The sequence below is a fragment of the Mycena indigotica genome (genome assembly GCF_014461135.1).
Source record: "Mycena indigotica strain 171206Taipei chromosome Unknown Mind.scaff0008, whole genome shotgun sequence".
Classification (NCBI taxonomy): Eukaryota; Fungi; Basidiomycota; class Agaricomycetes; order Agaricales; family Mycenaceae; genus Mycena; species Mycena indigotica.
This window is the reverse complement of record NW_023503007.1, coordinates 2,755,193-2,825,815: the sequence shown is the minus strand read 5'-3', so window position 1 is coordinate 2,825,815 and position 70,623 is coordinate 2,755,193. Positions and strand designations below refer to the sequence as shown.

The following is a 70,623-nucleotide window of genomic DNA, read 5'->3' as shown; positions in this document are numbered from 1 at the left end:
CAATACTAAGACTTACTTTCATATACTTCCTCTTTCAAAGGTGTGTCTTAATTGTCACAACTGGTTCATACTAACTGGAAGGCAGATTTATGATAATGCTTGGTTAGAGACTGACATTATTACCCATGAATAATTTGATTACTATTGATTATATAATTTATCTTTCTTATCGACAAACCATGACTATGAATGTCCATCAATCAATTGAAGAGCTCAAAACATTTCTCAAACTACTTGATATTGAGATCAAGGATTTGAGAAAGCAAATCATACTAGGAACAGTTTATGAGAAAGTTTTCCGTGTCTTGTATGTTTTTTACTTTGTTGAAACAATCAATGACAATATTATTAGTAAAATCCCTATTAGTCTAAAGACACCACCTGCACATACTGCAGTCACACTTCGAGCGTACAATATACTAGCCTTATTGCATGACATGCTATGCACACTGGCCAAACGGGCATCTTTATCTAGCATTGGCCAATTAAAGCTCCCAAATGTTTCAGCATTGCTGTCTCATGCTGAGAAACCACTTGAAGATATGCAGAATGAAGGTGCTGTAAGAGCAATAGTTAGGATGAATGCTTTCGTTCTAGGACTTTGTTTCTATAGGTGGAATGAAGGAAAGTCTGTTCCAAGGCAGCTTCAACAAAAGGGCCCAGAAGATTTTCCTCAACTGGAGGCAGATATTCGGGAAATTGGCTTTGACTCTCTAGATAACTCTCCAGAGGAAAATCAACAGCTGCTCAAAAAGATGATCAATTGGTAAGTTGTGTTTGGTTAGTTTCAGGTATCCACTCATGACTATATAATAAAGGTCACCAGAGGCTCATTATGAGATGCTAACAGGATACAAGCCTAAGCAAACTGCCAATGAGCTTGGTCTTGAGAATCATATTCAAACACTTCAGACACAAATTACTGCAATGCAAGAGCAATATCAAGGCTTGCAACATCAATATCAACAGAGGCAAAATGAAGCTGATGCTACTATTAAAGCTCTTGAGACCAGCAAAGAGGACTGGCGAAGTCAATATTTTCAAGCAGAATTAAAAATGTGAGTTCAATTATTTAGATAGTCTCTTCTTTACTAACAGCTGTGGTAGCCAGCAAATGGAGATCAATCAGCAAGCCTCTGAGGAATCACAGAATAATATACAAAACACAGTCAAATCACTGGAACATGAGCTTGGTTTACTGAGAAATCAGAATAAAGTGCAGGATATGCATATTACTGAGCTGGAAGAGAGACTAAAGGATCAGCAGGCCAAGTCAGAGGTTATCCTGAAAGTAAGTAAGAGAGATATATAGAGAAAGTCATTTATACTTTTTTTTTAGAAAAGCCGTGCTTTACAGGAAGAAAACTCTGACTATAAAAGCATTATAGAAACACATCAGGCAGACTATGAAAAACTTGCAGACCAAAAGGATGCACTGGCTAGCAAAATCAGTACTATTGCTGAGGAGAACAGTGTAGTGGAAAGCAAGTGTAGCAGTCTAGAGCAGGCTGTTGCTCAGCTACAAGTCGACTATCAAGAGGTGCTGGTTGAAAATGAACAGCTGAAGCAGAATGCTATACTTCTGTCTAAAACACCGACAAATACTCCTATTATCCTGCCGGAGTCACTCAGTACAATTCAAGATCTAGAGGATGGAAGTCTAGAAACTCATTCTTCAGAATATCAAGTAGTGTCCAATCTAGCCGATGAGCTGGCAAGAGTACCTCTATCAGAATCTTGGGACACAGATCGTTTCAATATGGAAAGCACACGGATTTCAGTATTTCAACAAGAGTCTTCAAGTGAAACTACTGATGATGAAATACTTCTGAAGACATCTACATCTATCCCTGGACTGCATCCTCCTATATCTAGAGGTCACAGCCCAGTACAAAGTGATGATGATGAAATTCTTCTACAATCTACTATACAAACCGAAGAGGATACCAGTTCTGATGAGCTTTTATTGCGATCAGATCAAACTGAAACCTCGAGTTCCAAAGACCTAGAGCAGGATATACCAGCTCAGGATAGTAGCTCTTATGAACTGCTTCATCATTCTCAGACTTCAACTTCTACAGAGGAGGAGAAAGAGGAAGTTATCTTTCCTACATTTCATAATCCACTTATGCAGGTATGCAAACTTGAAAGAAATCTTTGCATTAAATAGTCTGCTGACATTACATATAGGAAGCTTGGAGAAAGACTGCTGAAATGTCTGAAGATATTATCAGTATGCTGTCCCAAGCTGTGTCTATGGAAGATCAGGATATTGAGCTACAAGAATACATTCAGACACTTGAGAGCCAACTCCAAGAAGGTAAGATTATATATGTCTAATATTATCAATTCTGATCATTTATAAGCTAATGTGTGTTCTATGCTTCTGAAAAGAGCAAGCCTAAACTGTTGTAGAATGAAATCAGTGCTCTTGAAGCAAGACTAGCTGAGGAACAAGATCGAGTCCAAGTATGTCAATGCTCAGAAAATTATATCAGTCAAACTTATCTATATTCAAGACTCAGCAGCAAGAAATATCCCAGCTTTCCATCCAATTAGAGCAGGCATTAATGGGCTATAATGCACTTCAGGTTTATTTATTCCAGTTTATTCTTCTAATTATCATTGACTTTGCTCAGGGGCAATATAATCAAATTGAGGAAAATTTTGCAGAGTACAAAGAATCCTCAGAGGTAAGAATATTTTATAAAAGAAAGAAAATCTAGAGTAGTTGATAATTATAGATATCTACTGCTAGCCTTCAAGAACAGTTACAGCGATCTCAAACTAGCTATGATACAACAGTTAAGGCATTGGAGAAAAGCTATAAAAAGATTCATATCTTGAAGGTATGTTGTATACATTGGGCTGTTATAACAAGCTCACTTAGTATATGCTTCAGAGTAAAAGTGCAAAGACAGAAAAAGAAATTGAACTTGCACTTTAGTAGTGCTCATGCATTAGGAATGTATGAGCAGCGTGAACAAATGAAGTAATACATCAATGTAGTAATCATAGCTTACTTTCTATCTCTCATTATGACTTTCCTCCTGGACAAAGTTTTCCAAGCTCTGCTTGCATTGGATATAGGCCAAGCTGATAACCAGAGTATGTCTATGCATTGCTTAATTATATGAAGATAATTCAGATCTCTTATGCAGCTGTAATCCGTAAAAATATTGAATCTATCAATACAGCAGGAGATACACTTGTCCAACTGCGCAGTGTACTATCTCAGCAGCTTTGGAAGCTCATTCAAGATCAGATTCCAAATGAAATCTGGCTTGAAATCTTTGAACATTATGCAAAGGACGCAGATCCATTTACTCTTGCTCTTGTCTGTCTTAAATGGAAGAATCTGGTTCTCTCAACTCCTGCCTTTTGGAATCACTTTGATAGTGATGGTTATGGTTATAATCCTGATAAACAGCATCACCTATTCCGATGTTTGCAGTACTCAAACATTCTAACACTGGATCTGCGCTCTAGTCTTAGTGAAACAGCATTGGTCATTTTAGCAAAGGCAGCACCATTCTCTATCAAGTGGAAGAGGTTGTTCAACCCAATATATCACACACAAGATATGGTTTCTACTTTCCAGAGGATTCTTCAAGATTGTAAACTTGATAAGCTGGATACTCTGACATTTGGAATATCAGAGAATCCTGAGCAAGTACCTATTATTCCTTCATTGGCCTTGCATACACCTGTACTCAAAATCCTGGAGCTCGAGGGGAGCACAATCAGTCTATCTCTCCTGGCATTCCCATGGTCACAACTGACATGCTTCAAGCTAGTCTATAATCCAGCACATCTGACTTTGGACATTCTAGAGGCAGCCCCTTGTCTTGAAATATTGACTTTGTCATATATCTATGCACAGACCCAACGGGATATAGCTGCTATCAAAGCCAAGCCAACTATTCATCTGCCTCGTCTGTATAAATTGGAAATACATGGGATAACCTTTCATCTGCTAAATAAACTATATCTTCCAGCTCTCAAGGCGATCACTGCTGCAGATATGACAATTGAGACTCTTGATGCTCTGCCTGGAATGATCCAGATATCTGGCTCTCAAATTCAGTCACTTACTCTTGAAGGATATTACAAATGGCCAGAAGTCAACTTGTTACTAGATGCAATCTCTGCCACCATCTCAAGTCTATCTTTTCAGATTCATTATCTGGATATTGAGTTGATTCAGCAGTTGGGTAATAAAGAGCTTCTCCCTTGCCTTACTTCTGTCGCTATAGAACAAGACAGCCAAACTCAGATATCCCTACTAGAGGCTATTGAAGATCTGATTATGCAACCTAATTTGCAAACTCTTTGCTATATTAGCCATTTGCCTATAAACGAGAGAACAGAGAAACAAGCAAGGCAAAAGGCAAGCAAGATGAACAAACTTCAGGGAGTATATATTGCATTTACTTATCTGGACCACGGTCAAGAGAAAGTATGGTATCAAGATAATGTTAGTAGCAGCAGTTCAGAGACTAAGTTTTTCAGTGCTAGTAGCAATATATGAATGTATTTTATTTGAGCATATTTACCATATATGGCTATTTGTGTCTACCTAATAAGGCTAATCCCAATAAGGAGAATCCTAAAAGAATCCTAAGAATCCTAACTATACCTAATTTGGTAATGCTTCTTCAACTTTTTCTCAACTTTTTCCGCACTGAAAAAAACTTTTTTTCCAGGCTGGAAAAAGTTGGGAAAATAATAAGAAAATAATGAGAAAATAAGTTATTTTCCAGCATGGAAAAAGATGATAAAATAGCCAGTAAATAAGTTTTTTTCTTAACTTTTTCCAGGCTGGAAAAAGATGGGAAAATAGCCAGAAAATATCGATTTTTCTCAACTTTTTTCTCAACTTTTTCCAGGGTGGAAAAAGACAATTTGCCCCCAGTGATAGTAGGTAAATGAGCAAGCAGTTGTAATCTCTCTTGAGATCGCAATCCCTAGACTCAGTGGGGTTACCACAATGTTGTCTAGTGACCCAAAGGATGCCTTATACAAGGATTACCCTAACAGTTCAAGCTCCTATATACTAGAGACCACCACACACACAAAGGACAGAGATGTTGAGCAGAGGGGAGTCTCACACACAAGGAAAAACACTCAGAAATAGCTCAGAGAGCGGGGCCCATAACCTGTTGAACAGGCAAGCACAGAGGTCTGAGGTCAACAGTGAGAAACTCTAGATTGGATGTACAAGGAAGACTTGCCTGAGGTCAACAGTGAGAAACTGGAGACCTCAGAGCGAAACTAGACTACTTATATATGTATGAGTATGCATCTAGTATGCATCTAGTATGTATCTAGTATCAATCTAGGAAGGATGTGTAACAGTAAAGGAACAATGTGTATCAGATATGTATCAGATAGCTAACAGAGTCCATGTGACACAGAGATAAGACGAGATTGAGAGACATAAGACGAGATAGAATGAGACTGAATGAAGCCAATAGCACAGATTTCAACATGTAGATGGTGGATAGTTATTATTTGGGTACTAAATAATACATAGCCTTGAAGACATCGCTTTAGCAAGCAACACAACGACTTCATGTCTGGTGAATCCATTTCTAGTCATACCACAAGGTGAGCTAGATATTTGGTTTTTTCATCCTATTCATAGTTCTAGTCATACTCCAGCAAGGTATTTTTGGTACTTGAAAAAGGTATATATAACTGAGATAAAATTAAGGGAGGATCAAGACACACTTAGGGGTTTATTGACTCAGCCTCTCGATACTGTAAAAACAATTGAGCAGGCAGTGGATATGTTTGTTGCAGCAGCTAAGCAGCCAATCACAATGGAGCATATGGTTTTCTCTGTCTTGGATATATTTTTCAACAACATGGCGGCTGAAATCAAAACGGGTCTTCACAAAGATATTACACAACGAATCATGGTTTATCAGCTTGCATTGTAGGTTATTTTCTACTAATTTTAAAACATGAAATTCAAAATATAATTATAGGGAGACTATACAAACTGCAAGAATCCCTAACACTAGAGCTTCCTCCTCAACTAGCCAAACTCCTTCAACCCCCCCAAAGTCATCTCAGCCTCGCTCTGCCAAGAAGAAGAAAGCTGATTTCTCTCAGCTATACACAAAGTTTGAGTGGAACTTCAGCAACAGATATCCAGCCATGGGATCTCTCAAGGTTTTCAAGACTAGTGAGCCAATGATAGAGCCTCCTAGTGAGCTGAAGGAAATATCACCGGGAGATATCTTCATTTCTTACGATTCCCCAAAACAAGATAAGGAGAAGGAGGTCTGGTATGTGGACAAAGCTCAGAAATGGGTGAATATCACACAACTGTGGACCAAAAAAGGAAAAGCTTGTGCACCCCACCAATCCAAATCGAGTCTTATCTATCCATACTTCACATCCAAACTGGATTCTCTGGGAAACTATGGTCAAGAAAAGTAAAACTAAGGATAAGGGAAAAAAGGCTTCTTCATCTTTGAATGTAGACAGAGAAGAAAAAGAGGATGAACATGAGCAGGATGGTTGATATGTAGTATTTTTTTTACCCATCAATGTTTGAATCAATCACCCTTTGTCAAAGCAATCATGTCCTGGAGAACCAATGAACCTAGATGTGATTGCAAAGTGAACTGTAATCACCAAAAGCCTCTTATTACACTTTCTACCCGCTTTAATCATCGAAGAGATGACCGAATTGCTGATATTCAGCAAGTTTGGAAAAATAATCCTCAAGAGCCCTTGGGTCCAAAGATGAGAGATATACCTGCAGGCTCCTCCCAGCAGCCATTTTCATCATCTCAAGAACAGCAAAGTGTTCCATCTAGAAGTGTTCCAAGTCAAAATCAGCAACAGACCTTTCATAAACAGCCTCCATTAAGACAATCTTCTATTATTCAATCAGATCCTCATGGTAGATTCATTCACTATTAAATGAATGTTTTCTTATCCGATCTATAGTTTTAGAAGAGCCACAGGACTCTAATAGTATGATATACTCTTATTATCACACTCAACTATTAACAACTTATTTATAGCAGAACATCCTCCACAAAGCACACCAAGTAGGCTAGACTTGCAATATACATATTACTCCAACTAACATCTAAAGTTGACTATACAGGAGTTCAAGGCATTGCAGAGCAAATTGAATCTGAGCTCAATATTCGAACTTACTTGGCAACAACTTCCTTGGCAACACCTCTAGTCTTTACAAAAGATCCTCAGCTCAATGGGGAGTTTAGTGAAGATAGAATTAATCCAGCTCCAAATATTGGACTATTCCGGCTAAACCCTAAAAAGAGAGTCAACTCAATCTTCCTTGAACAGGAAAACCGGTTGCATGAGTTGCTAGGACAAGCTCATTTTCTTCCTCCATATCCTGGCAAGGTTAAATTGGAAGATAGAATTATCCAAGAGCTGCACCGCTGTAAAAAAGAAAAAAAGCTTCACTGGAATTTACAGCGACTCCATCTTATATCTGGCAAAGTGGTATTCAATAATTGTTAGATTCTTTTTTGAAAGATTGAAGGTATGACTGATATAAGCATCCAGACGTTCACTTTGCAAGAGTTAAAAACTGGCCAGCTCCTGTTCTAGCTGCAACCATCACCACATTGATGATGACAAAGTTCTTCCGAGTAACATGAGTAGGAAGTGCTGTACTTCTTGCTGGGTTTAGAGACTTGCTTAATATTTTCCCTGACCTTCAGCATTATGCACATATCATCCCTAAAGATCCTCGAACCATTGTCAAACAGTTAAATCTAGACCCTCAAACTGAGCGCTATGTGTGCTGTCAACAGTGTTGGTCTCTGACACCCTACATACAGCCACAAAAAAATCTTCCTCCAGCCCAGTTAACTTGTACCGAAAAAAGCTGCTTCTAATTCTGCTCCTTGTGGAAATCTACTGTGGACACAGGATAATGGGAAGTACAAACCCAACCGGATCTATCTTTATCAGGTGCTGAAGAACTGGATTGGTCGTCTGCTATCTCGACCTGGAGTTGAGGAAATTTTAATCAACTATCCCAAAGCTGCAGCACAGGAAACAGGTAGAGTGACTGATATATGGTCCTCTCCAGAGCTCAAGTCATTGGGAAACTTCATAAATGCTTCAGAAAATGAGCACAGACTGGTGTTTGGTTTGGCAGGAGATGGATTTAATCCATTCTATAACAAGACAGCTAAACAAGTTACCACTTCAACTGGATGGTGGCTTTATGTGCTGAATTTCCCTCCCTCAATGTGATATCAATTTGAAAATGTATGTCTCCTTGGGACTATTCCTGATGGACCTACTGTGGACCGGTATGGCCACTTTCTTCGGCTGATTGTCAATAGTCTTCTGGAGTTCTGGGAGCCTGGGGTGCTATACTCTCGCACCTTCAAGTTTGCAATGACTTGTCTTGTGAAGGGCTTGCTTATATCATTTATTGCTGATATGGGAGCTTTACGGGCATTTCTAGGCTTGACATCTCCTACATCTTCACACTTCTGCATTGGCTGTTTCATCTCAATGGCTTATATTGAGGATCTCAATATGGCTGACTGGCCTAAACGAGATCATGAAACACATCTGAAGCATGCACAAGCTTGGAGAGATGCCAGTTCTGTTGGGGAACAAAAGGCTTTAGCACAAGCAAATGGAGTCAGATGGAGTGAGCTGCTACGTCTATTGTCTTGATCTGGGGCTAATTGAACATTATGTTCGAGAAGTGCTAATGATTGATCTTCAGCATAATGGTGGGGATGGCAGTGGTGCAAGAGTGGCAAGACCTCCTAAGCCACAAACAGATGATATTCTACAGGCTGAAATGGTTGCAATCATGGAGATTATTAAAAAATATCGACATGAAAATGACTTTTTGAAACTGGTTTTGCAGCACAAAAAATGTCAAGTACAGGGGATTATGGTATCTGTGTTATGCACATCGACTTCGGGTAGCTGGAGATAGAAGGGACTGGCTAATTCTGCATTTAAAACGATGGGTATGTTGATATTTTCTCCAATATATGTTTTGCTAAAGCATTATATGTATATGGATAATAACAATATCCCTGATGATCAGCTCCTTAACATACCTCCAAGAACTGTGCGCAAAGAGTCTCTAGAAAGCCTCAAAAATGCAGAAATTGCAATTATTCAAGCAGAAATAGCCAAACGTGCACAAGAGCTCGATATTGTGGAGCGCGGCCGCCTAATCAACGCGCATACACCTAGTAATGGCCGGAGACCGGCCATTACTAGCAATCCACTGCGAGACGACTACAAGCCACGTGATCTCGACTTCGTAAACCTATATCCGGATCGGGTACCTTAGATCAGACCGCCCGAGCTTATCAACTTGCGCAAAGGATTCGGCAGCTTACAGAAGTTCATGATGGGCATTGGTGAGGGCGATAGGAAGAGGATGGAGCTTGTCGGACGGAGCTCTAGAACGGATGGAGGGCCAAACAGTACCTTCTTCGACAGGGATCTCCCGCAGGACCCTCATCATCCTGGGTTACAAGGCCCCCCTTGGCGTAGTCCGACCCAATATATACGGGATGCCCGCTCCTCGTTGCGACTACGTAGTTAGGGATCAGCACGGGAACTGGATGCCAGCCCGCCCCTCCTACTGGATGTTCCCTTCCGCTACTTTCACGAAGTTGCAAACAGGAGTCCCTCTCATAGCGCCCGCTCCTCGCCCGGAGTACCTCCCTAGAAAAGAGACTCCTAGAACTGGCTCCGATCCCAAGAAGGACCAGCCTAACAGCGACGATGATGAAGACGACGATAGTGACCAAGACGATGGGCCTCCAAGAGATAAAGGGAAGGGAAAAGCCGCCGCAGCAGCCGACACGATGGATTGCGATGACGCCTCGGATTATGGCGATCTTATAGATGCTGACATCCCCGACCCCGAACCGGCAACCTTCTGCCTGGAAATCAGAGGCAGCGATGCTCTGTCGGCCGAGTAGTTCTACAATATGGCAGAAATTCAGCGTATCAGGACCTTCGCCGACATAGTTTTAGTACTACTCGCCGGGAACAGCGTCGTGCTGGAAATGGGATCGATAACAGACGCAAGGAGAGCTCTAGGATTCCTAGAGCGCGAGATGCAATGGGTCTCCATCAACTACTTGGACCGAAACGGGTTTGATGCTATCGCGGGCTTCGTCACGGACACCTACACTAGGGGCAAATTGTCTTTTTCCACCCTGGAAAAAGTTAAGAAAAAGCTGAGAAAAATCAATATTTTCCGGCTATTTTTTCATCATTTTCCAGGCCAGAAAATATTTTTTTTTCTCATCTTTTTCCCATTATTTTCTCAACTTTTTCCAGGTGGGAAAAGAAGTTATTTTCCAGTGCGGAAAAAGTTGAGAAAAAGTTGAAGAAGCTGATGCTTCTGGCTTGGCCGAGTTTTTGATGGCATCTGATCATCAATCACTATATGATGATAGATTTCCAAATAAGGAAATTTTCAGCGCCATTTTGATCGGAAATCACCTAAATCAATCATATCTGATTGATCCGATGATTGGATCACTTCTGGACATCGGCCAGCACAGAATAGAAGCTCCCTTATATAGGCAGGCTTCTTCAACTTTTTCTCAACTTTTTCCGCACTAGAAAAAGACTTTTTTTCCCACCTGGAAAAAGTTGAGAAAATAATGGGAAAAAGATGAGAAAAAAAATTATTTTCTGGCCTGGAAAATGATGAAAAAATAGCTAGAAAATATTGATTTTTCTTAGCTTTTTCTTAACTTTTTCCAGGGTAGAAAAAGACAATTTGCCCCCAGTGCTATAACCGGTTGTAGGGAGAGAAGATTGCGTCGTGAAGCGGATCGGAAAGCTTCTCTTTTGAAAACGATAGCGACGGAAGCCTCCAATATACCAATCGCGTCCAGCTCATCGCTACCTTCCGTGAACCCTCTTACCCCGATATCCAGCTCTGCCTCGGACGCGCGCTCATTGCCCTTGTCTCATTCGAGCCCGCTCGACACGGCTAGTACAGATACAGCTTCTCGCCCGTTCGGCTCCGACAGCCATTCAACCGGCATCATTCCTGTCTGACGAGGTCTCGGAACGAGCACTGCCTGCTCTGGGCAGTGACCCCGCCCCTCAAACGGAGGAAGCGGGCCGGTCGAACATGGAGGACGCGAGTTCAGCAGCGGACACCATGACGCTTGCTACGAGAATGGGAGTACGTCTGGAGGAAAGGATTCGAAAGAGATCGAAGCACAATCCGAGCAAGCTGTGGAGAGACGAGCGACGTTGGGTGGAGAGGGAGATATGACTGGGTCGAGGAGCTAATCTGGCCCCTTTTTCGCTAGGGTCTCACGAAATCACTCTCAATATTGTGCCGCCGGCGATATCGGGGACGGCTACGGTGATGCAAGACAATGAGGAGCTGCTGGCGCCAGCCGGCCAGACTTCATTCATGCTGGGTACACATACATTGACGACCCCAGTTAGCAAGAATGTAGAGGTCTCGCGGATTCCGTCAGACCTCGCTTCTCCTCTGGTCACAACATCAGAGCCCAGTATGGAGGAGGCATCCGACTTCCTCGACAGTGTGAATCGCGGATCGACCATCTCACCCATGCTCGCACCCGCGGCCGCATCAGCTATGGACGTGTCCATGCCACCCGCTGGAGTTGCGGCGAACCAGATTATTGTTGACGGAGTCGTGACACAGCTGGACGCTCATCCATGGTTCAATGCGCCTTTCGGGGTCCCTACCAACGTCCAATCTTCGCCTCCGACCAGGCTGATCGCTGAAGAACCGGCTGACGAGAGCGTGGCGATGGAAGTGGATGAAGACGAATCGCAGCTTACACTGGACGGCATCGCTGCTTCCGCGCCCTGGGCGGCGTCAGTGCTAGGTCGAAACCGGGAGGAAAGGAACACATGAACGACTCTTCGTCGTGGGGGGCTCTGTGACGGGTACCGCCAGATATACGACTCAGAACCGTTCCAAGCGTTATCAGATATTAGCTATCACATGATCTCAAGTAGTCACGAGCAGTCACTAGTCTTGTAACAGTAAACGTGACCAGTGTCACGCAGCAAGCAATCTTAACCAAGTCCTCTTCTCTCTTGTGTCTTGTCTTTCTTCCTTCTCGTGGACCCGTCCCGACTGCCTGAGTACGCTTCCCTGAGACTTGAGATGGTGGCAGAGATTGCATCTAGTAACAAGTTGACTTCTGGCCATTTGTAATATCCTTCAAGAGTAAGTGACTGAATTTGAGAGCCAGATATCTGGATCATTCCAGGCAGAGCATCAAGAGTCTCAATTGTCATATCTGCAGCAGTGATCGCCTTGAGAGCTGGAAGATATAGTTTGTTTAACAGATGAAAGGTTATCCTATGTATTTTCAATTTATACAGCCACAGCAGATGAATAGTTGGCTTGGCTTTGATAGCAGCTATATCCTGTTGGGTCTGTGCATAGATATATGACAAAGTCAATATTTCAAGACTAGGGGCTGCCTCTAGAATATCCAAAGTCAGATGTGCTGGATTATAGACTAGCTTGAAGCATGTGAAGCATGTCAGTTGTGACCATGGGAATGCCAGGAGAGATAGACTGATTGTGCTCCCCCTCAAGCTCCAGGATTTTGAGTACAGGTGTATGCAAGGCCAATGAAGGAATGATAGGTACTTGCTCAGGATTCTCTGATATTCCAAATGTCAGAGTATCCAGCTTATCAAGTTTACAATCTTGAAGAATGCTCTGGAAAGTAGAAACCATATCTTGTGTGTGATATATTGGGTTGAACAACCTCTTCCACTTGATAGAGAATGGTGCTGCCTTTGCTAAAATGACCAATGCTGTTTCACTGAGACTAGAGCGCAGATCCAGTGTCAGAATGTTTGAGTACTGCAAACATCGGAATAGGTGATGCTGTTTATCAGGATTATAACCATAACCATCACTATCAAAGTGGTTCCAAAAGGCAGGAGTTGAGAGAACCAGATTCTTCCATTTAAGACAGACAAGAGCAAGAGTAAATGGATCGGGAACAGTTTATGATTTGCCTTCTCAAATCCTTGATATCAATATCAAGTAGTTTGAGAAATGTTTTGAGCTCTTCAATTGATTGATGGACATTCATAGTCATGGTTTGTTAATAAGAAAGATAAATTATATAATCAAATTATTCATGGGGAATAATATCAGTCTCTAACCAAGCATTATCATAAATCTGTCTTCCAGTTGGTATGCACCAGTTGTGACAATTAAGACATACCTTTGAAAGAGGAAGTATATGAAAGTAAGTCTTAGTATTGTAGATGATAGGAGTGACTGCACAATGCTGAAGAATATGATGTGGCTCGATAACCTGCAGATTGGGTGTTTTAATAACCAGGGCCCCTCCCACAATACCATATTGACGATATGGATCAGGAAAGCCCAAATCCTCAGCAGTTCCATATTGTTGAATAATGAAATATGTCAGCTTGAGATCTGTGCCTCCAGGATCCTTCATAAAGAACTGGAGGATTGTTTGAATAATGCCCACTGTCTTCTGGCCATTATTTATGTACAAAGCAAACATGACTATTACAGTCATTTTTACGAATGCCTGTCCGGGCATATTCCAGTCCTTCAAGATGAATGTAATCCAGTAACAATGAATGAGACCTCCAGTCCTGGATTTTAAAGTTTGGGTCCTGGTACTGAGCTGCAATATAAGCTTGCAGTAATGCTTGTTCAGCACTTGAAAGCCAATGAGCAAAGGATTCAAATCTTGTATTCTTATCCAGATCAAAAATCCTTGCTAGCTGCCCAACTTCATTCTGTTTGACTTGGCGCTGATAAACCTGCATTGCATTGCTCACAAGAGATTGAACTTGAGGATTACTGGCTAGAAGAGCACTCAGATTTGCACTATGTGCTGTAGAGTGCATGAAAGTGATCTCCATTTCGCCCTTTTTCATGTTTGTATTTAGTCCTTGAAGGACATGTATGAGTCTCTCATAAAATGCAGCCCCACGAGTATGTCCAGGCCCAAAGTTACGAAGATCTGAGGAAATGTGAAAGCCACAGTATTGATTGGGATGCACTGTATTTTCTGGAAACAATTCCAGATACTGACTCATATAGCGCAGATAATGTGTGTCAAATATCTGCACTATATTATCAGATGTTTCTCGGCTGCTTGCTGCCCAAATTGCAGACACCAAGTCCATCATATTGTTCAGAATGTCCTTGATTCGGCCTGTTTTGTCCCTTCAAAGCCAAATTAGTGCAATTGGCATATGAATGGTGAAAATAATTCTCCAGTTGGCTGCACTGATTTTACCACGTTCTGTGGTACCCCAGTTCTTTGGTGCATGGCCTACCCAGCTTGGAAGAATAGTTCTAGTCATACCATCCCAAATGACAGACATAACATCCTTTCCAAGCACAGGACCAGTATTATTGTCAGAGGTATCATCTTCAGAAACCTCAAGAATTTCTAGTTTAGTCAGAGAAACCTATAATAATAATATTAGTCAAATTCAGAAAAGCTTTAATTTCTTACATCAGTTGCAAGCCTTTGGTGCAGCTCTGCAATAGTGCCCTGAGATGGTAGATGCTTTAATATGCATAGCAGTTCAAAAATCTGTTTGGGATGTCTGGGAGACTTGACATCATTGTATAGCTGTGAAATAAGCTTGAAACATTCTTCCTTCTCAGCAGACATCTCTATCCTTTCGGTTTTGGGGGCGAAGGCGAACGTCTAACAGGTACCAGGTCCCTTGGCAGATTCCAATCTTCGACTGTTGACACGGGGTCATTCCAAGCTGCTGAATTGTCGGCCAAGAAGAACCCCAGCCTCCGGTATCCGATGGCGGGGGGTTCGGACTATTATTGGCGTATGAAGAAGTCCAATTCATCTTGGGATTGGTAGGCCAGTCGCTTTTAGGACGCCGCTGACTTCAGAATGATCGCTGACCTTCTTCTCGATACAGAGGGTTAGCGCGTTCTTCGCTGACCGGGTCTGGAGCTGGAGCCTTTCCAGATTTAAGCCTAGAGGGGATGCTGAGAGTGGCTAGGCTGACGCCGTCTCGAGGTATTTCGGAATAAGGATTGTTTTTCAGCATGGATAGGGTTTCCGTGCTATCCAGGAAGCCATAGGGTTCAGTGGTGCTTCGTAGTTGGTCCGCTTTGTCTTCCGGAATCTGGTAGACGACGAAACAAGGGATACCCGCACGAATTAGGCGGTCAAGAGGTTTGCGCGGGTAGCCGTTAGCCCAAAACCCCATGAATTCGTTGCGCAGGTCGGATATTTCTCGATCGGGTCTGCGGGCTAGATCTTCCATGAACACATCCATCATATCCGCCCATGCTAGCATTTCCCTAAGTGCGAACGACATCTCTGAATACTTGTCGAAGATAGCGTCCCATGCTTGAGGCGTGTTCAGAGCTCGTAACATCCGGCGGAGTGATTTGTAAGTCGGATGGCCAATTCTTTGCGAAGGGAAGTCGAGCCGAGCAGGAATTGATACGGGAAACCACATAGTTATAGCAGTCGATTAGTCCATCCACACCCTTGTCCGTTAAGGTGCCCGTTCCAGAGGACATCGGCCTCCAGATCTCGGTCAAGGGGCGGAAGGCTGGAGACCACTTGTCTTCGCGCTTGACTGATGTGGGGTTACGGAAGAAGGCGAAGACAGGGGAAGGACACGTGTATAAGTACTGAGGCCCGGATCTAGGGTCGAATCGTCCCTAGGTAGAATCGTACCGGCGCGCATTGGCATCCAATGGCGGAGTAAGTTCACCGGGGGGTGGTATGCCCGGAAGGAAGACGGCTCGTCTCGAGTTGGGGGACCATACCTCGTACAAATCGTCGACTATACGGATGGTACGAGTACTTGTATTGCTGAAAACTTGGAGGTAGCCTAGGGCCATGGACATTTGGACGTTCAGAGCTACGCCGTCTCCAAATCCGGCGAAAGGGCGAAGGCGAGGCTGGTGGAATCGAATTGACGAATGATAGAGTACGAGAGACATATCTGTGGAAAGAGTTAGTGAGGTTCAGTTAGCTCGCAGCGTGGCGGAATGCCAGCGACGCTGCGAGCTTACCGATTTCTGAGAGGAAGGTAAAGTCAGGAAGGAAGAGAGAAATGATGTGACCCGTCACGCTGGCTCTTTTTATGATCTCGGGTCACGTGCTCCAGATTCGGCTAAGTTAAACGGTGGATACGAAGGTATTCCCTCTTCAAGGCAGGCGCATTGCGGAGGTCGTTCTCCGATACCCAGCTGTCGTCGCTCGGGTCGTAGCCTACCCATCGGACCAAGAACATCCGGTATTCCTGCCCCTTACGGCGACGCAAGCGGTGACCCAGAATCGCTTCGACCTCGAATTCTCCTGTCGGGACGAGGTAATCTCGAGTGTCAGGGAGCGCCACTCTTTCGCCGAACCGTGCTTCCGAAGGGTGGTATAACTTGAGATGCTCCAGATTGAATACGGGATGCATATTGTAGGAGTCTGGCAAGCGGAGTCGATAGACCACCGGGTTAATCTTCTCCATGACTTCAAACGGTCCTATTGTTCTCTGAATCAGCTTGCGACCGGTTCCTGCGACATCGACGAGCTCCAGAGAGTGGGGGTTAACCAGTACTCGGTCCCCTTCCTTAATCTCTTCCACAGGGCGTCGGTGCTTATTGAAGGCGCGGGCCTGCTTCTCTTGGGCTAGTAATATGGAATCTCTTGCAAACTGACGATGTTCATTAAGGGCGTCCGTGAAATCTTCCTCCTTCTGCCCTCGTACGAAAGGGCCTTACCACGGGATCCGCGGTAGGGAGGAGCGCTCCAGCTTCAGTTCTCGGATAGTAACCCATGAGTAAGAAATTGGGTTTATAGCCAGTGGAAGAGTGGACGTTGCCATTATACGCGAAGTTCATTTCCCCTAACCATCTAGCCCAGGATGTACGATCCTTGGCCACGTAAGCACGGAGCATTTGTTCCAGGAAAGCGTTGACAATCTCCGTTTGCCCGTCCGTCTGGGGGTGATGAGAAGTAGACAGAGCCATTCGACTTCCGTACTGCGCGGTGACGGCCCTCCAGAATGCAGTCGCCCATCTGTGATCTCGGTCCGCAATGATTCGCTCCGGCATTCCAAACCGATTGACTACGTGGTCGATAAAGAGCTTTGTGAAGCCTTCTTGCGACAGAGTCGTATGCGTCGGTATGAAGATAGCATACTTTGTCAATTTGTCCACGAATACCAAGATAGCAGTATAATTCTCTTCTCCCGACGGTGGTAAACCGGTAATCATGTCCATAGAAATCGTTGAGAAGGGGGCCGCTGGGACGTAAGACGGGCGGAGTCCGCCCATCTTTCGCCTATGATCCGTCTTGATTTTCTGACAGATGTCGCAAGTCTTCGCAAACGCTTCTACATCTTTGTGAAGGGAGCTCCAGAAGAATAGCTCCTTGACGCGATGCAGGAGTTTCAACGGCCCGGCGTGGGCCGTTTCGGTAGCCGAGTCGTGCAACCAACTTAGGACGAAAGGTACCTTCGACCTAGGGACGCAAAGTCTGGTATTCCAGTCCGCGTCCACGAAGTACAGAAGACCTCCTTTACCCTTTTGAAACCGCGAGGGAGTAAGAACCGTATCAGGATGAGCGATTTCTTCAGCATATCGGGAGCGGAAGAAGGGGTCTTCCTTGTATCCTTTCGCAAATTCTTCCGCTAGCTCCGGGGCAAATGAGAGGAGGAGATGTGATCGTTTATTCCAATCCTCTTCTCGGTCGGTCGTAGGCTCCTTCACGCCCACCGGATAGGTCCAAGGATCCGCTTCTTCGAATGGTAACTCTTTGTCCTCGTTCCGAACAGATCTCTGATCCACCGTCGATGCTTGGTCCGTTGCTGGAGGCTGGATTCCAGCCTCCTTCGCTTGCCTTCGGGTGACCACTATAGCTTCAGTGTCGATTATCTTGTCCTACCAGCTAGCCATAAAAGATGCTTTGGCGGCGTGAGTGAACAAGCCCGCTCTTCGAGACCTTCGGCCCTTTCCCTTTTTTCCTCGTCTTGGATGATAGCTAACTCCTCGTCTCGTATCGGAGAGTTGTGATCCGGCGTCCTGGGTAAGCGCGACAGCGGATCCACATTCGAATGGACTCGGCCTGGCCGATGAACTATCTGTAGACCAGGGTACGCAGCGAACACTGCCCCCCCAGGCCGCCAGTCTTCGATTCATGTTTTCGTAAACCATTGCCCACTGCAAAGCAGCGTGATCAGTGACAAGCACCACCTTTTCCCCTTCAATAAATAGCTGGAACCGCACCAGTGCTTCCTTAGCTCCCAGGGCCTCATGTTCCGTAGCACTGTAGTTCCTTTCCGCGGACTTCAGAGTACGACTCCAGTAGCATATTACTCTCTCGACGTATACTTCCGAGTTATCGAAGTCCTCTGCCCACTGCGAGTTGGAGTAAAGATCTTCCTCCAGTTCCTTGATGAACGAAGGGTAAAGGCGAGGCACTGGCTCTCCAGCGTCCCACGCTTTGCGTAGCTTATCGAAGGCTGCCGTGCCCTTCAGGTCGCTCATGCGAATCTTCTGAACTTGTTGAAGACTCGCCCCAATGGCTACATCCGAAGTGTCAGTGTACAGACGGTAAGGCCTTCCTCTGACGGGGTGGCCTAGCACTGGCGCTACCGTCAGGGCATCCTTGGCATCCAAGAACGCCCTTTCGTGCTCCGCTCGCCATTCCCATTTCGCTCCCTTCGTTAGCAGCCCGAAGAGAGGCTTCACCACGAAAGCGTAATGCGGTATGTACATCGCAAAAGTAATTCGCCATCCCCAAGAACTTCTGCAGTTGGTTCACGGTCGTTGGCCTGGCCAGCTCCTGAATAGCCGCCACCTTTTCCTTGTGAGTCGACAGGCCCAAGCGCGATACTTTCTGCCCTAACAGCAAGATGGAGGTGTACCCTATGAAGCATTTCTTTGGCTCGAGTGTGATACCCGCTCCACGGATCGCCGTTAATACCTTATCCAAGTGGACAAGATGATCCTCCCAGCTCTGCAAGAACACCACGATATCGTCCACATACACTAGTGCGAAAAGCCACAGAAATGGAGCCAAGACTCCTTGCATGATGCATTGGAATATCGAAGGGCCATTGCGCAATCCAAACGGCATCCGCCTGAATTGCCATAACCCTCGATGCGTGCAGAAAGCGGTCTTGGGTTTCGCGTCCTCGTCCATGGATACCTGGTTGAAGCCAGCCAACGCGTCGAAGCAGGACAACACCTGAGAGCCTGACAGAGCTTGAACGATTTCAGATTGTCGTGGGATGGGGAATTCGTCAGCTATAGTTGAAGCGTTCAGCTTCCAATAGTCCACCGCCAATCTAGGTTTTCTGTTCCGGAAAACAACCACACAAGGCGCGCCCCATGGGCTGATCGATGGCTCGATAACTTCCCGCTCTATCCAAAGGTCCATTTGTTTGTCGATTACCAATCTCTTCTCTGGGGACGCAGCGTACATAGGCAGAGACACTGGCTGAGTTCCTTCTTTGGTGGGCACCGATGCTTGTTCCAGCACGTGACCCAATCGGCCTCCCGTCCCGAAGGCCGCGGCATTCCGTGTCAGCACTTCTTGCAGACGGGGGAGGATCTTCGCTGGGATGTCTGGTCCGAGGCATACGGCTTCCGATATGCTCACCGAAGCATCCGTCGGGTCCGGATCGGGAACCGCAGTCGTTTTGGGACCCCATAGCTCTTCATCCGCCTCGTCGTCGACTGACTCCACCCCAGGATTCTTCACTTCGCTCCTGACAGCTCGTGGGTCATCGACAGCAGCGTTAGCACGAATGACTCGGGACAAAGATTCAATGCTAGCCGCCATCCGTTCCAGGTGGGCTTTGTCCTCTGGCCAGTCCTCGTAGAGTTCCGGGTCCCGCAAGATACCCACCACGTCGCCCGCTCGCACGAACCAAGGCTTGGTACTGGTGTTCGCTATGGGCACGTACGGTGCCTCTCTCGAAATCATAGTGCTGGGTGCCACCATAATGCTTCCGTCATCCATAGTGAGAAGGATCTTGTCCACCAGCCAGTTAGGTCTTCCCTCCATCGGGGCTGTTACTCGCACATTGTGTACCGACCCCGCTGAGATGAGTACGTCCTTTTCGGCACGTACTAGAACCTCATCGTCCTTAATTGGCTGCTCCCGCCGGCAAGGCTTCTGGGATCCAGAAGACCCGGGGGCGTATTCCTTGATTGTTCGAGTAAAGTTGACGTTGCAGAGCTGGAAGCCTAGGTCGATTTCGGAAGTGGACGAGGCAGGAACTCGATGTCTAGTAGCCCCGATAATGACTTTGCTTGCGCCAGATGCTTGTCTAGTCACTCCCAATTCGTAGGCGGACTGGAAGTCTTCACCCAGCAACAAAGGAACCTGCATACCTCTTACTACGTAGGCTTCAACTTCCATCTTGATCAGCTCGTCTTCTGAAGTTGTAATGTATAAGGGCAGCCGCACGTAGCCTAATACCTTCGCTTTCCCTGTTAGATGGTACAGTTGCATCCTCAAGCCTTCCTTTGGTGCCTGGAGATCAGGAATAGTATTAGCAAACTCCTCCGATATCAACGTCAAGTCCGCGCCGGAATCCAGCCGAACTACAACGTGGGGTTGAGTAGGAGAGCCTACTCGGGCGAGGATGTGCAGGGCCTTGGAACCAACTGAAGCCATGCCGGCCGGTAGCTGACGTAGTCGACGAATGACTTGAACTATCTCCCCGGTTGGTGTGATTTCGGATTCGACAACCAAAGGGGAAGTGAGATGTTTGGCCAGCCGCTCTAAGGCCTCCTCCGGTACTGGGTTCGCCTCCGTAGTCGTCACAGCTCTCCACTTCTCCTTCCTGGAGATCGGTATACGCTTTTGACGACCTTCTCGTGGTCGCACATTGCGGTTACCGCCGTAGGACACCGTCAGGACAACCTTATGCAAATCGGAATCCGATTGCCAGGCTTGAGAGAAGTCGCTCAGTTCGGAAGGGTCAGACGACGGATAAGCAGCAACAACATTGTCATTTTCTGATTCAGTGCCTAGAATTCTATCTCGTTCATCTCTGTCCTGGTCTACTAGAGCCAAAAGAGCCTCGGCTAGATGAGCGGATCGTGTGTTATTCCATAGTTCGTATTTGGGGCATTGCGCGGCATGGTGTAACGGGCTGGAGCAGATGAAACAGTCCCCTTTTGGCGGAGGATTAGTCTTCACTGAATCGTCCCTGGTGAATTTGACTCCTTTCATCTCGCCTCCCTTCGGCCAAATACTCTTAGAGCGATTAACTCAAGAGTTCCAGCGAGAACCAGCGACTGCCATGGCCTCCTTTTCCTCTGCTTCCTTCGCTTCCTCTTCTGCTTCCTCCCAATCTTCGTCTATTGCAGCGAGATTAGCGGATCTGGTGCGGAAGAATTGACGCTTTGAGCCGTTCTCCTGCTGGTCGCGTAGGGCACGGATGATCTTCGCAGATTCCCAAGTGTAGATTAGAGTTTCGCCATAGTGTTCCGCCAGCATTATCAGGTGTGATATAGTAGGGCAACGAACTTCATCGATGGATTCCTTCCAAGCGTCAGGCTGGTTGCGAATGATACGATGTACAGCAGTAGCTTCGTCATCCGTAGCATATAGGAATTTCGCTAGGAGAATTCTTCGTTGGAAGAAATCGGTAGGTAGCTCTTCTTCGTGGCCCTTCTGACGGAAGAACATCGACTCGAAACGGCTTATTTCTTCACGCTCCCAACGAGAGGACATGAACTGCGAGGTAATAGCTCTGAGCATATGAACCCATGAAGACTGGTGCACGTCCTTCACGACATTCGGGAGAACGTCCCACCATCCTTTCGCGGCGCCTTCCCAGCGCTGCGGGGCAACTTGCGCCATTTGGTATTGAATCAGCGGCCCTTTTCTAGCCAGGTCCTTCATGCCGACCAAGTATTTGATCAACGAATCTCCCTTTCTGTCCCAGGCGGGTACTTCGGACTGCTTCATCCGAGTGTCGATTTGAAACGGATGATAAGCCCCCCATCCGGCATCCGGTGGGTTGAAAGGCGGTCCCATTCCCGGCGGTGGAGGCGGACCACCAGGTGGGGCCCCCCGGATTAGGCGGCTGAGCTCCGAACGGGAATCCGCCAGAGTAGCCGCCATACGGGGGCCCGCCACCAGGTGGACCACCTGATCCTCCTCCCAGTCCGGGTGGACCGGGCGGTCCCGGCGGCCCGCCTCCTCCCGTCGGCCCGCAATATCCCCGCCCACTGTCTGAATGCTCTTTTCTTGACTCGTCCGAAGACGAATCCGAGGGCTGAGGGGCGCCGCGTGAGGGCGTAGGAGCTTGGAAAGGTTGAGTCTGAGGATACTGGAAGCCAGACGTAGAGGGTAAATGAGGCTGTTGCCCGGAAGCGAAAGTAGGATAGGGATTGTATGCCCCCCGTTCCGTGTACGTGCGAGTGTTTGACTCGCTCCCTGTCAGCGGCACATATGGCCCCCCAATCCCGTTGTCTCCTAGAGAAGCTATGTTGCCGAACACATTCTGGATTCCAGCACGTGCAGCGGCCGAGGGAGCGGGGAAAGGTCGATGAGAAATGGGGGACGGTGCGCTGGCCAGATTAGCGAAACGGACCCCGGCTTGAGGGAGAATCGGCGCAGTCGTAGGTATGATGGGCTTCATAGGTAGAGACGGAGCTTGCGGATACATAGGCCAAGAATCTGTACGGTACGGTTGGGAGTAGACGTCTTGAGCCGCTTGGTAGTGCGCTTTTACTCGTTGCCATACTATAGGATTGGCTTGCTCGAGGTATTCTTGATAATCCGGCCTAGAGACGTACAACCTTAAAGCTGGGTACAACCTTAAAGCTGGTTCTGGGTCCAAGGCCGCTGTGCGTTCGCAGCTCTGATCGAGTTGACGCCAGCGAGGAGATCGAAGCTTCCGATTCCTGTCTAGCAACATTGCCCAGTGGGTTAGAGTACGTCGTACTCGGGTTTTGGCTCCAGCAAGGCGTAGCTGCACCGTTCCGAAGGCTAGGAGGATCTTATCGGCTTCGCTAGCTCGGTTTAGCACCGACAAGAGTTTGAAGCCGGTAGTCGACTTGGAAGTTGGATCTGCTGGTCTGCTTTTCCAGTTGCTCCAGCCCTTCAAGGATCTGGTGAAAAGCAAAGACGACATGAGCCACTCTTGCGAACGTTTTGACTTCAAGACGGAAGTATCGCGGCTCCGTCTGAGGAAACACGGGCACAACCAAGTTGTCCGCTGCTGGCAAAGAAGAAATGGCATCCACTTCTTCCTCCAGCGAATCCCAAGTCATGTCCCGACGTGGCAAGTGGTAGCGTTTGAGTATCAGCCTTAACAGATCCAATTTCTGTATGTCCAAAACTTGCTCAACTCCTTCCAATCTGTACGTGATTAACGGATCGTAGAGCTCCGTTTCCAGATCCTCCTGATGATGTCTGAGAACGGAGTCCTCCAGAGGTTCGTAGTACAGGCCCAAGCTTTTTCCGAGATATTTAAAAATTTCAGGTATGACCGGCTGCGGGGATCCAGCAGTCGTTCGAAGAGCCGTAGTGATAGATTCATCTCGGAAGTGAGGAGGGGGAGGTCGAAAGCTAACGGCAGTAGGGCTAGCTGAAGATTGCCGCGGGGGTGGTATCCTATGCCAGCTAGAAGATTGACCTGTTGAACGGTCTGAGGCTCGTGAGGATTCTTCTTCAGAGGAATTCTGTCGTTCTGAATCCCGTTCTTTGTCGGAGGCGTGCACAGTCTTGATAGAGGCTCCGCTGGCTGCCCGACCTCTGCCCTCTTCGGGCTTGGATGCTGTACCCGTTGACGGGCGGAAGACGGGGGCCTTCGTGCTCAACATCGGCGACGGAGACGGGGGAGGAGCTGGCAAGTTTTGCGCCCGATACCCTGGGGCTGCCGGTGTCTGTAGCGGTGTCCATGGCGAGTTGGAGTCGAAAGCGCTGGATGCTGAGCTCCTAGGTACTTCTTCCTCGTCGAGTTCATGGGCTGGCGGCTGGGATCCAGCCGCCTCTGGCAAATCCGGGCTAACCGGGAGACGAGCAGCCTTGGATGGAAGCGAAGAAGTTTTGGGAGCAGACGTGGAGTTCGAAACCTTTCGCAGAACGATCTTCGGAGCGCTAGAGGATGCCATGGAGGGGAACGAGGATAGTTCGAGTCGGAAGACGACGTGGGGGTAAAGGGAAAAGTTTTTTCTTGCCGTCACAAGGTTACGAACTCAAATTTAAGCAGCGTCGGCTGGGCGTTCAGGGGTAGCATCAATCGGGTAGTCAGCCCAGTCAAGTTGAAACAAGTAGTGGTGCGGACTTCTTGTGGCAGGATTCCGGCCGTGAGAAGTGCCACGTAGCAGCGACAAATCTTCCTTGTTTCTCTCTTTTTTTTCAAGTAAACCTCTTCGCCCCCCAGCCCATGCAGTAAGCCCTCGCGGTGGGCTCCATTTGTGACGCTGTCGTTCGAGGAGCTTACGCGGGGTGGAAGCGAAGAGTTGTTGTATCGATAAGGGGGGTCGGACAGCCATTGGAATCCAATGGCTGCCCGACGGTTGACCTGTAGCCTACGGCGGGAGGGAGCAGGGAAGCGTACTCAGGCAGTCAGGACGGGTCCACGAGAAGGAAGAAAGACGAGACACAAGAGAGAAGAGGACTTGGTTAAGATTGCTGCTGCGTGACACTGGTCATGTTTACTGTTACAAGACTAGTGACTGCTCGTGACTACTTGAGATCATGTGATAGCTAATATCTGATAACGCTTGGAACGGTTCTGAGTTGTGTATCTGGCGGTACCTGTCACAACAAGTTGAGCATATTGGCTATTTGTTTCTACCTAATAAGGCTAATCCCAATAAGGAGAATCCTAAAAGAATCCTAAGAATCCTAACTATACCTAATTTGGTAATGCTTCTTCAACTTTTTCTCAACTTTTTCCGCACTGGAAAAAAACTTTTTTTCCAGACTGGAAAAAGTTGGGAAAATAATGAGAAAATAATGAGAAAATAATGAGAAAATAAGTTATTTTCCAGCATGGAAAAAGATGAGAAAATAGCCAGTAAATAAGTTTTTTTCTTAACTTTTTCCAGGCTGGAAAAAGATGGGAAAATAGCCAGAAAATATCGATTTTTCTCAACTTTTTCCAGGGTGGAAAAAGACAATTTGCCCCCAGTGGGTCCGTGTGATTGCGCTGGTGACGGAGTGGTATATCACCTATTTGGCAGCTGCCAGAGCCTGGCTGCTCGCAGAAGCATTGTAATTGAATGGCCTGACAGCTGCCGGGTCATGTTTGATATATATTACAGCTATGGCTCACCATGCCTAATACACGAGAGGCAATAACATTATACTTTAGCCATGCCTTTACTTGCTGTTTGCCTTGTGTCCAACTCTACACTGTCAATCAACATCAGCATCAACATCTGATGATCCAATCACCATCTTATCATCCATCTTATCTCCTCCTTGTCTTATCTTATCAACCAGGGCCAAAATAAAAGGTTTAAAGGGCGAAGAAAAAGGGTTTTTGAACCCAGGGTTTGATATTACCCCCCCTTCAAGGTCGACGTCCTCATCGACAGAGGTCATTAAAGCGCGCGTTCATCATCCACCCCCCCTTCAGCCTCCACACAAAATGGCCAGTCTGATAATTAAAGAGTTTCCGGGACGTGTCAGGGGAACCCCCGCTTCGGCCTCCTTCGGACCCTCCGAACGCATCCGAGGCGCATCCGACCGGCGCCCCCTCGGACGCTCCGACCCACCCCGACCATCATCCACGGCCTCCTTCGCCCGCACAATCACCGATCCGTCAAGACCCTCCCAATGATCACCTTAGGACAAAGCCTGCGACACCGCTCAGGCCTTCTGCGCTCTACGTCGGCAGTTACGGACGACCAGTATATAGTTGGCGCCCTAGCAGGCGGACCCTTAGAGTTTCTTCTCTTTGGATCCTCCCCTGCTAGGTCGGTCCCTCCGTGTATTTCCGTAGCTTTTATTCACACTTTGGATCCTCCCCTGCTAGGCTTTCGTTGGAGTCTCCAGGGTTGCCCTTACAGGACGGATATGGGAGCTTCTCTTGCATCGGCTTATAACGTTTGACCAGGTAATCCCAATGACCCTGGGCAAGGACAGGCACCCTACGGGTCTTGACCACTGGGTTCTTCTGGTTGAACTCGTCTAACAATTCTCGAGAGTTCTCAAGCCTTTGCGCTGTCTCCCATGTATCCTCGCTATGCGGGTATCCCTTCCACTTCACCAGATACTGCCAACCACGACCACGCTTCCACTTCTTCATAATCTCCTCAACCTCCCACTCCTCGTGATCATCCACAATGTCCGGTGGCAGCCTTTCTTCTCGCTGGTGGGGTAGTGGCTTGTGGTAGGGTGTCAGCTCTGTCTCATTGTAGACTGGATGAGCCTGACTAGAACCTGGCATCTTGAGTTCGTATGCCGAAGGTCCAACCTTTGCCTCCACTTTGAATGGTCTCACACGTCGATCATTGAGCTTCTTGGATGGTCGATTCTGTTGCACTTTTGACCTTTCAACGTACACCTTGTCTCCGACTTTGAACTCAGGTGCTGGTACACGTTTCTGGTCATAGTACGTACTTCTTCATCCGCTCTTGGGCCTTCTTAATTGCCACTGTTGCATCCTCACGCACGCACTGCATCTTTTTCGCGAATTCTTCTGCTGCCTCGACCTTAGAGTCATATGGTCCTTCGACGCCTTTCCAGGGATGGTACCCATTATCTAGGAAGAATGGCGAGACCTTGGTCGAAGGATGAGCTTTGTCATTGTAGGCGAACTCGGCCAACGGTAACCATTCCGACCAGTCTGATTGGTGGTGGTTGACATAGATGCGGAGATAGTGTTTGATCTCTTTGTTCATCCGCTCTGTCTGACCGTCGGTTTGAGGATGGTATGCCGTGCTTGGGTTCATCTCTGTTCCCAGCAGCCGATTAAGCTCATGAGCACGCATGAAGTCGGATACATAACGGGGGTCTCGGTCTGAGATTATCTTCCGAGGAACCCCGTGATATCGCACAATCCGATCACGTGTCAAGCATGCGATTCCCTCGCTGTTGATCTTGATGCTCACGGGCTCGATATGGATCCGTTTGGTAAACAAGTCAACCCAGACTTGGATAGCTGTAAAGCCATTACTTTCTGGTAGCGGGCCGATCAAGTCCATTGACACTGTCTCCCATGGTCCATTGGGGACACTATGGGGTTTCAGGAATTCATGAGTTCGTTGTCTCCATCGAGTCCGTTGGCATGCATCACAGGTTCGGATATACTCTTTGATTTGGTTACCCATTCTGGGCCACCAATATTTACGTTCAATGAGTTCTTGGGTCCGATATTCTCCTAGATGTCCAACAAGCGGGGTATTGTGATGCAAACGAATGATCCGTTCACGAAGAGTATCATCTCGGTCAAAGGTCGAGCCACTTTGCTGTAGCCTTGAATAAATCGGCGGTAGAAGTTGGTAAACCCTAAGAAAGCTTGCACATGCTTTACTGTTCTGGGCTGCGGCCATTCCATGACACCTTTGATCTTCACGGGATCTATTTTCATTGAATTGTGCAAGATAATCACTTCCAGATACTCAATCTCAGTGCGTTCAAATTCACACTTTTCAGGTTTGAGATAGAGTTTGTGCTTCTGGAGAACCTCAAGCACCTGGCGAACAATCTTCCGATGCTCCTCCAGTGAATCCGTAAAGATAAGGATATCATCAAGATAGACGACAACATGTCCTTCATTGATCACATCACGTAAGATGTCATTCATCATTGTTTGGAATGTTGCCGGCGAATTGGTAAGCCCAAAGAACATGACTAAGGGTTCAAACAGTCCTCGGTTAGTTCGGAAAGCTGCCTTCCATTCGTCTCCCTCCTTGATGTGCACATTATTATAACCCCAGCGAATGTCAAGCTTTGTGAAGTATTGGGCACCTTGGAGCTTATTGACAAGCTCAGAGATCAAGGGCAGAGGATAATGGTTTTTAATTGTCATCTCATTTAACTTCCGATAATCTTGCACAGGTCGAAGAGAGCCATCTTTTTTCTTGACAAAGAAGAAGGCGGATGCCATTGGTGACTTTGATGGTTGGATGTGTCCGCTCTTTAGGTTTTCTTCCAGGAAATTGTCAAGCTCTCTTTGTTCATCACGAGACAGAGGATAGATTTTGCAATCTACAGCCTTAGAGTCTGGCTTAAGTTTGATCGCATGATCCCACGGACGACGTTCAGGTAGAGAGTCAAATGATTCTTTAGCGAACACTTTGACGAACTCTTGATACTGATTGGGAATCTTCTCCTCGGTCATTCGTTCTTTGTTTCGACCAGCTTCTTCTGCCATTTGCTGTGCTTGGGTCTCCTTCAGTCGGAGATCAACTGCTGGACCAAAGTCCACGAGTAAGATCGACTCTCCTTCTTCCAGATCGGGGTCGGCTTAGAACTCTTCATCACGAGCATTGCATTCAACAGGGCAGCGAGAAAACTTGATCTTTTGGGAATGCCAGTCAATTTCCGGGTTATGTTTGAGAAGCCAATTGTATCCAATAAAGACACGGGCTTTACCCAGTCCAGTGACAAGAAAACGTTGCATTTCCCAATGATCTACAACACCCATACGTAGTTCGACATAATGTGTTATTTTGCCATGAGTATTCTCGGTGCCGTCTGCATTGCAGGCAATAATGTGAGAGTCTAGCTCTTTCAACTCAAATCCTTCTGCTTAGGCATATGCTCGGTCAATGCAGGTTGTTGTACAACCATTGTCAAGCAAAGCCTTTATTGCGCGAACCTTGCCAGTCTTGGGAACCATGAGAGTTATTGGGACCAACATCTCATAGCGTTTACGTTCCCGTTGAAAGTCTTTCAGTTCCTGACTAAGATGATCTGGCTTGGCTCTAGCTTGTCGCGCAGCAGCCTCTTGCATCCGGATAGAGTCTCGAACCCTAGTGTGCGCTGGGACTGGAGGTACAGTCTCATCAGCCTCTGCCTTCTCACTTTCTCTCTCGGTCTTTGTTGATGCGGTTTTTTCTCCGCAGGCCTTTTGGAACTCAGTCCACCACTCATCTTTCTCAGCACGCTTTTATTCCTTTAAGTTATGAAGACGATTCTGATTTTGCAAAACATGGATACGACGAGAGTTGTAAAGGAATTCATGTATGTCCTTTCGTAACGAGTCCGAGTCAGTACCATAAAAAGAGTCCGTAGCAGGCATATCGGGAGTCGCATTTAATTTACTGAGAGGAGAATAACGTCCATATTTCGAATCAACAATTTCGGATCGCTCCGTCTCCTTGGCCAGGGGAGAGGAGCACTTTAAAAACCCGCCTTGCGCAACTTCTGGATCAACTGCGCCAACGTGCCGTCGAACTTGTCACCCTCATCAACTTGAGCTATCAAGGCCCTGACGCTGAGTTTTTTCTGAGAGGGGTCCGGGCAGTTGCGACTAATGTGGCCAATTTTGCCACAGTTGAAGCAGCGCAGAGGTTTCCACTTTTGTCGAGCGCGGTCGACATCCATGGCATTGGGGTCTTTGGCAGGCGCAGCAGCTTGTGGTACTGGAGCACGTGGAGCGGCGGGCGGAGTATGTTGGAACTGGGGAATAAATCCAAACGTCTGTCCGCGGCGGCCCAAACGTAGCTAGTTCCGAGACAAGTTGGCGTTGATCTGCATCAGACGCTCTTTCTATTCCAAATAGGTCTTGGGCAGGGCAGTGCCTCCCACGTAGATAGGACCAGTGATCTCCGTATTGACTAATTCCTCAAGCAGCTGGATTAGGAACGCATCATATGCACAAGGCTTGGCATTGGGACTATAGCCAGCCTGTTCTGCCAGCAGTTCGAATGACTGGAAGAAGTCGGTCAGCGACATCTTATTTTGACGAGTAGTCATCAACTTCAGATGCGCCGCCTGTGCAATGTTCGTGTCCTTGAACAAGAGTTCCAGCTCTGTGATGAGATCGTTGAATGTATAGGTGGCTGCAAGCACACCACTCTTAAGGGTTCGCTTTTTCCAATTGCGCACCCAGTCAGCTGCCATACATGCAGAGGCATCTGCGGATTGAAGGGACAAGACCAAAAACCAAATTCGTTTATGATCCGTGTCGAGCGCATCAGAGTATGCTGCAATATAGGTTGTGACAGAGTCGTAGAAAATTTCCCAAAGCAATTTCTCGCCAGAGAAGAGAGGAGGGGGGGTTCGCAAGTACGACGCGAGACATGTTGGTTGGTTGTTGGGGTGCGGGTGCAGGTGTAGGTTGGGGTAGGGTTGCGGGGGTAGGAGCAATGGCAAGAGTAGCCAGGGCGGAGATTGGGGAAGGAGGAAGAGAGTTGAGGTAAAAGTGGTTGAATGGAGAGGGGATAGGGGAGAGTAAGGCTTCTCACGAGTGTCACGGATAAATACCTGTACTCTACCTGCAGGTAATTTAGGCTTCAAAACCAATACCTGCATTTGCAGCATCCGTGGGAAACGGGTATCTGTACTCACGGATACGGGTACCTGCACGGGTTATCCACGGGTATTTTGAATAAAATATTAGGATACTGAGGTATATTGACAATATTAAGAGCTTATATAGGATATAGTATCCAGTAATATACTGATATGGATACCACAGGGCATAAGAAGACTGTAGTGACTGGAATATATGGAAGATAATGAAAATTGAGATCTTCAAGAGTCATACCTGTACTCTTGGCATCCGTGGGAAACGGATACCTGTATCCGCGGATGTCAAACCTGCGGATGTTTTCCTGCAGGTACCTGTGCAAACATCCGCGGGTGTTGACACTCGTGCGGAGCTTTAGGGGAGAGAGAGCGGGGTGTAGAATTTCTTGAAGACTCCTCAGAAGGAGCCCCTGACGAGAGGTCAGGGATCAAAGCGCGCGGAGAGCGCCACAGAGGATGGACCGGAGAGTCTGTTGTCGGGGGTCCAAGAGACCTGTTGCATGAGAGGAATCCACCGGGGCCTTCTACGCAATACGAGCAAAAGTGCCAGTCGAAAGTCGTGTTTCTGGGCGTTGAGGCCGATCAACGGCGATGCCAAACAAGGCACGCGCCAAGTGGTGCCAGGCGTTGAGGCACAGAAATCTTAACTTGGGTCACATATGTCACATCGATCAAATTGTCACATTTGTCACAGTGGGATCAATACAGGAATTCGACTCAAAAACTATCTAGGATTCCACGATTTCCGTGCCGAAACGACTGGTTGGAGGCTGCACCGTGAAAAGATATCGTAAAGATGATGGAATTTGAAGACTGGGGTACAAGATGAAATCTACTCTACTTATATACACTACTACTATGTGTTTACCATGCCTAATACGAGAGGCAATGACGTCATACTTTAGTCATGCCTTTACGTGCTGTTTGCCTCATATCCAACTCCACACTGTCAATCAACATCAGCATCGACATCTGATGATCCAATCACCATCTTATCGTCCATCTTATCTCCTCCTTGTCTTATCTTATCAACAAGGGCCAAAATACAAGGTTTAAAGGGCGAAGAAAAAGGGTTTTTGAACCCAGGGTTTGACAAGGACTGTCACAAACAACACCAATTCAGAGGATGCCAGTTGGCCAGTGAAGGTAAGCAAGAAGCACCATGAAAGGATATCCTAAAGATGATGGAATTCGAAGACTGGGATACAAGACGAAATCTACTCTACTTACTACCATGTGTTTACCATGCCTAATATGAGAGGCAATGACGTCATACTTTAGCCATGTGTTTATATGCTGTTTGCCTCATGTCCAACTCCATGCTGTCAATCAACATCAGCATCGACATCTGATGATCCAATCACCATCTTATTGTCTATCTTATCTCCTCCTTGTCTTATCTTATCAACCAGGGCCAAAATAAAAGGTTTACTTAAACGGCGAAGAAAAAGGTTTCTTGAACCCAGGGTTTGACAAGGACACTATTAGGGCATATTTGAAATATTTGATAGACCATCAATATCAGCCTTAATTGTGAATTTGCTATTATATATATTATTTCTTTTTATCTTATAATCTCTGGTCTGAGGTTGTCAGGACTTTGGTGTAGGTGGAGAACATACCTATATACTCTTATATCTGCTCCCTTATTTATTTAAAGTTACTAAAGCATCTTCTTTGTTTCCAGTTATTGTTTATTAGAGCATCATCAGGCACTTGATTTCCCATCAAAGTTTTCAGAAAACATAAAGCAATGTACTTGAAGTGTCTGACTATGCCTGTACTCATATATCTACTTGTCATAGACCTTTTGGCCTTATATCAGTATGATACTATTTATAGCCTATTGTCCCACCAAGACCCTCCCTTCTTATACAGATGGTAGTTGAGGCCTCTATAGGGTATACTATTGTAAGAGCGACCCCAGAGGCCCAAAAAGGGTCCTAGCAGGGGAGGATCCAAAGAGAAGAAACTCTAAGGGTTGCTAGGACACTAATTATATACTGGTCATCCATAACTGCCGATGTAGAGCATAGAAGGCCTAAGCTGTTAGGGGAACCCCTCCTTCAGCCTCCTTCAGACTGTCCGAGTGCATCCAAGGCACATCTGACCGGCGCCCCCCCTCGGATGCTCCAACCCACCCCGACTCTCATCCCCGGCCTCCTTCGCCCGCACAATCACCGATCTGTCAAGACCCTCCCAATGATCACTTTGGAACAGAGCCTGCGACGCTGCTCAGGCCTTCTGCGCTTTATGTCAGCAGTTACGGACAACCAGTATATAGTTGGCGCCCTAGCAGGCAGACCCTTAGAGTTTCTTCTCTTTGGATCCTCCCCTGCTAGGTCGGTCCCTCCGTATATTCCTTGTAGCTCTTATTCACACTTTGGTGTAAGGGCAACCCCGGAGGCCTGAGATCAAGGTCCTAGCAGGGGAGGATCCAAAGAGTGAATAGAAGTAAGCAAATACAAGTGAGGCTGACCTAGCAGGGGAGGATCCAAAGAGAAGAAACTCTAAGGGTCCGCCTGCTAGGTAGCGGAACTATATACTGCGCTCTTGACGCGCCAAGGTTGATCGTTGCTCCGTGCAGTATGCCTGCGCCATGTCGCAGGCCAGGTCCCAGGGGGATCGCCAGGCGGGGGCGGCGATGCGCCTGACGGAGGCGGTGATGCGATCGCCGGAGTCGGAGCCGGAGTCGGGCCGGAATCGGAATCGTCTCCGAGGGGCCGAAAGGGAGGTTCCCCTGACATCACCCCCCCCTTTGAATGCGGCGTCCCGACGCATAGACCGGAACGGAATCGAGTCGAAGGTCGCAGAGGCGATGTGCCGTGGTTTGCCAGGGTACTTACGGTAGAACTCCGCGATTTTCTCCGGGGCGAAGACGCGGTCGAAGCGGACCCACTGGTCGTGCGACGCGTCGTAGCCTTTCCATCTGACGAAGTAATTCAGCCGTTTATACCTCACCCTTGCGTCCAAGATTTCCTCTACTTCCCACTCCGGGACTCCGTCCTCGAGGTCCGGAGGGGGCTGGTCGTAGCCGGGGCGTCCGCCGAAGGGGTCGTCCTGGGCGAGCTCGAGCTTGACGACGGGGAAGACCGGGTGGAGCTTCGAGTAGCGCGGAGGGAGGTCGAGCTTATAGGCACCTTTGCTGATCTCCGCGACTATCTTGAACGGTCCGAGGCGGCGATGGGAGAACTTTTCCGAGGGGCGAGTCGTCCTGATGTCAGAGGCATCTAGCCAAACACGGTCGCCAACCTTAAACTCCGGAGACGGAGTGCGTCTCCGGTCGTAGTAGCGCTTGTACTCCTCTTTGGCCTTAGTGAGCGCGGCCTTGGCTTCAGCAACACCAGTGGCAATCCGGTCGCGGAACTCATTCACAGACTCCATAGCGGAACGGACTCCGGGTTCGAAGCCCATGCGCGGAAGCCGTCCCGTGTCCGTCATGAAGGGGACTTGCTGCGTGGAGGAGTGAACATGGTTGTTGTAAGCGAACTCCGCGGCCGGAATCAACTCATCCCAGTCGTCCTGCTGATAGTTGGTGAAGATCCGCAGGTATTGCTCCAACTCCTGGTTGACGCGCTCTGTCTGACCGTCCGTCTGTGGATGATACGCGGTGGACGTGGCTGGCTTGATGCCGATTAGACGCCAGAGTTCTCGGGTGAAGTCCGCGATGAACTGTGAGCCACGGTCGGAGACGTACTTCTCCGGAGTCCCGTGATGGCGCCAGACATTCCGGTAGTAGAGGCGGGCTGCCCCTACTGCGTCGACGGTGGTGTGACACTCGGAGAAGTGGGCTCGCTTCCCGAGGGTGTCCACGACGACCATGATCGCGTCGTACCCATGGGCCTTAGGGAGCTCGACGATGAAGTCGACGGAGACGGTATGCCAGCGCTCCGGGGGCGTTTCCGTCGGGTGTAGCTCTCCGTGGGGCAGTCTCCGGAGCGCCTTGGTGCGACAGCACAAGTCGCAGGTCGCGACGTACCGGCCAATATGGCGAGACATCTGAGGCCACCAGTAGTTCCGGGAGACCAACTCCAGGGTCTTGAAACGACCTGCGTGTCCGGCGACTCGGGTGTCATGGCAGAGCTCGATGATGCGTCTTCGGAGGTCCTTGTCCTTTGGTACAACAATCTTTCCCCGGAAATGGAGAAGACCGCCGGAGACGGCCCACTCGTCCAGACCGCGAAGAGCGGGGGCCTCGAGCTTGACCTTGGACCTTAAGAAGTTGCCGGGCCGCTAGTGCGACGGGGCTCCTCCAGGTCAGGCTCACCGGAGAGGGCATCACGAATGTCGCGGAGGAGTTCAGAGCCGGGACCGGAAACGGAAACGCCCTCGAGTGCGCGGACGTGGAAGAGTTCAGGCCGCAGAAGGACGACATCAGAGTTATCGGAATCGACTCCGTGGTCGGGTCTCCGAGAGAGGGCGTCAGGTCGGCCCATGTCACGGCCGGGCTTGTGGTGCAGCGTGAAGTCGAACCGGGAGAGGTAGAGGGACCAGCGGGCCTGTCTCCGGTTGAGGTGCTGCGTCTTCCTGAAGTACTCCAAATTCTTATGGTCAGTCCAAATCTCGACAGGGTGCGCAGCGCCCTCGAGGAAGTGTCTATACTCCTCGAGTGCGGATGATCGCGAGCATCTCCTTGTCGTGGATTTCGTAGTTGCGCTGGACATCATTTAAGCTTTTGGAATAGAATGCTACAGGGTGCCACTTCCCGTCCGGGGCGGATTGTGAAAGAACCGCCCCGTCGCCATAATCAGAGCTGTCCGCCTCGAGTCGGAAAGGCCGTGCGTCGTCCGGAATCGCCAGGACCGGTTCCGAGGTGACCGCGTCCTTGATTGCTTGGAACGCGGAGGCCTCCGCGTCCCCAAGTCCATTGCTGGTCCTTCTTGGTGAGCGCAAAGAGAGGACGCGAGGGCCGAGAAGTCCCGAATGAACCTGCGGTAGAAATTAGCGAACCCAAGGAACTGTTGAACATCCTTCTTGTTGTCCGGAGTCGGCCAAGCGGAGACGCCTGCGACCTTGACAGGGTCCATTTCGACGTGGTTGTGGGAGATGATGACTCCGAGGTATTCGATTGACGATTTTTCAAGTCGCACTTCTCCGCTCGGAGGTACAACTTATGCTCCCGGAGTCGGCGTAAGACCTCCTGGACGATCTGTCGGTGTTTCCGGAGGTCGGAATGGGCGATCAGGATGTCGTCCAGGTAGATCATGACGTCTCCGGAAAGGATGAGGTCCTGGAAAATGTCATTCATCATCGTTTGGAACGTCGCGGGAGAGTTTGTCAGGCCGAAATACATCACCAAGGGCTCGAACAGGCCTCGGTTAGTCCGGAAAGCTGCCTTCCACTCGTCACCTTCTTTGATCCGGACGTTGTTGAAGCCCCAACGAACATCGAGTTTGGTGAAGTAGCGAGCGCCTTTGAGCCGGTTGATGAGGTCGTTGATCAGCGGAAGGGGGTACCGGTTTTTGACGGTCATCGCGTTGAGGGCCCGATAGTCCTGGACAAAACGGAGTCCGCCATCCTTCTTTTTGACAAAGAAGACCGGAGACGCCATCGGAGACTTGGAGGGGCGAATCCGGCCCGTCGACAGCCCTTCCTCGATGAACGCGTCGAGCTCGCGTTGCTCAAGGGGCGAGATGGGGTACACCTTGCAGTTGGTCGGCTTAGCGTCGGGGACGAGTTCAATGGCGTGGTCCCAGGCTCTCCGCTCCGGTAGCGTGTCGAAGGACTCCTTGTTGAAGACGTCCTGGAACTCCTTAGCCCAGTCCGGGATCTCGGAGGGCGGAGGGGCGGAGTTCCTGGCGAAGGCTTCGGCCAGGCGTTGCGAGACAGTACTTCCAGCGCGTATCTCCTCCGAGGGGCGGAACGAGGTGTAGAAGATGCGGTCACCATCTTCAAGCTGACCATCGTCATCGTCATCGTCGGAGTCCGGCGTCAGATCAGGTAGGCCGGAGTCGTCACCGGAGACGGAATCGTCTCCGTCATCAGACCCAGAAAGGTCCATGGCGCAGACCGAGGGGAACGGGCCGGAGCGGAGTCGCTTCTGGAGCAGCCGGAGTCGCCGTAGCTCAGTCCGTTCAACGCGTTCCTCCTCGCGGCAAGTGGAGCAGCCGCGAGGGCACCGCGTCATCTTGACCTCCTTGGTTTCCCAATCGATCTCTGGGTTATGCTTCCGCAGCCAGGAGTACCCCAGGATGAGGTCTTGTTTACCAAGATGGGTGACGGCGAAGTTGAACACGCTCGGAATGGCCTTTGTAGCGTAAGACCAAGTCCGCGATCTGGTTGATGGAGCCAGCATCATTCGGAGTGCCATCGACGTTGAAGACCGGAATCGGTTGCGCCAGGGTGCGGACCGGAATGCCATTCCGAGCGGCGTGGTTCGTGTCGATGAAGTCGGAGGTGGCGCCACAGTCAACAAGCCCAGAAAGGGAGAGCTTCAACGCACTGGTGGTGGACTCTAGCTCCAACGGGAGGTGGAGGGAGTTCACTCCAGGGGAGGCAGCGACGGTGTACTGCTTGGGCAGTTTCTTTTCCCAGGCAGTGAGGCGGCGAAGGACGATGACCGGAGTCGCGGGCGGAGTCGGAGACGGAGTCGAAACGGGGCGGGGAGGGTATGTCTTTCGTTTCAAGCTCGTTGTAGGGCAAAGGAATTGATTCGTCATACAAACAAGCGAAACGATTTATGGACGCGAACGAGGGCACACCAGTCACTCGTCGCGGGGGACAAAATCCTCTCCGGCCATCGACTCCGCAGCTGTTTCCGGCAACGCGGCTGTGTCCGAGTAGCGGGCGATCAACTCCGCTAACATCTCGTCACCGAGTTGTTGGATCACCTCGTCGAGGATGTCCATTGAGCGGACGTCCGGGGGGGGGGCAATCCCGGCGAGATGGTTGGGTCGCCGCACCTGAAGCAGGCGCGACGAGGGGCACCCCGAGCCCTAGTGCGATCCAACTCCATGGGGACGGGAGCTGGAGGCACCGGAGGCGGGGGCGCGGGCCGGGGTGGCACGTCCGGGGCCACCGGGCGGAAAGGGGCCGGAGCCGGGATGCGGTTGACCGGAAACGGAGTCCGAATCAAACCGCCAGGCGTCTTGGGGGCGGCTGACTTGATCAGCTTGGCCCGGACCAGGGCCTCGTATTGACGGAAGGCCCGGGTGCGCCAGCTAAGGTAGTCCCGGAGGTCCGGGGGTCGTTCGAGGACGTGATTCCGTTGTTGATCAGGGGGTCAAGTCCGTGGCGGAACTTGGTCACCTTGACCAACGCGTCTTCGAATCCAGCGAGGTCCATCAGGTCCTCGAAGTCGTCGGTGTACTGGTAGACATCCTTTGTGCCCATGTGATAGGCGGAAGTCTCCAGCTTGGAGAGAGCATGATCTTGCTCATTCTCCTCGACGAACCGGAGTCGGAACTCGAAACGAACGAGCCCCAGGACGGAAACGGAAACGGGGCTTTGCTTCCGTGGCGCTCCGCCCATTGCTGAGCGGGTCCTTCTGCCATAAACGACATGGCATAGCGGACGGCCTTTTCCTCGCTCGCCTCTCCGTTGACCACAAAGGCCTCAGGGGCAAGGCGGGCGTAGGTGGACCGCATAGAGAAACGCGCGGCCGCGTTTCCGATCGCCGTTGAAGGTGAACGGAGGGTTTGGTCGCAAGACCAATTTTGAGGCGAGGTTGATGTCGCCAAAGAGGGCCTCGAATCGCCCTGGACCGGAGTCGGAGTCGGAATCGACGTCTCCGGGGGTGGTGTTGTTTGGGGTCCGCCAGCAGTATTAGCGGCGGCAGCGGCAGCGGAAGCCTGGGTGGTGAGAAGAGTAAGGGCCTCGGTTAGGCGGTCGATTTTCGCCTCGAGTGCATCCAGCCGAGTGTCAGCGTCAGGAGTAGCTCCGGAAGGCATGACAGGTGCGGGGGACGACAGGAGTGACAGAGGAGGAGGGGACAAGTGGTAGGGGCGGTGACGAGGGCGGAACGGACTCGTATTCCCGAGCCTGAGTCAGCGCCCGAACCTAGCAATCTTGTCCGGTTGATCCCGTAGAGAGTTTCTTCTGCTGTAAGGGCAACCCCGGAGGCCTGAGATCAAGGTCCTAGCAGGGGAGGATCCAAAGAGTGAATAGAAGTAAGCAAATACAAGTGAGGCTGACCTAGCAGGGGAGGATCCAAAGAGAAGAAACTCTAAGGGTCCGCCTGCTAGGTAGCGGAACTATATACTGCGCTCTTGACGCGCCAAGGTTGATCGTTGCTCCGTGCAGTATGCCTGCGCCATGTCGCAGGCCAGGTCCCAGGGGGATCGCCAGGCGGGGGCGGCGATGCGCCTGACGGAGGCGGTGATGCGATCGCCGGAGTCGGAGCCGGAGTCGGGCCGGAATCGGAATCGTCTCCGAGGGGCCGAAAGGGAGGTTCCCCTGACATTTGGATCCTCCCCTGCTAGGCTTTTGTTATCGTCTCCAGGGTTGCCCTTACATAAGCGGTGTCGTAGGCTCTGTCCCAAGGTAATCATTAGGAGAGTCTTGACGGATCAGTGATTGTATGGACAAAAGAGGCCATGGACAATAGTTGGGATAGGTCAGAGCATCTGAGGGGGCACCAGTCTGACATGCCTTGAAGGCGCTCAGATGGTCTGAGGGAGACAGCAGGGTTCCCCTGACAATCTCAAAGAATTTGCAAGGTAATATTTCTGAATCTTGGCTATAGCAGACACTTGGGAAAACCAACTTATTTAAGCTATTTGAGTACCAAAGAAGATATAGGAAAGACAGTATTTGCTAATTTTGATAAGTGTCAGTCCTTTGGGATCTGACAACTGTGGCTTTTAGATTTGTAATAAGATAAATATTTATATATATTTATAAGCCCTGATATCATGATAAGTATTTTGTTACTAAATACTGGCTGGGCAGGTGCTCCAAAGTTTGTCCAATCTGGCCTTAGTAAACTCTATTCATGCATGTCTGTCTGGGACGAGTACCTTCTGTAGAAGCTGTCAAGGCGGTGCAGAATTTTCTTCGAATCTCGATCGATTGTGACTCGTGTTACCTCATTTCCAAGGTCGGCTAGAGTGCTACCACAAGCTCAAGACGTAGCTTGGTCCTCCCAATCCTTCGTTTCCTTCACGAAAAACTATATCAACGAACGCATAATCTCTGCATTTGGACGGCGCAGCCATGGCGACTCCGAGCGGCAGCACCGATTCACTTGCTTCGGGGTCAAGTAGTAGCCATAATGCGAACCCGAGCTATGGTTATCCACACACCGCACTTGCTATGCATGCCCACCAACATTCACATTCACATACACTCCCTCTCCCTTCTCCCCGCCCAAGCTTAGGACTTTCAACCTCTGCTCCATCGGCGAGCAATTCCGGATTGGGGGTCGAGACCGATGAAGGCGGCGAACATACCGCCAGACCGGGCAATGCTCACCAGCATGCCGCTTTTCTCGGCAATCCGCATCACCACCAGAGCTTACCCCTCCCCGCAACTTTGGACAACATGCGCAATAGCCACACCCTCATCACGACCAATGGTCCTCTTACAACGGACCCCGAGGAGCAAACACCTCAGCACATCGATCCAGACGCATATGGAGGTACAGTCCGTACCTTGGCAGGGGCTCTTTCGAGGCCTTTAACCCCACAAGAGGCTGAAAGGCTTGAGACTCTTGACCGCCTTAAATTCTTTCTCGCTACAGCACCTAGTCGCTGGGATGTCGATGGCGAAATGGACGTCGGTGAGTCCTTCAATCATTTCCGTTTTTGCCGGACATGGTTGTGATTGCTTCGTTCTAATGGATACCTAACCAAGTTCGGTAGGTCCTCATCTGGGCCACCATCCAAGCGCCATAACTCCTACTTCTCATCCTGCCCTTAACCGCTTCCTCCTCCCATCTCAAGAGTACGTATCGTGCGTATTATGGAACGGGCTTTATCACATCACCGGTACCGACATCGTCCGCGCTCTAGTATTCCGCTTTGAAGAAAGTGGTTACATTCACCTGCTTAGTCAAGCGTGCTAACTAAGCAGCAGGCGTTTTCTCGACCAGTACGCAACATGAAAAAGTTCGAGGAAGGCGTTTTTTCGGACTTGAGGAATTTGAAGCCAGGGACTGATGCTTGTTTGGAAGAGCCTAAAGTTCGTTCTGCTTTACCTTGCCATCGTGTTTATCCCCGGCGTATCTTGGAAGTTTCCCTGTTTGCCCCTTTTCTCAAGGGCCGATAGTGCAACAATATCATCTTGGATGCTAACGTTTTTCTCAGTCGCCGTTTCTCGATCTTCTATTCAAATACCAATGCATACGCACGCAGAAGAAGCAGAAAGTATTCTACTGGTACGCTCATTGTGATTCTTTGTCATTATTAAGGCAAACCCATTTTCAGGTTCTCAGTGCCGCACGATCGACTGTTCCTTGATGCATTGGAACGCGATTTGAAACGCGAGAAAATGGGATTGGAACCCACCACTCAGGTAGGCTCGTAAGTTGCCATCATCCAGATCCTCACATTATCCACAGATCACAGGGGAACCAGCGCTGTCCTTCACTTACGATAATAAAAAGTCGCTATACGAGCAGTTCGTCCTCAATCGTGGGCGCGATGAGGATCCGTCGCCCGCAGGGTCGCGTAACCCCTCTGTCGGCTCACGCGACGACGACGGCGTAAATGCAAGCTCCACGCCGTTCTTCGCCATGTTTTCATTATTCGAAGGCAGTCCAACATATAAACAACGACGGAAAAATAAAACGAAGCCATCAAATCTTGGTCCCGCCTTCGCGATGGACGAAGAGGAAAGGCGAGGGAGATCTGTGGGGAGATATGTTCCTGGAACGTCAAACGACCCAATGGCCGGTGTGGCTGGATTAAGTGCTGCAGATATGTTTATGATGCAAGCGAGGGGTGAATTGCGATCAGGCCGAGTCTACCCTAATCGTCATGCTGAGCAGCTACAACATCCCAACATACTGGCTGCTATCCAACAAAGCCACGAGGATACCATGCGCGAGGCATATGCTGCGAATCAACAAGTCGTAGCTCAGCAAGCCGCTCAGGCCCAAACACAGTCAACCTCGACAACTTATGCTCCAGCGTCATTCCCCGCATCCTCCTACAATCCTACCGAACTGAAAACCAAAGCATTCATATGTCCCTTGTTTTCTTGCGGTCGACTCTTCAAGCGCATGGAACACCTCAGGAGACATCTTCGCACCCACACGATGGAGCGACCGTTTGCGTGTCCGCGATGCAACAAGCGGTTCTCAAGAAGCGACAACTTGAATCAACATGTTCGAACCCATGTTCGTGCGGAAGGGACTGCAGGGAGTGGCGAGGCCTGGGCCAGTGGCGGTACCAGTGAGGATGAAAGTGGGGGAGAAGAAATCGATGAATTAGCTGGTGATGATGATCAGACCAGCGGCATTGGCATGAATCTTGAGATGTATGGTGGCTCTGCTGGGATCGGGATGGGTATGGGTATGGCTGGCGGTGTTGGTGGCATTGGAGCGGGGGCTAGGCAATTGAACGCCTACGATGTTCAAATGTGCGAGGTCGAGGTTCCCGGCGATGTCAGGGAAGTTGTCGGCGACGAGGAAGGTCTAATGATGCCCCAGCCAACGGCGTTTTACCCAGGTTCCGCACCAGCGACAAGTGCTTCTTTCGGTTCCAGAAGCACGAATGATCATCCTCAATGGGCAACCCTCCGATCATCCCAATCTGGTAGCCCTGCCTATAGCACTATGAGTGTTCCTTCCCCACCTCCGCCAGCCACCCAGTTCGCCCGCCATTCTTCTGGGTCATCCAGCGGCTCTTTGTACGATATGACATCAGTCTCTGCGCCTTCACACAAACAAGCATTTGATCACAGCTCGTTATACCCTCCTGGAATGATAGTCGAGTCCAGTGGAGGAGGTGCCGTCCGAAGACATAGAAGCATGACTCCTTCCCTCGCTCGCAACGGCGATCCTATACGTCGGCCGCTCACATCCAACAGCGGTGAATTTCCTGGGGTTGTTGGTGCTTCACCGTCCCGCGGATATCATCCATACGCCTACCCGGGTTCTGCATCAGGCTCACGTGCAGGCAGCACCCACTCAAGCCCATCGTTCAACAACCATCTGCCCCTGGCACCAGATTACGGTTTGCGGCGGTCTGATTCACGCAACTCAAATTTGAGTGGTAGTGGCAACAGCGGGAGTGGATTGGGTGATCAGATGCGGCAAATGATGACACTCGATGGAGATGGGCAACAAGGAGGGCAATACGCAATGTATAGGTCGGAATCACCAGCAGCATTCACCGGAACTGGTTCTCCACAACCATTCACGACTTCGCCTGGCATGTATGCTACAGACTTGCCACCTCAACAACAACATCCTCATGCCCAAACCGTTCCGGCCCAGTTTGAAAAGTTATATGTCATGGAGCAGGCTTATGCACCATCAACGGCTTCAGATTATTACCAACACCCACAACATGTCAACACAGTCTGACTTCCCATCAGACATAGCTTTCGATTTTCTTTATTGCTAATTCACCCTCAGGGTTTAATCGCAGTCATGTACGTTCTTACCTGCTTTCGTCCTCTTCTGTATCGCCAACCCATCTAACTTATTTTCCCTCTCACGTATCTATCGAGCATATTTATTCCTTGTCTATAGTACTTTCACTATCTCTACACTATCTAGTTAATGAAACAGTAACACATTGATCACGAGCTAGGAGATGTAAGGAGTGTGCAGATTTTATACTATATAAAACGAAATACGTTGACAGTAAATGCGAGTTCAAATTATTATGCCTTTTTAGCCTCCAGCTTGGCTGCAAGTGTATCCATCAGCTTGTTGTGCGATTCCGTGAGCTCTTTGGTCACGATACCCGACAGAAGGAAGTTGGTCTGCAAAAAGGTTAGAAACCCGCAGTTGTAGCTGATCAGGTGCGTACGGTCAAGGTATCAGTTTCCGTTAAATCGGTACCACCATTCTTGTTTGCTACAGCCCTCCACTCGTTGTGAAGCGAGACACCGGCTTGGGCGCTGTTGTCTGTGTCCATGCCATTTTCCACCGTCTTGAATGTAGCAACATAGGTCGTGGGAATGCTGAGACCCAAAAATAGTGGTAGTTTATCCGTGATAGTGAACTTGTTTGGGTTAGCTGGGTCTTGGACAGAGGAGGTGACCAGTGGGTTGAGGTTGATCATGGTCGGAAAGTCATGCAAGGTTGCAATGACGGTCTCTACGGGTGCATTGATATGCTTCGTAGAGGAGATTACGGAGGTTTTGTCAAATATGCCCCGGTCGACAAGAACTAAGTTTCGAGTTCAGAAAAACGGGTTATGAGAAGAAAAATACGCAATACGCACTTGGGCGAGCGGATACCGACGCAATCAAGATGGCAAGCGTAAATTGGAAACGCATGATGGGGAACTTCAAGTTGGTCGAGCAGGAAGAACAGAAAAATAGAGAAGAAAAGGGAGAAAGACGCAGTCTTGTGAAGGTAGTGAAGATGGGAGATGCATCCTTCAGAACTTGCTTTTTATGAGCACTGGCAGTCATGTGGGATCTGCAAGCGAATTTCACATCACACGATCACTGACAACGGTCGATAAGGGATTGGGCTAGATTGTACTTACTGAGAAGGGAATGAGTTTCTGTGCGATGTTTTTATGTAGTTCGCCTGTGTCTTATACGCTACCAAGTCTGATGAAAGACTCAAGCTAAATATATTCCAATTGACTTATTACCATCCAACAAGTAACGCGATTAAACCATCTTGGCCATGCTTTGAAACCTGTCTGCCGTCTCTCTGGCCTGAAGTAAGAGTATTGTCTTAGGCGAGCGACGCCCATTCCACCAATCCCTCGGCAACTTCTCCTCTTTGAACCACGACTCCAACTTATCCACCTCAATCAATCCAGTTTGTGGATTACGCATAACCAACCACGCCAAAGCGACCTCTCCTGCTGCGACTTGTGCGTGAAACCCGTCGAGTTTGTGGCCAAGTGTTCGAATACGTGAGGCATGAATCTTGGCCAGCGAATGGAGGGAAAGGCCGCCTTCGACTTCAGCCACTTGCAGCACATTCCATAACAATTTCGCATCCGGCGCGTCTCTCGAGATCGGAGAACTGTGAACAAGCGAAGCGCCATGAGCCAAACTCATGACACCTTCTTTTGCGAGGTTTCCAAGATCAAGGGTCCACGAAACGGGCCACTGCCAACCAACCTTCCCGTCGTATGGCCGAGACACCTTGAAGTCGGCGCAAGTTATGAACCCCACCATCGTGAGCAAAAGTGAAAGCGGAATGCTGAGATTATAGACGGTCTTGACTGCCAGGAAGAGCTGTATGAACGCGACACTTTTGCCGTTGCGCGCTCTGTCGTAAAGTGAGCACCGGTTAACTCTCCATTCCAGTACACCACACACACATGTAGCCATGGTTCGCAAGCGTGTTCAATCCAGGGCAGGGCGAGCGTTCATCGTTGACACAAGGGGGATAAAACGAGTAGGAGGACATGTTGTGCAATAAAGTCAGGGCATTGAATGACGTCAGCTCAAGCACTTTTGACGGATCGCTCGTCATGATCACCGATCATCATCATGGAAAATGTCAATCGCTCGCTCTGGAAATCTACAGCCTGAGTAATTACAGTAGTGTTGCCCTCGCAGAAGATTCACGTGCGTACAGAGACCGCGTGTTTCCTTGTAGGGACCTTCAGCAGGGAATATATTTTCTTTCTTTTCAGGGTCGTTATATTCCAGTGGAATAAAAACAGATAAATTTTTGGTTTCCTCTGCAGTGATCCACCGAATCACAATGTATGACTACTATAGGGAGGGGCAACACTTCCATGTCCGCCTTCGCCGCTCTCTTGAGAAGGATCATGGTCATACCATTGGCTCGAATCAGGACTCATGGGCCGAAAGTCTAAAATATAAAATAGGTCAGCCCGAAGTTAAACCTGACTAGAACAGAGTATGGAGTAGCTCACTAGTGCTAGTCACTTGCAATCCCGAATCCATATCACTCGAAAGAGATACACTTCCCGGAGGACGGGGGAGCGGCCGCGGGGATCGTAAAGAATTCAGAGGCTTGATCTGCGGGTGACCTCGTTTTTCAATGGGGGGGTAGGACGCCGGTGGACCTGACGCCACACCAGAATTGGAACGGGATTCCATCTGGGGCTGTGGATGTTCTGCCTCTCGAAAATCGTCATGGTATGACTTCAACTTGCGACGCGTGAGGAAGTAGTAGATAAATGAAATAGGGCCGAGAATTACAAGACCGCCTGTGGTCGCGCAACCCGCAATGAGGCCTACGTTAATCCGTTTACGGTGAACAGATGCTATTGAGGACGCTGTTGCGTCAGTTCCCGTGGTCGACGAGGAGGGATTGATAGGCCTGAAGGAGGCAGAGGATGCGAAAGAGCTCAGAGGTAGAGAAGATAGCATAGGAGGAGCGGTGGCGATTGCGCCTTGGCCAGAAGGAAGAAAGGTAGGTGTCGGCTATCACTGGTAAAACAGAGCTAAAGGCTGAGTTAAATTTGACGTACCTTGGGTGTGCTGGTCACTGCCTTTGCCACGGAAACGAATTGTTCGTACATAGCGATAGAAGGCGGGTTGATGACCCTAGGTTCAACAAAAAAGTATCATACTTCATGGGAACCTTCAAGTAACACGTATACTTACCCAACCATCCCGGATTCACAATGCGAGGTAGGTACGCTGGCCGCACAGAAAAACCAAATCGCTGTAGACAGGTTGGATGAGTGTCTTTTATCACACATATGGAGGATACGTACGTTGAGAAATGTTAGTGATCGTTATGCTCCATGTTGGGGTGGGTTCAATGAAAGTTGGGCCTCGGCCCTGGAAGCCACTATCAAAGCCACCAGGAAGTCGGATACAAGGGGAATCAAATGAGCTTTGCGTGACCGAGTGGAAGTCCCCACCAAATATGAAGTAGATAATATCACCGAGGCTTGCAGAGATGGTTGGAGGATTAAAGAAGCTTCCTTCAACACCGACTGTGACCTGGAACGGGCTTAGCTTCAGAAAGGAAACAATACATTTACCTACTGTATGAGTTACAGAGCCACATATCCTCATGAATGAAGCAAAGAGAACAACCAGTTTAGCGAGCATAATGAACTTGAAGATGTGGGGAGCGAGAGAAGACGTCCGAAAGGCACCGTGACGAGACAGAGGCATTATCATGATTGAGCTGTTCATATTTGCCATTTGGTAACCGTAAGACACGCAGTGGATAGATAAGCGTGTCAAAATCATACCATGCCAGCCTGAGGGCTAATTTCAGGAATGATGGAACTCAGGGTCAAGAAACAGATTTAGAGGACAAGAACGAAGTCGTAATCTGAAGGGTAAACTGGATCATCGGTTTACGGTTGACAAAATCATGGCGTTCGTAGGTGTTGCTGTGCTGGTCGGAACTCGAAACACTGAACATTGGCTGGTTAGTGCCACTCATGGTTGACAGAAAGAGCGGGCTCTGAGCATTCGATGTGGGATTTTGTTTGACGAGCTCGGGAAGATGCCGGGAGTGACGAGAAGGGACCATGACTGGCGTGACTGGCAGGGCGGCATCTTGCGGTATGATGGTGCAATAATCAATTTGTTTACATTTTCGCAATGATATTTAGAACTTGTAGGATCAGAAAAAGCGCTAATTTATATGAGTGCCCTCAGTGATTCTGCTGTTGGTGATGTGCAAGGCAAAGCATCCACTCAACGTTACCAGGTCTCAAGGACAGAAGGTAACAGTGTAGGTGGCGGCTTTGGATGCGGGGCAAGTGAAGAGAGCGTTCTTGTCGTCGTAGGCGTATGCATAAGCGGTGGGGCAGTTGTTGTCTGCATAAACACTAGTAAACTGTGGTCGTGCTGTCGTAACTGAAGTAACGCACGGAAGTAGTCGTAGTGGCTAACGCCGGAGCTTGGGCAAGTGGCAGGGGTGTTGTCTGTTTATGCGGTGAGCTTAGACTGAGCAGTGAAAGGGGGATGAACATACGACTGCCGCTGCAGCAATTGGGCGAGTCGCCAGCACGGCCGTTCTGTGCATCAACAAGACAAGCAGACTTGCACCCAACAGGGAAACCTGCACTTATGGTCACAATCACTGTATGTACGTGCAGTGATACCACAAACCAGTGGAATCAAAGGGGCCCTGTTCACAAGGTGAGCAACAACGAGCGTGGGAGAAGTCAGAAAGCGGACCTTCAACTCGGATGGACAATTAGGGCCAAGGTCGACACCGCAAGAGCCAACGGGGCAGCCGGCGGTATTGTCAATACGCATGGGCAGATTGTAACCGTCCACGAGCGAGACTGCCAAACCGTCAACCGCATGCGATAACGATAAATGATATCAGCACACCGTCGTAGTAATCAACACCACCAGCGTTGAGGTTGAACTCGGCAAGACTAGCGGGAGGAACGCCGGTGCCGGTGTTGGGGTCGCAAAGCTATAGAGCCATCATGAGTTTATACCAAGGCATCCGATAAAAACGACGTACAAGACCACCGTTGCAGCCACCATCGAGGCAAGAGTTGGGTCCAGGGTTGGAGGAGAAGTTACAGTTGCGACGACCCTGATACCGATTAGCGAATTCTGCGGTTGGCGGCACAAAAGTCAGAAAGCACCCAGATACGACCATTCCTGTGATCAATGTGTCAGCAGCATACAAGCCGAGATTTCAACGAACTACCATTGATCGGGGACCGAGAAGGTGACCTTGGTGAACGATCCGGCGGACCATCCCGTGGGTTGAGAGGGACGGCCTCCGGCCGACGTGAAAAGCGCTGGCCTGAGTGGGACAATCAGAAATTGTGCGCAAACAAGGATGAGCTGACGACCAACCAGATAGTGAATGGACAAGCGTTGTAGACAGTGATGGTGCGCGCAGATGCGGCCGCAACAAGACTGAGGGAAGTGAAAATAGCCTTCATCATGGGGTAGGGGGTGAACTCGAGATTCCGCCTTGCCTTTCAGCACTCATTACCGACCCTTATAACGGACGCACTCGAAAGTCTCATGATGCTTTGAGCATATGCAAAACCTCGGCCGCTTAGGTCACGATCTCTTTCGTGTTGTTCCAGAGCGTGGTCGTTTTGATACTGGGAGCCTTCGATATTCGGTGGTGAACTGGTAGCCAGGCTCGGCGTTCAATTCCTGAAATAGCTGGCTGCTGCCCATACGGCAGGAAGTCATCTCAACAGCCCCGTGCAAAGGGATTGAATGGGTTGAGCGAGGGTCATCAATTGCTGTATCCTAGAGGTCGAAGGCCGTTGCTGCATCGTTGTTCGAAGAACAAGGTCGAAGCATGTGTGACCTTGATGTTACATCGTCGTTGTTAGCCTCACCCAAATCGGGTGGGTCGATGATTTGCGTTCCACTGCGTCAGCTATAGCATCGCCCGAGGGCAAAAAATGGTTACGGTCCGCTCTCTGGGACCCCAAGATGATCAACGTGAAACCTTCCTACATTATTCAAAACTCCAAACCAGCCATTGTTGTTTGTTTTGAGGTTGGGTGAGTTATCACCTCCACATGTCTCAAAGAAGCGGCATTGGAGGAAGTTGATTGAATGGGATCGGAACTAGTAATCTCAGATAACCAAATTTGTGAACGTCATTGATGCACCTGCAGAGAGGAATTCATGATCAGCGTATTTTTCCGAGGGCCGCAACAACAATGTCACCTCGATGTACCGAGGTGACCTCGATGCGACGACGGTCTATTTGTTCGTTTGAATATTCACTCCAGAGAACTTGATCACCAACAGGAGACAATGATTTATGTAGGGCATCGCCAGTCCAAGGACATGCCAACACAGGTAATTGGCCGTAAAGGGACCGTTTGATACATCGTGGTATAAATCCACAGATGGTCAAGTCAAGTCCGACTCCTAACACTCGTAAGTCATGCTCCGCTGACCATGATCTTAAGTTATCTTTCGGCGGAATCCTCGCATGATTCAGATGCCAACAGAGGAGACATAGAGTTGGATCTGAACGAGTGGTTGATGAACGGCGAAGATATCCGCAGCATCAGCGACGAGATACAACACATACACGGTCCTCAGCTTTGGATAGTATTCTGAGATACAGCAAGTGACTCGGACGCTCCGGGGCAAATATGTAGAACAAATTCCACGCTAGTGAAGGTGTTGAACCGAGAGGTTGCGTGTGGAGCACTAGTATCGGAGGAAGCTGATCGAAGAGACTAACACTACCAGCATACAAGAGGGCTTTCCAGCCTGAAGCCCGGCGCAACAAGACTCGAGTTCCGATATCATGTTTGCTTAGACTGTTCGTCCCGATTTACAGACGAGCCACTGGATGCGATTCTAGGAGGTGACAGAAAAATTGTGGTTTGAGGATTGAACAGTGTCTCTTCGAGACCCAAGTTCAGTCAGACCTGAATCTGCAGCAGAGAATAGAATGTGACATCCAGCGCGTCACAACGCAACAGGATCATCCGAGCTATATTTTCTCTTTTCCCGCCTGCCATCCAGAGAACTCGACGTGATTCTAATGGCTGCCTCCGCAGACAGAAAACGTATGGTCGCTACACGGCCATATACCCTTCTTACGTAAATCGGAGCCAGCTTTACCATTCATTGCCAACTTCGCTGCTGGCGCCATCGCAGGCATTTCCGAAATTTTAACATTTTATCCTCTCGGTACGTTGTTTCCTTAGGACAAAGTCTTTTCTCACTGCTCCATAGATGTTGTGCGTAGTTACAGCGTGCTCCATGCAACACACCCATGACCAACCGCTAGGTGAAAACGAGGATGCAGTTGGAGACGGGTACAACCAGTCAAGGTCTTGTTGGGAGCTTTCGTACCATTATACGAGAAGAGGGGTATGACTCTATACGACCTCATCCCACCGCCTTATTTCTCCCTCTAGTTTTGGTCGCTTGTATCGAGGTACGTCTATCCAAGAGTCCTCCTCCTCATGTGCCAACTATGAACTGGTAGGGCTCGTTCCACCGCTTCTTTTAGAGGCCCCGAAGCGGGCTGTAAAATTGTGCGCCAACTCAAGACGCGAGTCAGATCTTACACAAGCATTATAGCGCCGCCAACGATTTCTGGGGGAATACCTATCTCGCATACTCCGGCGAATCCAAGATGACGCCTAATCTCTCAATTCTCACTGGCTGCAGTGCTGGTGCAACAGTCTGTACTTCTCCCAACTCACGCCCATCCATTTTCACACGTCTCCAGGAAAGTTTTGTCGTTGTCCCGTTCGAACTTGTGAAAATCAAACTACAAGACAAAACGAGCACCTTTGCCGGACCTATGGCAGTAGTGCGACATATAATTGCAACGGATGGACTGTTAGGTCTCTACGCTGGAATGGAAAGCACCTTTTGGCGGTATGTGCACCTGCATGTTCCAATTCAAAGTGAACATTTTTACACATAGGCATGTCTGGTGGAATGGTGGATATTTTGGCTGCATATACCAAGTCCGAGCTACGCTTCCCAAGCCTGAGGTATCTGGTTCTTCATTGAAGTTTGAATCATGAACATGGCATAGACCCCTCAAGGCACTCTCTTCAACAACTTTGTTTCTGGCGCGATTGGCGGTTTTGCGGGCACTGTAGTGAACACTCCGTTTGTTATTTTCATGCTATTTTATCATCCGCTTACTCAAACCTTCCAATTTCAGCTTCGATGTCGTTAAATCCCGCATCCAAGGCGCTGCAAAGGCGCCTGGCGTCAAACCCAAATACAATTGGACTTACCCCGCCCTAGTCACAATTTTCCGTGAAGAGGGTGCCAGTGCGCTGTACAAGGGATTCGTACCCAAAGTCCTTCGATTAGCGCCTGGAGGTGGCGTCTTACTCTTGGTGGTAGAAGGGGTTTTAGGCATGTTCAGAACAAGTAAGCGAAGACCCTTATTTGAAGGAAATCGACTGACTTCTCAGTGCTTGGTCCACCCTATGTGTAACGCGTTTTCATCTTTGAGCACACGTGATGCGAGCCTCGAGATGACCCGATGCTAATATAAAAATGTCTGGCCCATCCTTTCCTTGAGTAAAACAGTTGCTTGCAAAGTTGAGATTGTAATCAAGATGGACTGAGCACGAGCTTGTTTTGAAACACAAAGACGTGACCGTGTCAAAGCATGTGATCGCAGTCCGTCTGACGCGCCTTGGAGACGTTCTATTGTCTTCAAATGGCGGCACATGTCCCATCGCCCGCTTTACTACCCACGATGGTCGCCCACCTGCTTGCTTTCTCCTTCTCAGCTTCCTACGTCACCTCACTCTACGCCGTTGGGAAGTTTCAGTCTGGAGCGCGGGATGAGGCACATGTTATTCGCTCGCGACTGGCCGCCGTCACTGTCGTATCTACTGCTAGCTGTCTCGTAATTCATCGTCTGACTTCTCCAGCTGCCCCATTGGTATGTCTTCTCGCAAGATATTGTGCGTTCCGGGATGAGTGTCTTTCTTTTAGTGGCCATGGACAGCAGCCACTCTGCGCGCATTAGGTTTCACGCTCCCCCAGAGCGTCTATCCATGCCTTCAAACCCAACTGCTTTTCATCGGACCGCTTTATGCGGCATTTCTGGACCGCATTTTAGGTTCCCGTCAGCAAGTTTCAGGCAATTGGATTACCTGGATAGGATTCCGAAACTATGTGTGGGTGAGTAGTGCAAACGATACTGGGCACCGAATCCTCGCTGATATTCGTGATCAAGGCTCCGTTGACAGAGGAGATCGTCTTCCGCTCCTGCATCCTTGCAGTATATACGATGAACGGGGCGGCCGACTGGAAAATGATTACATTTGCACCATTGTTGTTTGGTTTAGGTGAGTGCCATTTGGAGAATGATCCTTTTCTGACTCCTCCTCAAGCCCATGTTCACCATGGAATCGACGTTTTCCGCCGGTTTGGAAGCACCAAAACCGCTTTTCGTCGTGCAGCACTGACAACGCGTATGCATCTCCCCCCAAACTCTGGCTTGGGTTTGACATTCCTCAGTTTTCCAAACTGCGTACACGACAATTTTCGGTGCACATGCCTCATTCCTTCTCCTCCGCTCAAACTCTGTCCTTCCTCCGCTTACAGCACACATCTTCTGCAACATCATGGGAGTTCCCGAACTTGGGGCCGAGGTGCGGCGCATGCCAAGATATCGTTTATGTGGGTGCTTGTCCAACACGCTTCTCATTTGTGAACCCCCTGCAGCAATATACGCGGCATATTTTCTCGGAATCGGCTTGTTTACATACACTTTAAGGTCTTGGACAACGGCTTTATGAACTACATATGTCACGACTCAAATCCACCAATTTCAGTTCAGTCTATAGCCATCCTTCCAGCTGGAGAAATCGGCACTATCTTGCCATTTCGTGCGATGGCTGGCATTGCGACAGGTTTGAATATTCGTTCTTTGGCCATCCGAGCACGTAGGAGTTGTGCCCCACGACTTGGTGGATCATTGTTGGACGCGTCATGAATCACCTGAACGTCTTGCTGAAGCAGGTTGGTCCTCAAAGAAAACCGGTTTTGCTTGTCTGCTCTAATGTGCGAGTTGATAAACCTGCCGATGGGTCGAATCGGGACAACCCTCGGCGTACTTTTCATGTCACTTACTCAAGGCAACTATCGATGCTGAAAGACGTTTGCGTTACTCGCCCCGTAATGGCCGATTGAACGTTCCAGGGCGACGCCTGGCGCACGGTGTATGAAGCTGCTTTTGATATCGGCAATGCGAAAGTTATCTGTTGTCCCAAGTTGCCTCTTCCCAATTCGACGATAGCCACCGGTTCGGACGGGTCAGCGGCGCCACCTTCCTCTCGTACCGACTCCCACACCATACGTCTCGTGCGAGCAAGGTCTTCCAGCCGGAGGCCAAACCCAGTGGTTGAACAAAGAGCTGTAAACCCATTCAACTGGAGCATTCCCCGGACAGGAGCCTTTCGAGGGTCAGGCGCATCCAACTCGTGGTTGAAAATTCTGAAAAAGTCCGGAATATCAACTGGTTCGAAACCAATGTCGACGCGCGCGACGAATGCAGTCGAAAGACACTGGGTTGGCGAGTCCAACAGGGCAGGAAACGTTTGAATAAAGATTGCTTGGAGGTATTCGTTCAGCACGTCGTTAGCAGTGAAATTTTGAACAATTTTCGTGATGCCTTCGCCTTCTGAGAATTGGCAGTGTTTTTTGTGTTCTGGCCTTGCAAAACCGAAAAAGCCATTGAGTATGTCTACTTTTACCTTGACGCGAAGAGTCACCAATGTCTCTTTTGGCACTTGAAAAAAGGCTTTTAGACCAGGGAGGCTGGAGTTACAGGTGCTTACTTCTTTGGAGCAATACCACACGGCCTTACACTACAATACTTACCACAGTTCAAAGATAAGCATATCCAAAAGAAAAACACACTTGTGAACATTGCCGCAGAGTTACTCCCTCTTCTCCGTCGTGGTGGTGGCATTGTTGACACGCGTTATGCGTTCTCTTTTTGTTTTCTCGTATATCTTTCTTTGACACGGCCGTGTCTTTGAAGATTTTTTTGCTGTCTCTACCGATGGCATGGTGGTGGATGTATAGAACGCTTTCTGACATCGAGCTCGTCATTCAACAAAACTTCGAGTGTTGGATAAGGGATAAGGTAGCTCGTGCGTGTGAAGTGGGAACGGGATTTACTGTGTCAGGGTGAGCACACCGGATTTGGTAAAATATCCCTTGAAGTAGAAACTGTGCTAGATTCTGGTAGAATCTAGAACCAAATCAACCTATGGAGATTTGCCCAAAATATACATTTTTGAAACTGAGAATGATTTTAGTCAAATATATACTAGTTTTAGGCAGTCTGAGATGAAAACTATCTATGGGACTGAAACTATGCCTGAAATGGTTGATATCTGTGCACATATATTTGGTCATGATATCACGCACATCAAATGTGGCGAAACTGACAGTGAAACAAAGGATTTCACTGACAGTTTCAGCACAGATGATACAAAGGAAATCAGCAGTGGAGAAATGCACATAGATTCTCTTTGTTTCTATTTACATTTCTCCACTGCTGAAACTGTAGATTTACAGTACAATGAAATCATTGTTGAAATCTCAAATTTATTCATGCCAGAAATTGTGATTAAAACTGTCAGTATATACATTGGAGAAATTGTAAGAGATATTGTATGTATATCAGTGACTTGAGGGTCAACCCTCAAGTTAACCCTCAAGTCAACCCCAAGGGTCTGATCTCCGGGTAGACCCTACAAGTTCAGTCTCCAGCTACATATTTAAATACATAATTAGCATGAATGGGATAACAACTTTGTAATAACTTTACACAAACTTTCTAATAAATGTTACCAGATTGTAGGGACCCTTAATACATGTTACTATTCAGTTTAGACCTATGCTTCAAGGTCAATGGTTGAGTCAGAAAATGCAAATTACTGACCCAACCCTGAGTTTTCAAAACAGTGGTAGGGTCATATCTTAATGAGTTCTTATCCGTTCCTAACATGTTATATATGAGCAGGAAGGTGTTCAATTGGCCTATAAACTGGTATTCAACATAAAGTTCATTGTATACAAAACCACAGACTTTATTACAAAATACATTTTGACTATTAGATTGTTAACCCAATTACTTGATGGTTTCTAGGCTGTTCATCAAAAGTTGGATATGGTCAGAAAGGTATTTCCAAATTCTACAAACTTGATTTCAACCCTGATATGGTTGATTACAAAACCACAGACTTTCACTACAAGTCAAGGTTTATTGAATTGACTTCAAAATCCAAAGTCAACCAAATGACTCCATATTGCACATAGTAGTAGAGCTTCATTGATTGAGTAAGTGTTCAGTTCAAACCTATTCAAAATTTATGATAGTTGACTCACAAAAGGTGAAATACTCCCAAAATATTGGCTTTGTTAGTTTAGGGCTAGCCTGGCTCAAATAGTATTAACACTATATTGTTGTGAATTTCCCCTTCCTGTTCACTGCTTACCACTTGTATGATAGAGCACAGGTACAGGTCTGGGTCTGTTTAACTTGACTCAGACCCTGACCCTGACCCTGACCCTGATCCTGACCTTGACCCTGACTGTCAGGGTTCAGGTTGGGCTGTGCCAGGCTTCTCTTGAGAAACATGTACCCAGAACAGAACAGATGAATTGTCGGGCCATAAGTATGGCGGGCGGGTTCAAGTCGAACCAAAAGGGCCCATTAAAGTCAGTGTTGGGTCTGACACATCTTTCTTGGTCACGTGCTTTCTATGTGTGCATTCCCCCCTATTAGGGTGTCTGTTCCTGTCATTACATACTGTGTGTTGCGGGCCTTTGGTGGCCTGATACCAGTGCTGGAGAGGACAGGCCTTACACTTTGAACTTAAATGCGCATTTGTAGGGTTGAGCACAGGTCCGGGTCTCAGAAGGCTGACCCTGACCCTGACCCTGACTAACCCTGACTCTTCTGGATACAAGTCCAACCGGGTCTGGGTTGACCCACGGGTTGCAGACAGGGAAGCAGAAGATGTATTTGGAACAATAATTTCAACATAATATACATTTTACTATATGATATTGGCTCAGATATAGTATATGTAGCCTATTCCTCAAGAATTTAAGGATATTGAATACAATCTACTCATATGTCCAAGGGTTACAGGCATATGCTCATTGAGTCATTTGCCAGTGGTGCTCCACTCAGCTCCACATTACCTTTTTTGGGTAACAGCAGAAATAAGGAAAGTCAAGACTGCCCTGACCCTGACCCTGATCCTACTTAAACCTGACTCTATTAGGGAAGGTTGACTTGATTTCTCTCTATACAAGAAGGCATCAATGACTCACTAGGCTCTAACAACTCAACTTGACTCAGCATCTGTTCTGTTCCAGGTCCATGTTTCATAGAAAAAACTTGCATGGCCTGATTGATCTAAAGCCTGATGTATCCTTTGCTTTCCCACTATCTACCCTCTGTTTCATATTGATTATGATAGCTTTAATAACATTACTGTTGGCACTAGGGCTGCCGAGTCTGGGTCTTGAGAGAAAGGCAGACCCTGACCTTAACAAACCCTGCCCCTTCTGTGTATAGGTCCAACCAGGTCTGGGTCTCTGGGTCAGGGTCAGGGTCAGGGTTGGTGTACCCTGACCCTGAACCTGACAAACCCTACCTGACTTGTACTCTACCCTCATCTTGCACATATAGATATGCATATAATGAATGAGGTATATACCTCTCTCTCAGTTCGTTTGTACATTCTAACATGAAACCCTCTATCACTTCAACCCTCCACTCGTGCTGTCCAGGAGAGTAAAATGTGGACAATGAAGAGGATCAGGATGTAGCGATGGCGGTATCCGGTTTGGCCTTCCAGTTTGAAGCTGAACTGGACCGAACCAAATACCATGTAGGGTAGAGCAGAGGTCAGGGTCAACTCGCAGGGGTTTCAAGATAGGGTCTGTCAGGATCAAGATACACCAATTCTTGAATCCGGCCAAACCCGGACCCTTCTGAATCAACCTGGAGGGTCCAATAAGTTTTTGTGATTTAATAATTTCCTATCTAAATATGTTTTACGACTTTTTAAGAGACAAAAAAATCAGATGTCACTCAAGTCACTCAAGTGACATGTGACATATGAGTAGATTGTATTCAATATCCTTAAATTCTTGAGGAATAGGCTACATATACTATATCTGAGCCAATATCATATAGTAAAATGTATATTATGTTGAAATTATTGTTCCAAATACATCTTCTGCTTCCCTGTCTGCAACCCGTGGGTCAACCCAGACCCGGTTGGACTTGTATCCAGAAGAGTCAGGGTTAGTCAGGGTCAGGGTCAGGGTCAGCCTTCTGAGACCCGGACCTGTGCTCAACCCTACAAATGCGCATTTAAGTTCAAAGTGTAAGGCCTGTCCTCTCCAGCACTGGTATCAGGCCACCAAAGGCCCGCAACACACAGTATGTAATGACAGGAACAGACACCCTAATAGGGGGGAATGCACACATAGAAAGCACGTGACCAAGAAAGATGTGTCAGACCCAACACTGACTTTAATGGGCCCTTTTGGTTCGACTTGAACCCGCCCGCCATACTTATGGCCCGACAATTCATCTGTTCTGTTCTGGGTACATGTTTCTCAAGAGAAGCCTGGCACAGCCCAACCTGAACCCTGACAGTCAGGGTCAAGGTCAGGATCAGGGTCAGGGTCAGGGTCAGGGTCTGAGTCAAGTTAAACAGACCCAGACCTGTACCTGTGCTCTATCATACAAGTGGTAAGCAGTGAACAGGAAGGGGAAATTCACAACAATATAGTGTTAATACTATTTGAGCCAGGCTAGCCCTAAACTAACAAAGCCAATATTTTGGGAGTATTTCACCTTTTGTGAGTCAACTATCATAAATTTTGAATAGGTTTGAACTGAACACTTACTCAATCAATGAAGCTCTACTACTATGTGCAATATGGAGTCATTTGGTTGACTTTGGATTTTGAAGTCAATTCAATAAACCTTGACTTGTAGTGAAAGTCTGTGGTTTTGTAATCAACCATATCAGGGTTGAAATCAAGTTTGTAGAATTTGGAAATACCTTTCTGACCATATCCAACTTTTGATGAACAGCCTAGAAACCATCAAGTAATTGGGTTAACAATCTAATAGTCAAAATGTATTTTGTAATAAAGTCTGTGGTTTTGTATACAATGAACTTTATGTTGAATACCAGTTTATAGGCCAATTGAACACCTTCCTGCTCATATATAACATGTTAGGAACGGATAAGAACTCATTAAGATATGACCCTACCACTGTTTTGAAAACTCAGGGTTGGGTCAGTAATTTGCATTTTCTGACTCAACCATTGACCTTGAAGCATAGGTCTAAACTGAATAGTAACATGTATTAAGGGTCCCTACAATCTGGTAACATTTATTAGAAAGTTTGTGTAAAAGTTATTACAAAGTTGTTATCCCATTCATGCTAATTATGTATTTAAATATGTAGCTGGAGACTGAACTTGTAGGGTCTACCCGGAGATCAGACCCTTGGGGTTGACTTGAGGGTTAACTTGAGGGTTGACCCTCAAGTCACTGATATACATACAATATCTCTTACAATTTCTCCAATGTATATACTGACAGTTTTAATCACAATTTCTGGCATGAATAAATTTGAGATTTCAACAATGATTTCATTGTACTGTAAATCTACAGTTTCAGCAGTGGAGAAATGTAAATAGAAACAAAGAGAATCTATGTGCATTTCTCCACTGCTGATTTCCTTTGTATCATCTGTGCTGAAACTGTCAGTGAAATCCTTTGTTTCACTGTCAGTTTCGCCACATTTGATGTGCGTGATATCATGACCAAATATATGCGCGCAGATATGAACCATTTCAGGCATAGTTTCAGTGCCATAGATAGTTTTCACTTCAGACTTGCTAAAACTAGTATATATTTGACCAAAATCAATCTCAGTTTCCAAAAAGTATATTCTGGGCAAATCTACACAGGTTGATTTGGTTCTAGATTCTGGTAGAATCTAGAACAGTTTCTACTTCAAGGGATATTTTACCAAATCCGGTGTGGAGGCCGAGGAAGAACAAACCGACCAGCTCCGGAAACACGTGAGCAGGTCAGTGGTTCGAGCCTCACCATAACACCTATTTATTACACTATTTTGCTGTGTTTGAAGATGTGCAGCACAATTACACAGAAAAAAAATGGCTAATATTTATATTGAATATATGAGTGCATTTCCCCTCCATCTGAGCTCCTCCACGCCCCTCTTCAGATTCATTGCCTCTGCTCAGCGCAATTGCTCCAAGTCTTTGACAGCCTGAGATTGACAAGGCATCTGCCAATCAAGCATCTGACGTCGGTAATGATGTGTCCCTCCCTCAGCGACAAGACCCTGCCCACCACCTGATAGAGAATGAAGCATCTGAATCCTCATGACGACAAGGCCTTGCTGTCTAGGGTGTGTCCATGCCCATGGCAGAGAGCCTCGATAGGATGACAGGCCCCAGCTATGATGGGCGGGGCCTGTCAGTCAATCATGATGTGATTGATGGGTTGCCTTTGCCAAGACTTCCGGACGTGAAATTGTCAAGTCGGAAATAGGACCGCAGTGAGATTTGACATGTTAGCTCCGCTCACGTGTTTCCAGATGGTGCTGGTCGTTTTGTTCTTCCTGTGAGGCCGAAAGCCGCTCAGGTGCTTGGCTGACAAAGCTAGAAGAGACGCACTCGAGGACCCGGGCCGAAGGCCAGATGAGGAGTGCTGGCCCCACTCAACACAACTCTGGGTGACCGCATAGCCGGAGTCAGAGTCGGACCACCCGAGAGGAGCATTACTCCAAAGCGAGTAGTGTGGCCGACAATGCTGGTCGGTTGCCCTACCGGAGCAATGCGGAACAAAAGAATGAAAGGAAAGAATATAAATAAATGAGTTATTTGCTACTGGTGTTGTTCAACATCTGTTGCTGGGATGGTACGGCAGAAGGCTTCAATGTCAAATGTGCAGGTTTTGGTAGCCAGGAGGCAGGTTTTGCGATCTGTGATGATCTGGTAAGCAAAATTTCTTCATGGTTTTTGTATGTGTTGTAGGCGGGATTCTTCATGCAATAAACACTATGTTGCTTCATGCCATTGCTCTATGTGATATAGTTTTCATGTGTGTAACACGAAACAACATATTTTGTGCCTGGAGGCTAGGCTGGCAGCTTCATGCTCAAAGGCTAGGCTGACATCTTTGTGCGCTAAGCGGTAAACTGAAGCTTGTGTCCAGGTCCACCTTGAGAAACAAAAGAAGGCAGTTCAGTTCAGATCCAGTTGCTATGATTGTGGATGGGTATTCCAATGGATGTGGGGGGTTCTTTCCAGCCCGTATGTTCCAGTGTTTTAATGCATTTCAATAGGTCGCTGAAACTTAGAGGAAAAGCTTTGACAGTTGTAAAGGTGGTATGCAGTCTGATATTCTTCATGAAGGCCTCTGAGTTGAAAGCTTGGGTGAGTCAATTGCCGAATTTTGGGTGGTGCATGTTATGAACTGGGACAGAAGAGGGTGCTTTGCTAAACTCGTCAAGCTGATGCGGAGTCAGTACAAAGAGTGGAGGTGGGGAGCTGAGGGATGCAGCCACAATGATAGACTCTGGAATAATGGTCCCATATTTTGTCCAGAGCCCATCTGCCTTGCTAACAAAAGATCCTTTGAGAGAGGATGTTACAGCTTCTGCAACCAGCAGTTGTCATTAGAAATTTTCAACAAGCTGTGCAAAAATCAGCGGTACAGGGCCCTGTTCTTTGAGCGTCTTATAGAGGGCTTTGTCTTCCGTATATTTACATATTTTATGTTGTGTAGGCAAAGAGATGTCATATCCGTGCATCCGTCATGTGCCGCCCCGCGGACCGGTCACGGTCCGCCGGGCTCCGGCCCGATCCGATCCGGTCGCTCCGGCGACCTTGTACTCTGTATGTCTTTCGCCTTGGTACTTATATCTCCGTATGTCCTTATGCTTGTTACCTTCCATATGCACTCCGTACCTTGTACTTACTTATGGTCTTCCCTTTCTACTTACTTGTAGTATTTAAGCAGCTAAAGTAGCTACGGTACTTTAGCTTGATTATAAACGTTACTTGCACTCCTCTACTGTGCGGAACGACTCCGACAAACTCTCCTCTCTTCTCTTGTCCTTCAACCGGACTTCTCTCCGCTCGCGGACCTTGTCCGCTCCGACTCCGCTTGTCAGGGGAACCTCCCTTTCGGTCCCTCGGAGACGCCTCCGATTCCGGTCCGACTCCGGTTCCGTCTCCGGTCCGGCCCTCCATCTCGCCCGCACAATCACCGATCCGTCAACGCCCTCCCGACGGTCGCCCTGGGACCTCGCCTGCGACGCCGCCCAAGCCTTCTGTGCCCGACAGCGGCAGCTACGGACAAGCAGTATATAGTCAGCTACCTAGCAGGCGGACCCTTAGAGTTTCTTCTCTTTGGATCCTCCCCTGCTAGGTCAGCTTCATTTGTATTCGCTTACCAATGTTCACGCTTTGGATCCTCCCCTGCTAGGACCTTGATTTCAGGCCTCCGGGGGTGCCCTTACAGCAGAAGAAACTCTCTACGGGATCAACCGGACAAGATTGCCAGGTTCGGCGCTGACTCAGGCTCGGAGTACGAGTCCGTTCCGCCCTCGTCACCGCCCCTGCCACTTGTCCCCTCCTCCTCTACTCCTGTGGTCCCCGCACCCGTCATGCCGTCCGGAGTCACTCCTACCGCAGACGCCCGGCTGGACTCACTCGAGGCGAAAATCGATAGCCTAACTGAGGCCCTTGCTTTACTCACCAACCAGGCTTCCGCTGCCGCTGCCGCCGCTAATAATGCTGGCGGACCCCAAACACCATCGCCGGAGACGTCGATTCCGACTCCGACTCCGGTCCAGGGCGACTCCGAAGCCCTTTTTGGCGACATCAACCTCGCCTCAAAATTGGTCTTGCGACCAAACCCCCCGTTCACCTTCAACGGCGACCGGAAACGCGGCCGCGCGTTCCCACGCGGTCCGCACCTCGCCCGCCTTGCCCCTGAGGCCTTCGTGGTCAACGGAGAGGCGAGCGAGGAAAAGGCTGTCCGCTATGCCATGTCGTTTATGGCAGAAGGACCCGCTCAGCAATGGGCGGAGCGCCACGGAAGCAAAGCCCCGTTTCCGTTTCCGTCCTGGGGCTCGTTCGTTTCCGAGTTTCGACTCCGGTTCGTCGAGGAGAATGAGCAAGATCACGCTCTCTCCAAGCTGGAGACTTCCGCCTATCACATGGGTACAAAGGATGTCTACCAGTACACCGACGACTTCGAGGACCTGATGGACCTCGCCGGATTCGAACGACGCTGGTCAAGGTGACCAAGTTCCGCCACGGACTTGACCCCCTGATCAATAACGGAATCACGTCCTCGAACGACCCCCGGACCTCCGGGACTACCTTAGCTGGCGCACCCGGGCCTTCCGTCAATACGAGGCCCTGGTCCGGGCCAAGCTGATCAAGTCAGCCGCCCCCAAGACGCCTGGCGGTTTGATTCGGACTCCGTTTCCGGTCAACCGCATCCCGGCTCCGGCCCCTTTCCGCCCGGTGGCTCCGGTCGTGCCACCCGCGGCCCGCGCCCCCCTCCGGCGCCTCCAGCTCCCGTCCCTATGGAGTTGGATCGCACCAGGGCTCGGGGTGCCCCTCGTCGCGCCTGCTTCAGGTGCGGCGACCCAAACCATCTCGCCCGGGATTGCCCCCTCCCCCCGATGTCCGCTCAATGGACATCCTCGACGAGGTGATCCAACAACTCGGTGACGAGATGTTAGCGGAGTTGATCGCCCGCTACACGGACACAGCTGCCCTGCCGGAGACGGCAGCGGAGTCGATGGCCGGAGAGGATTTTGTCCCCCTGCGACGAGTGACTGGTGTGCCCTCGTTCGCGTCTATAAATCGTTTTGCCTCTTTGTATGATGAATGCAGTTCCTTGCCCTACAATGAGCCCGAAACGAAAGACACACCCTCTCCTGCCCCCGCCTCGACTCCGTCTCCGACTCCGCCCGCGACTCCGGTCATCGTCCTCCGCCGCCTCACTGCCTGGGAAAAGAAACTGCCCAAGCAGTACACCGTTGCCGCTGCCCCTGGGGCGAACTCCCTCCACCTCCCGTTAGAGCTCGAGTCCACCACCAGCGCTGAAGCTCTCACTCTCTGGGCTTGTCGACTGTGGTGCCACCTCCGACTTCATTGACACGAACTATGTTGCTCGGAATGGCATTCCGGTCCGCACCCTCGATCAGCCGATTCCGGTTTTCAATGTCGATGGCACCCCCAATGACGCTGGCTCCATCAAACAGATCGCGGACTTGGTCCTGCGCTACAAGGGCCATGCCGAACGAGTTCAGCTGGCCGTCACCCATCTTGGCAAGCAAGACCTCATCCTGGGGTATTCCTGGTTGCGGAAACATAACCCAGAGATCAATTGGGAAACCAAGGAGGTCAAGATGACACGGTGCCCCCGCAATTGCTCGACCTGCCGTGAGGAAGAGCGGGTCGAACGGACCGAGTTGCGGCGACTCCGGTCGCTTCAGAAGCGTCTCCGCTCCGGCCCGTTCCCCTCGGTCTGTGCCATGGACCTTTCTGGGTCTGATGACGGAGACGATTCCGTCTCCGGTGACGACTCCGGCCTGCCTGATCTGACGCCGGACTCCGACGACGACGATGACGATGGTCAGCTTGAAGATGGTGACCGCATCTTCTACACCTCGTTCCGCCCCTCGGAGGAGATACGCGCTGGCAGTACTGTCTCGCAACGCCTGGCCGGAGCCTTCGCCAGGAACTCCGCCCCTCCGCCCTCCGAGATCCCGGACTGGGCTAAGGAGTTCCAGGACGTCTTCAACAAGGAGTCCTTCGACACGCTACCGGAGCGGAGAGCCTGGGACCACGCCATTGAACTCGTCCCCGACGCTAAGCCCACCAACTGCAAGGTGTACCCCATCTCGCCCCTCGAGCAACGCGAGCTCGACGCGTTCATCGAGGAAGGGCTTTCGACGGGCCGGATTCGCCCCTCCAAGTCTCCGATGGCGTCTCCGGTCTTCTTCGTCAAGAAGAAGGACGGCGGACTCCGCTTCGTCCAGGACTACCGTGCTCTCAATGCGATGACTGTCAAAAACCGGTACCCCCTTCCGCTGATCAACGACCTCATCAACCGGCTCAAAGGCGCTCGTTACTTCACCAAACTCGACGTCCGTTGGGGCTTCAACAACGTCCGGATCAAGGAAGGTGACGAGTGGAAAGCAGCTTTCCGGACTAACCGAGGCCTGTTCGAGCCCTTGGTGATGTATTTCGGCCTGACAAACTCTCCCGCGACGTTCCAAACGATGATGAGAATGACATTTTCCAGGACCTCATCCTCTCCGGAGATGTCATGATCTACCTTGACGACATCCTGATCGCCCATTCCGACCTCCGGAAACACCGGCAGATCGTTCAGGAGGTCTTGCGGCGACTCCGAGAGCACAAGTTGTACCTCCGAGCGGAGAAGTGCGACTTTGAAAAATCGTCAATCGAGTACCTTGGAGTCATCATCTCCCACAACCACGTCGAAATGGACCCCGTCAAGGTCGCAGGCGTCTCCGCTTGGCCGACTCCAGAAAACAAGAAGGACATTCAGCAGTTCCTCGGGTTCGCTAACTTCTACCGCAGGTTCATTCGGGACTTCTCGACCCTTGCGCCCCTCTTTTCGTGCTCACCAAGAAGGACCAGCAATGGACTTGGGGCGACGCGGAGGCCTCCGCGTTCCAAGCGATCAAGGACGCGGTCACCTCGGAACCGGTCCTGGCGATTCCGGACGACACACGGCCTTTCCGACTCGAGGCGGACAGCTCTGATTATGCGACGGGGGCGGTTCTTTCACAATCCGCCCCGGACGGGAAGTGGCACCCTGTAGCATTCTATTCCAAAAGCTTAAATGATGTCCAGCGCAACTACGAAATCCACGACAAGGAGATGCTCGCGATCATCCGCGCACTCGAGGAGTATAGACACTTCCTCGGGGGCTGCGCACCCTGTCGAGATTTGGACTGACCATAAGAATTTGGAGTACTTCAGGAAGACGCAGCACCTCAACCGGAGACAGGCCCGGTGGTCTCTGTACCTCTCCCTGTTCGACTTCACGCTGCACCACAAGCCTGGCCGCGATATGGGTCGGCCTGACGCCCTCTCCCCGGAGACCCGACCACGGAGTCGATTCCGACAACTCCGATGTCGTCCTTCTACGGCCTGAACTCTTCCACGTCCGCGCACTCGAGGGCGTTTCCGTTCCGGTCCCGGCTCTGAACTCCTCCGTGACATCCGTGATGCCCTCTCCGGTGAGCCTGACCTGGAGGAGCCCGTCGCACTAGCGGCCCGGCAACTTCTTAAGGTTCAAGGTCAAGCTCGAGGCCCCCGCTCCTCACGTTCTGACGAGTGGGCCGTCTCCGGCGGTCTTCTCCATTTCCGAGGAAAGATCGTCGTACCAAAAAGACAAGGACCTCCGGAGACGCATCATCGAGCTCTGCCATGACACCCGAGTCGCCGGACACGCAGGTCGTTTCAAGACCCTGGAGTTGGTCTCCCGGAACTACTGGTGGCCTCAGATGTCTCGCCATATCGGCCGGTATGTTGCGACCTGTGACTTGTGCTGTCGCACCAAGGCACTCCGGAGACTGCCCCACGGAGAACTGCACCCCACGGAAACGCCTCCGAACGCTGGCATACCGTCTCCGTCGACTTCATCGTAGAGCTTCCCGAAGCCCATGGGTACGACGCGATCATGGTCGTCGTTGACACCCTCGGAAAGCGCCCACTTCTCAGAGTGTCATACGACGGTCGATGCAGTAGGGGCAGCCCGCCTCTACTACCGGAATGTCTGGCGGCACCATGGGACTCCGGAGAAGTACGTCTCCGACCGCGGCTCGCAGTTCATCGCGGACTTCACCCGAGAACTTTGGCGTCTAATCGGCATCAAGCCCGCCACGTCCACCGCGTACCACCCGCAGACAGACGGTCAGACAGAGCGCGTCAACCAGGAGCTGGAGCAGTACTTGCGGATCTTCACCAACTACCAGCAGGACGACTGGGATGAGCTGATTCCGGCCGCGGAGTTCGCCTACAACAACCACCTTCACTCCTCCACGCAGCAGGTCCCCTTCATGACGGACACGGGACGGCTCCCTGCGCATGGGCTTCGAACCCGGAGTCCGTTCCGCTATGGAGTCCGTGAACGAGTTCCGCGACCGGATTGCCACTGGTGTTGCCGAAGCCAAGGCCGCTCACTAAGGCCAAAGAGGAGTACAAGCGCTACTACGACCGGAGACGCACTCCGTCTCCGGAGTTTAAGGTTGGCGACCGTGTTTGGCTGGATGCCTCTGACATCAGGACGACTCGCCCCTCGGAAAAGTTCTCCCATCGCCGCCTTGGACCGTTCAAGATAGTCGCGGAGATCAGCAAAGGTGCCTACAAGCTCGACCTCCCTCCGCGCTACTCGAAGCTCCACCCGGTCTTCCCCGTCGTCAAGCTCGAGCTCGCCCAAGACGACCCCTTCGACGGGACGCCCCGGCTACGACCAGCCCCTCCGGACCTCGAGGACGGAGTCCCGGAGTGGGAAGTAGAGGAAATCCTGGACGCAAGGGTGAGGTATAAGCGGCTGAACTACTTCGTCAGATGGAAAGGCTACGACGCATCGCACGACCAATGGGTCCGCTTCGACCGCGTCTTCGCCCCGGAGAAAATTGCGGAGTTCTATCGTAAGTACCCTGGCAAGCCACGACACACCGCCTCCGCGACCTTCGACTCGATTCCGTTCCGGTCTATGCGTCGGGACGCCGCATTCAAAGGGGGGTGATGTCAGGGGAACCTCCCTTTCGGCCCCTCGGAGACGCCTCCGATTCCGGTCCGACTCCGGTTCCGTCTCCGGTCCGGCCCTCCATCTCGCCCCGCACAATCACCGATCCGTCAACGCCCTCCCGACGGTCGCCCTGGGACCTCGCCTGCGACGCCGCCCCCAAGCCTTCTGTGCCCGACAGCGGCAGCTACGGACAAGCAGTATATAGTCAGCTACCTAGCAGGCGGACCCTTAGAGTTTCTTCTCTTTGGATCCTCCCCTGCTAGGTCAGCTTCATTTGTATTCGCTTACCAATGTTCACGCTTTGGATCCTCCCCTGCTAGGACCTTGATCTCAGGCCTCCGGGGTTGCCCTTACACCGCTCCGGTCCGGTTGGTCTTGTGTCCTTTCGTGTCAGGCAGCTACTGGCTTGTTAGCTATAGTAGAAACCCCCTCTGTTCTGCACGGCACTTGACAAGAGAGGCTTAAGCGGTGGGCCAATATCTTGTGTCCCTTGCTTATTATCTTCAGCTCTTGGGTCATGTTGCAGGATGCTGTATTGTGTGCCTCAATGTTGGTGTTTTGCATGTGGCGGGTCTCGAGCAGGAGTTATGGTTCTCGCACAGTATGGGTAGCACCAGAAATTAGCTGAAGTCAAAATCTAGTTAGTATGGTGCCACAACACCTGTGTTAGGCAGCTGGTTGCTGTCTGTGTAATATTGGACTACGGTGGGTGTGCTCAAAGCACGGCTGAGTAGAAAGCAAGACACATCAAATTTGATGCGTCATGAGCATAAAATGAGTGTGACATGAAAGTCATGTGGCTCCCAGACACCGCATTATGGTGTGGTGTGATGCGTAATATGTGGGCCCAATCAGGTCATTGCCCTGTACCAGGGGAACCCGGGGTTTAAGGCCAGGGAGCAGGAAGAAGTAGCTAGGACAAGGAGTGAACATAAGAGAGAAGAGCCTAGGCTGTCCAGCCTAACCAAGGGCTCCCACCAGGTGCAAGCCCAATGGCGGCCTGTAAATGGGGGGTCTAAGGGCAGCCTTGGTCCAGACAAAGGTTTCTTTCTATCATACCTCTCTCTCAGTTCGTTTGTACATTCTAACATGAAACCCTCTATCACTTCAACCCTCCACTCGTGCTGTCCAGGAGAGTAAAATGTGGACAATGAAGAGGATCAGGATGTAGCGATGGCGGTATCCGGTTTGGCCTTCCAGTTTGAAGCTGAACTGGACCGAACCAAATACCATGTAGGGTAGAGCAGAGGTCAGGGTCAACTCGCAGGGTTTCAAGATAGGGTCTGTCAGGATCAAGATACACCAATTCTTGAATCCGGCCAAACCCGGACCCTTCTGAATCAACCTGGAGGGTCCAATAAGTTTTTGTGATTTAATAATTTCCTATCTAAATATGTTTTACGACTTTTTAAGAGACAAAAAAAATCAGATGTCACTCAAGTCACTCAAGTGACATGTGACATATGAGTAGATTGTATTCAATATCCTTAAATTCTTGAGGAATAGGCTACATATACTATATCTGAGCCAATATCATATAGTAAAATGTATATTATGTTGAAATTATTGTTCCAAATACATCTTCTGCTTCCCTGTCTGCAACCCGTGGGTCAACCCAGACCCGGTTGGACTTGTATCCAGAAGAGTCAGGGTTAGTCAGGGTCAGGGTCAGGGTCAGCCTTCTGAGACCCGGACCTGTGCTCAACCCTACAAATGCGCATTTAAGTTCAAAGTGTAAGGCCTGTCCTCTCCAGCACTGGTATCAGGCCACCAAAGGCCCGCAACACACAGTATGTAATGACAGGAACAGACACCCTAATAGGGGGGAATGCACACATAGAAAGCACGTGACCAAGAAAGATGTGTCAGACCCAACACTGACTTTAATGGGCCCTTTTGGTTCGACTTGAACCCGCCCGCCATACTTATGGCCCGACAATTCATCTGTTCTGTTCTGGGTACATGTTTCTCAAGAGAAGCCTGGCACAGCCCAACCTGAACCCTGACAGTCAGGGTCAAGGTCAGGATCAGGGTCAGGGTCAGGGTCAGGGTCTGAGTCAAGTTAAACAGACCCAGACCTGTACCTGTGCTCTATCATACAAGTGGTAAGCAGTGAACAGGAAGGGGAAATTCACAACAATATAGTGTTAATACTATTTGAGCCAGGCTAGCCCTAAACTAACAAAGCCAATATTTTGGGAGTATTTCACCTTTTGTGAGTCAACTATCATAAATTTTGAATAGGTTTGAACTGAACACTTACTCAATCAATGAAGCTCTACTACTATGTGCAATATGGAGTCATTTGGTTGACTTTGGATTTTGAAGTCAATTCAATAAACCTTGACTTGTAGTGAAAGTCTGTGGTTTTGTAATCAACCATATCAGGGTTGAAATCAAGTTTGTAGAATTTGGAAATACCTTTCTGACCATATCCAACTTTTGATGAACAGCCTAGAAACCATCAAGTAATTGGGTTAACAATCTAATAGTCAAAATGTATTTTGTAATAAAGTCTGTGGTTTTGTATACAATGAACTTTATGTTGAATACCAGTTTATAGGCCAATTGAACACCTTCCTGCTCATATATAACATGTTAGGAACGGATAAGAACTCATTAAGATATGACCCTACCACTGTTTTGAAAACTCAGGGTTGGGTCAGTAATTTGCATTTTCTGACTCAACCATTGACCTTGAAGCATAGGTCTAAACTGAATAGTAACATGTATTAAGGGTCCCTACAATCTGGTAACATTTATTAGAAAGTTTGTGTAAAGTTATTACAAAGTTGTTATCCCATTCATGCTAATTATGTATTTAAATATGTAGCTGGAGACTGAACTTGTAGGGTCTACCCGGAGATCAGACCCTTGGGGTTGACCCTCAAGTCACTGATATACATACAATATCTCTTACAATTTCTCCAATGTATATACTGACAGTTTTAATCACAATTTCTGGCATGAATAAATTTGAGATTTCAACAATGATTTCATTGTACTGTAAATCTACAGTTTCAGCAGTGGAGAAATGTAAATAGAAACAAAGAGAATCTATGTGCATTTCTCCACTGCTGATTTCCTTTGTATCATCTGTGCTGAAACTGTCAGTGAAATCCTTTGTTTCACTGTCAGTTTCGCCACATTTGATGTGCGTGATATCATGACCAAATATATGTGCACAGATATGAACCATTTCAGGCATAGTTTCAGTGCCATAGATAGTTTTCACTTCAGACTTGCTAAAACTAGTATATATTTGACCAAAATCAATCTCAGTTTCCAAAAAGTATATTCTGGGCAAATCTACACAGGTTGATTTGGTTCTAGATTCTGGTAGAATCTAGAACAGTTTCTACTTCAAGGGATATTTTACCAAATCCGGTGTGGAGGCCGAGGAAGAACAAACCGACCAGCTCCGGAAACACGTGAGCAGGTCAGTGGTTCGAGCCTCACCATAACACCTATTTATTACACTATTTTGCTGTGTTTGAAGATGTGCAGCACAATTACACAGAAAAAAAATGGCTAATATTTATATTGAATATATGAGTGCATTTCCCCTCCATCTGAGCTCCTCCACGCCCCTCTTCAGATTCATTGCCTCTGCTCAGCGCAATTGCTCCAAGTCTTTGACAGCCTGAGATTGACAAGGCATCTGCCAATCAAGCATCTGACGTCGGTAATGATGTGTCCCTCCCTCAGCGACAAGACCCTGCCCACCACCTGATAGAGAATGAAGCATCTGAATCCTCATGACGACAAGGCCTTGCTGTCTAGGGTGTGTCCATGCCCATGC

General features: G+C 49.0%; 7 protein-coding genes across 7 annotated transcripts; 2 read left to right on the top strand and 5 right to left on the bottom strand.

Annotated features, from left to right (window-relative positions):
• Positions 1-39,605: 39,605 nt before the first annotated feature.
• On the top strand, positions 39,606-42,921 carry MIND_00940600 (uncharacterized protein; the record flags this gene model as incomplete). Its single annotated transcript, XM_037366024.1, has 6 exons — positions 39,606-40,170; positions 40,253-40,389; positions 40,443-40,571; positions 40,697-40,767; positions 40,817-40,904; positions 40,951-42,921. 6 exons carry the CDS (start codon positions 39,606-39,608, stop codon positions 42,919-42,921), a joined length of 2,961 nt encoding a protein of 986 aa, XP_037217436.1.
• A 302-nt stretch (positions 42,922-43,223) lies between these two features.
• Positions 43,224-44,000, bottom strand: MIND_00940500 (uncharacterized protein; the record flags this gene model as incomplete). Its single annotated transcript, XM_037366023.1, has 3 exons — positions 43,790-44,000; positions 43,373-43,734; positions 43,224-43,325 (listed from the first exon to the last, which is right to left on the bottom strand). The coding sequence occupies exons 1-3, from the start codon at positions 43,980-43,982 to the stop codon at positions 43,224-43,226; spliced, it is 657 nt and encodes a 218-aa protein (XP_037217435.1). The 5' UTR covers positions 43,983-44,000.
• A 189-nt stretch (positions 44,001-44,189) lies between these two features.
• On the bottom strand, positions 44,190-44,943 carry MIND_00940400 (HEME-HALOPEROXIDASE domain-containing protein; the record flags this gene model as incomplete). Its single annotated transcript, XM_037366022.1, has 2 exons — positions 44,190-44,802; positions 44,855-44,943. The coding sequence occupies 2 exons, from the start codon at positions 44,941-44,943 to the stop codon at positions 44,190-44,192; spliced, it is 702 nt and encodes a 233-aa protein (XP_037217434.1).
• A 449-nt stretch (positions 44,944-45,392) lies between these two features.
• On the bottom strand, positions 45,393-46,643 carry MIND_00940300 (uncharacterized protein; the record flags this gene model as incomplete). The annotated part of the gene is made up of 5 exons (XM_037366021.1): positions 45,393-45,932; positions 45,980-46,055; positions 46,116-46,176; positions 46,229-46,460; positions 46,506-46,643. The coding sequence occupies 5 exons, from the start codon at positions 46,641-46,643 to the stop codon at positions 45,393-45,395; spliced, it is 1,047 nt and encodes a 348-aa protein (XP_037217433.1).
• Positions 46,644-47,187: 544 nt separating this feature from the next.
• MIND_00940200 (uncharacterized protein) lies at positions 47,188-48,391 on the bottom strand (the record flags this gene model as incomplete). Its single annotated transcript, XM_037366020.1, has 10 exons — positions 47,188-47,294; positions 47,348-47,401; positions 47,452-47,538; positions 47,589-47,607; positions 47,658-47,767; positions 47,817-47,904; positions 47,956-48,030; positions 48,083-48,098; positions 48,148-48,246; positions 48,300-48,391. The coding sequence occupies 10 exons, from the start codon at positions 48,389-48,391 to the stop codon at positions 47,188-47,190; spliced, it is 747 nt and encodes a 248-aa protein (XP_037217432.1).
• Positions 48,392-49,914: 1,523 nt separating this feature from the next.
• Positions 49,915-51,399, top strand: MIND_00940100 (ODC2-mitochondrial 2-oxodicarboxylate carrier; the record flags this gene model as incomplete). The annotated part of the gene is made up of 12 exons (XM_037366019.1): positions 49,915-49,999; positions 50,049-50,123; positions 50,169-50,188; positions 50,224-50,306; positions 50,354-50,373; positions 50,425-50,473; positions 50,520-50,622; positions 50,671-50,822; positions 50,872-50,941; positions 50,986-51,062; positions 51,118-51,332; positions 51,377-51,399. The coding sequence occupies exons 1-12, from the start codon at positions 49,975-49,977 to the stop codon at positions 51,397-51,399; spliced, it is 912 nt and encodes a 303-aa protein (XP_037217431.1). The 5' UTR covers positions 49,915-49,974.
• Positions 51,400-52,754: 1,355 nt separating this feature from the next.
• On the bottom strand, positions 52,755-54,023 carry MIND_00939900 (MYND-type domain-containing protein; the record flags this gene model as incomplete). Its single annotated transcript, XM_037366018.1, has 3 exons — positions 52,755-52,998; positions 53,052-53,788; positions 53,841-54,023. 3 exons carry the CDS (start codon positions 54,021-54,023, stop codon positions 52,755-52,757), a joined length of 1,164 nt encoding a protein of 387 aa, XP_037217430.1.
• Between the last annotated feature and the right edge of the window lie 16,600 nt (positions 54,024-70,623).